Source organism: Ambystoma mexicanum, chromosome 12, assembly GCF_040938575.1.
Source record: "Ambystoma mexicanum isolate Mex_15411 chromosome 12, UKY_AmexF1_1, whole genome shotgun sequence".
In the NCBI taxonomy this organism is placed as follows: domain Eukaryota; kingdom Metazoa; phylum Chordata; class Amphibia; order Caudata; family Ambystomatidae; genus Ambystoma; species Ambystoma mexicanum.
The window spans coordinates 1,186,753,257-1,186,825,345 of record NC_090936.1 but is presented as its reverse complement, the minus strand read 5'-3'; positions in this window follow the sequence as shown (position 1 = coordinate 1,186,825,345).

Genomic DNA, 72,089 nt, shown 5'->3' with positions numbered 1-72,089 from the left:
TTCCATTCACACTGGTCCCGAATAGTGACAAAGGGCCCAGATGGGTTGAGTGGATCAAAGACTTTAACTATTTTGTCAAGGCAGCAGGGCAAGAACAGTCACCAACACTGTGTGACATGTTTACCAACCTAGTTGGTGGAGAAATCAAATCCATTGTCATCACCATCCCGTCGAGTGAGAAGGACAGCTATGCATCACTCAACACTGCTCTGAACAAGAAGTTCATCATTGAAACCCAACCATGAGTACGAGCGCTACATTTTCAATCAATGCTCACAAAGGGCAGATGAAACCATAGATGAATTCATCACATGCCTACGGTTGAAGAGTGCTCACTGTCAATTTCACCAATTTTCCATAGAGGAGGCAATAAGACTATGTTTAATTGAAGGTTGCATCTCGCCCACTTTTAGGAAACAACTCAAGAAACTGCTAACCATTGATGAGGTGAGCAAGCTCACCAGAAAATTTGAGAGAGTCAAAACACAGGCGGCATCCAATGAGAACACCCCAGGAGCCAAAGGGGAGCAGAGTGAATCAATTGCGGCCATTCATCCTCTTAGAAGCGGGGACCTCCCACAGGAAGACCAAGCAAACAGACATTCCAACGAGCCCAAAGGCAGTGTTATCGATGCAGGGTGAGTTTTCCTCATTCAGGAACATGCCCGGCCCTCACCCAGAAATGTTCCAACTGTGGAAGAGAGGGGCATTTCCAATCTGTATGCCGTGAAGGGAGGCCATTCTCCACACCCAGGATGAACGCTCCACCCCCAGGGAGACAATACAACAGGGCATTTCCATAACCACATTACGCCCCACAACACCAGCAGACACAAATTCAAGGACAACGACAGTTTGTGAGGGCAATGGCTGAGATACCATATCAAGACCCGGAACAAGGCTATGACCAATATGACGCAAGCACATGATTTGGGCACGAGTACGACGAACACCCATACCAATACTATGGTAAACAACAACAGCAACTAGTACATCCATATGACTACACAAACAACTGTGACTTCCCCCAAGCGGACGAATATGTGAACCTCATTCAGGACGGCCAAGAGGCAGAAGAAGCACCAAGAATTACTGTCAACCTAAGAAAAAGGCACTATTGGTTCTTAATAGACTCAGGCGCAACAGTGAATATAATGGGTGAATAAGAATTCCAACTGATGCCCGAAAAACCAACCCTCATGTAGACCTCATGGAGAATTTTTCAGTAGGGTGTGGCACAAACAATACACTTGGTAGGACAATTCCGGTGCATGCTAGCGCACCACGGCCAGGCAGTCAACATCACCATCCATGTGATCCGCAGCCCCACCAAAGGTCGCTGTCTATTGAGCTACCACACGGCGAGCCGTTTGGGACTGATCAACATCCATTACCAAAATTGAAAGAGTGACCGACGGACAACCCAGAAATAGTGTGCACGATGAATAATGCTACCACCAGAGACCTCCCGATCTCAAGAGAGCTCATCTAGACTAAATTCCCAGACCTGTGCAAAGGACTTGGGAAACTGAAAGACGTGTTAATCAAGCAACACTTTGATGAGACAATACAACCTGTCTCCCAGCACCCCAGGAGGGTGGGATTCCATCTCCATCAGGCAGTATCACGGGAACTGAATCAGCTGTTACTAAACAACATCATCGAACAGGCCACCGGACTCAACCCGTGGGTTTCTCTACTAGTGATCATCCCCATAGAAGGGGGGCGCATATGGCTGTGTGTTGATATGAGGCTTGCGAATACGACCATTCAACGGGAGTGACACCCAGGCCCACATACCGAGGACATGATTATACAGTTAAACAAGGCAACCACATTCTCGAAATTCGACCTGGTCCAAGGATACCACCAACTAGAACTACACCCAGAGTGTAGGGTCATCACCACGTTCTTGACACCTGAGGCCCTTTTCCAATACCGGCAACTGTTCTTCGGCATCTCCTCAGCAACGCAGGTATTTCTAGAGGCCATCAGGCAAGTCACCCGCCCGGTCAAGTCAGTGCTGAACTATAGTGACAACATCCTGGTCTTTGGTGCAACGCAGGAAGAACACAACGCTGTGCTGCTACAAACATGCTATGCACTACAAAGTCTGGGCCTCACACTGAACTTGGAGAAATGCAGATTCAACAAGAAGAAACTCAAATTTTTCGGGCCCTTCTTTTCTGAAGCAGAGATGACACCAGACCCAAAGAAAGTCAGTACCATCACAAACCTCCGGGCAGCGCACCAGGCAGCGAATGTGAGATCCTTCTTCCGCATTGCAGGCTACTGTGCCAGATACATCTCGCACTACACAACCCACACAGATCCCCTACGGTGACTCCTGCAGGAGGACACGACTTTCTAGTGGACCGATGAATGCCAGACAGCATTCGATAACGTCAAGTGAGCACTAGCCGAAGCCAAACGCCTCGCCTACTTCCACCCAACATAGTACACAGAGATCATCATAGATGCCAGTCCAGTCGGGCTCGGGCCATCCTTGCCCAAACAAGTGGGGTGGACAGGAACTCCAGATACATCATGGCATATGCAAGCAGGGCACTCTCGCCCATGGAAAAAGCATACTCGCAAGCCGAAAAAGAAAGCCTAGTGGCAGTCTGGGCAAGTTAACACATCCACAACTTCATTATAGGGAAGAAATTCACCCTGATCACTGACCACCAGGCCCTTCTCTTTCTATTCGGGAACCCCCAAATCCAGAATAACACTGAGTATTGTGAGGTGGGGCATACGCCTCCAAGAATATGATTACACTGACATCCACAGACCCAGTGGAGACCAAAACCCAGCAGACTACATCTCACGTCACCCCAGGGGAGGCCAAATGACAAGTAAGGGTGACGTAGAATATCTCAACTATGTCACAGCGAATGCACTACCGCCTGCACTCTCACTAGAAACAGTTGCCTCTGCATCCCCAGCCGACGCATCAGTGGCCCTGACCATAGCATTAACCACCACCAACAAGTGGAGGGACTACCACTGACAGCTCACAAATCACCTGGAGGCAAGCAAACGGGAGATCAAGAGGCTGACAAAAATACACAGGGAGGTAGAAGTCAAGGATCACTCGATACTACTGCAGGGATGCAAGCTGGTCATCCCCACACACACCGAGCAGAGGTCATAAAAAAGCACAGGAAGGACAACGAGGCGCTGACAACACAAAAACAACTGAGGTGCCACGTCTGGTTCCCCTTCATGGACACCCTCGTGGAAGAATGGATAAAGAACTGCCTGCCCTGCCAATGCACTGCAAGAGCGGACACACCCATAACGCTATAACCAACATAAATTCTGGACAGACTGTGGAGCAGTGTGGCGGTCGATTTCTATGGCCCAATGAACATGGGTGAATACCTATTAGTATTCATTTGTGAATACACACGATTCCCCTTGATCAAGAGGACAGCCACGACGGCATACCCACAGGTTGCTGCCATCTTCAACGAAGTACTAAGCGAATGGGGAATACCCCGCACAATCAAATCGGACAATGGTCCCCCCTTTCAGCAGCCATGACTTTGCTGTGTTTGCGAAACACATGGGGTTCAACCACCAAAAGTTCACACGCAGATGGCCCCAGGTCAATGGTGTGGCTCAACGGTTCATGGCGTCCATCAAAAAGACCATTCAAAGTGCCCATGTCGAAGCCGTTAAACCTCACCAGGCATTGTGCAGGATGCTCGAGGACTATCGAAAAGAACCCCAATGAAGCAACCGACAAAACACAGGCCAAAATCATGATGCACTACCAGGTACAGACCAGATTGGTGAGAAACCCAAATGGCCCAGAAGAACAAAATGAGGACATAGCAATTAGGGAAGCAGAGAAGAAAGGGCGTGCCAAATAAGATACAGACAACCAACAAAGGCAGTGGCTAAAGAATTTGCAGTCGGAGAAGAGGACCTAGTAAGACAGCAAATGAAGAGGAGAGCAGACACGCAATATTCACCGAGACCCCTCACGGTGGTGGCCCTCAAAGGGACCATGATGACAGCGCAGAACACAAGACAAGAAGTCTCACAATTCATCAAAAGGGACGAAGCGGACACACCAATAACAGACTGAGACCCAGAGATGGCAGAACCTTGTGACGACCCATGGATGCCCCCAGATAAGGGGGCGGAAAACGAAAAAGAACAAATAATAGAACCAACAGTCGGGGGAGCTGAGGGGGGATGTAGGTGCCCACAGCGGGTCATCAGGCGGACCCCAGGATTGGTAGTAGACTGCTGAGCCAGGCCTCCGAACAAATGTCCGGGGGTGGTGATGCCGCTGCACCTTTAAGCAGAGCCCAGGGACAGAAGGCTGGCAGAGGGAGGGAGAGGAAGGGGTGGAGCCGAGGAACATCAGTTAATGATGGTGTAAGGAAAGAGGAGAACACAAGGGAAGGAGCTCTCCATACACACGGGTGTTGCATCCATTATTTCAATCAGGTAAAACATGCTCCAACTTCCAGGAGGGTGCAGGGAGATTGGATTTACGGAATGAAAAGAGGGGGAGCCTGGGCGGAGCAGGAGCCAAAAGGAGGAGGAATAACAGAAAATAGAGGGGGTATTTAGACGATTAGTGCCAAGGTGACAGGACAGAAAAGGCAGCATCTGCTGAGGCTAGCATTGCGGTGCACCTGATTGCAGAAGTGATAGCCCTGAGGAGGCTCTGCTCCCATGCTTGTTGGCTGTTGGCCACCATCTTGTAATGATGTCATCAAGTGTGGCAGGCCTACCTGAGCAGAATGTTGCATAAAGGCAGCCATCTTGGAGGTGGAAGCGCTCTTCCTGGGACCAAAGAAGTGCCACAATCACCAGAGGGACCATGGATAGAGGGGGCCCGGGGTAGCACATGACTGTATGCCCTCTCCCCAGCGCCACCAAACCCGACTTCCAGGGATAACAACAGTGGAAGTGCAACAGCAGGACAGGGGAAACTTCTTACGGATGTTCCCAATTCTAGCATATATTGAAGAACAAGACAGAGTGAAATTAAGTGATCTGCCCAGGATCACATAACCAAGGTCAAATAAGTCAGATTTGAGTAGTGCTTTAAATGGGTTAAAAAAGAAAGGTGTGTCGGAGGCAGGGTAGTCCCTAAAGTGAGGCCATAAAGTAAGTCAGGGGAGTTCAATATAGCCCAGCGTTGCACGCCTATAGGAGCTGAATCCAGTTTTAGCATCTAGTAACAATGAGGCAGTGATTTGTCTAGTACTATAAGACAGGGCCAGCAATGATGTCCTGTCAAAAGGGGATCCCCATCCCAACTCCCCACGGGTGCCGGTAATGGCAGCACGACGACACACCGGAGACGCGAGTAAGTGGCGGCATTCCTGTCATGGTGGGGTGCTGAAAACGGCACAACACCAGCAGAGAACGCTCAGAGTGGTGCCGCACTTTGCACAACACCTGCAGACAGTGTCTGCTGGAGTCTGTCCCCCATAGGGACACACCACTAACCACCCAGGGAATTTAAATAATAAAGGCCCCACGAAGGCCTTAACCACTCTGCCACGAGGGATATCAATAATTATAGTAAAGGCCCTGCAGGCCTTGAATGTTCCAGCGTCCCAGGACCCCAGCGAGGGTCCATTTTTAAAAAGGGGCCGGGCTTAGCAGCCCTAAATGCCCTTCCCCTGTCACACCCACTCGAGGCAAGTGATTGGCCAGGGAAAGTAGCCAATCCTGGGAGCGGGTGAGGTATTTAAGTAAGCCTGTGTGAATTCTTTATTGTGGGTTAGTTGGTTGAGGACAGGATGGGGTGGAGGATGTCCGAGAGACTAGTGGAGTGAACAGCGATTGAAGTGTGTAGACTATTGTCAAGGAGAGGGCTTGTGGAGTGTTTGTGTGAGAGAGGGAGAGTGTGAGTATTAGAGTTAGAGTAGGAGTAGTGGCGGACTGAAGTAGTAATAATGGAAGAGGTGGTGGTAGTAACTACAGTAAGTAAAGTAGATGGTGGGTGTAGCAAGTGAAGGAGAGAGGTGGCAGTGGGTAGTAGAGGGGTGTGCAAGGCACCTTATCCCTCGTTGTCCCTAAGGTCTGACCAGGGGCTAGCGAGAGAGGGGAGTGGTGCACAATATCCCTGGCGAGCCAGTGAGAGGAAGACAGTGGTAGTAGAGAGGTAGTGGTAGTTGCATAATGGGAACAGTAGCGGAAGAACAGTGGGAAGAGCAACACTGCGTGGGAGAGTAGGAGTAGCTATTGGCATTGAGTGAGATAGAAATTAGAAAAATTGAAAGGGGGAGTAGGAGTAGCTATTGGCATTGAGTGAGATAGAAATTAGAAAGAAAAATAGAAAGGGGGGAAGTAGAGTGAGAGGGAGGAGGGAAAGGAAACAACAGAGGTAGAGGGATAGTTCGAAGTACAAGCGGTAGTAAGAATAGGAGTGGGAAAGGAAGTAAGATCTAAGGGTGGAGGTGGAAAGGTGGAGTGAGAGATTGGAAGGGTCAGTGATGTGGTTTGAGGAGAACCATTGGGGGGGGATTTGTATAGCGAAGGAACAGTTACGAGAGGATGTGAAAGGATTGAGTGTGACTCAGGGCAAAAAGGAGGCACCATTCCCTATTCCCTGATATTACTAAGCAGGGACAGGAGAGGGAAAGTTAGAAATCCCCTAGGGAGTCAGGTACCCATCGTCTAAGGGTAAGCACCTGAAGTACAGTGAAAGACGGACCGATGGGGGTTACCGATCCTTGTTGTACTAACAGCCCATTAGGAACGTCTGGGTTAGGCAGGTGGGAACAAGGCTGGGGTAGACAGACAGAGAGAGGGCCGGCCCTAGAGCCAAATATCCTTAGCCCTATAGGTTAAAAGCATAGGAAAACAGGAGGCTTGGGGAGGCACCAGTATGTTGTACCTCAGTGAAACATACCACCCTGAAGTTTACTTCGGCAAAATGACATATAACCCTCTCAACCCCCTCAGCTTTCTATTCTCAGTCCCCGCCCCTTCCTACTCTCAATCCCCACCCCTTCCTACTCTCAATCCACACCCGTTCCTACTGTCAACTCTCCCTTGCTACTCTCTATATAAAAGCTCATTCAATTATTCTCACGCAGACACACACTGCCAAATGGATACCAGGCCCTAACTCCGAACGCCTTATCTTTAATCACACCAAATATTCCTAAAAAATCTTCCCTCAGTCCTCCTCCACCCACTGCACCCTCCTACCTGGTCTCCTGGTCTTCTTCCAGATCCTGCGACCTCACCAATGCACCCCCCTCAATGTCAGCTGGCTGCTGGCTTTTTATAGCCCTCCCTTTCCTGCCTAGAAGGTTCCATTGGTTACTCAAGTCAGCTGATTCACTGGGCCAATCTCACTTTGAGCTCTCTCCCTGGGGCTCAGGACCTCCCCTGGAAATGTTCATAAGGTGCTTCAGCCCCGTCCCCTTTTGAGCCTCCATCTTTGTCATGTGATCAGTACTATCAGTGTGCTTGTTTTCCCCCTGGTTGTCACCCGTATTGAGTAGGATAATGTCCACAAAGGATTTGGGAAGGGTTCCCTGGTTTCCCATAGAGCTGCGGTGCTCTCTGCTGGTTTCAGCTCTGCCCCTGTTTTGTCTCTGTCCCTGGGCAGCCTTTATTGGTTGTTTGGTTCCCCCATTCGTCTCCTGAATAGGGAAGCCTATCCGAATCCCATCCAGGGTGTGCCTTGTTAGTTGGCTCCACGTGCATTGTGGTACTTGTAGTCCTGGCAATTTGCACTGGTCTGCATCCCAGCGGTCTGAAGAGTTTTGTGCATTCTGGCAACTGTCTTGGGAACAACCTGAAGGAGACCTGGCCAGGACAAAGGCTGTGGTGGGCATCCGGTCAGAGACAGGGGAACCAATGGACATCCATGGCTCTAGGCATACTGAGTACATGGGGACAGAGGTTACTCTTAACTCCCCCACACCACATCTGGGGTCTTTGCCTCCCCACCTTTGATAGGATCTCTCACGTGACTCTGTCACAGTGCGTCGCTGGCTTGCTCAAGATTGTATAGTATCCGTGGCTCTATGTGCGGCCCCCAACCCCATTATGGATTGTGATTCTTCTGTTTCTAACACATTTCACCCTGTGCAAGTCTGTCTTCTATTCTGACATACCCACTCATGTTTATCTTCATGTAAGAAACCTATGCCTATACCTTTGCCAGTCCTAGGTCTGATTCTATTTTTAACTTTTGTTTTGTTTTATATATCTTTATTTGATATTGTATTTTTAAAAGGAAACCAGACTATTTGAAGGTGGGAATCACTCTGATGGTGTACATCACAACCATTGCTATATTTTAGGGGTACAATACTAACACGCATCGAGAAAATCTCAAACCTTGCACATCACACACTGTGAAGCAATGTAAGAGTACAGATCTCTATCCCTGCCCTCAGCATCTCAATCTATGGGAGGAGTGACTTCAACTATGAAACCAGCAATGCCTACTGTTCGACATGAATTGTCGTACCCACCTGCATCAGAAAGCCTTTTATATAAACTCCCCAAAAGAGGCAAACACTCAGGTTGCCCCTCCATGTAATGGGTCACAGAAGACAACCCCTGGAAGAATTCTCGCACCGCTCCACCTCCATTTTGACAGTTCCTCCATTGCACCCCTCTGCATTAATTGCATCATCAGAGCTGAATATCCAAGCCGTCCCCCTGAGCTTCCTGCGTTTCCCCTCTTGCCCCTTGGCATCGTCCCGATTCCCAAACACAAGGTTTCATTTGGCTTTGATGCTCCGATTCTTGCGGGACGGGATACGGTCACCCTCAGGGATTTTCATAGACTCCAACTTTCTCCTTCTGTGATAAGTCTCCTAGCAAACCACGAGGAAACCTAAACGCATGTTCTCCTCACATTGGAGCAGTCAGGCTCCGCTCTAGCCACTCAAAACGATTGGATCAAGATTGTGGCCCATTCCCATCGTTCTTCATGTGGGACTGAAGCATATGTCAACACTGCCAAGACCAACTACTACCAAAATGCCAACAATGAAAGCAAAGCCCTATTCCAAGCCATCAAGCACTGCATCAAACCTATGCCGACCCACCCACAGCACACTCCATCAGAAAATCCACCGCCATCCAAAGAATCCACCGCCATCAACTCTTTATTCATCAACAAGGTCAACCTGATCTGCCAACACATTACATAACAACTTCCCCAGTCTGGAAAAAATGCCAGTAATTCTGGCACAAGCATTTTTTCGGGACCGGGGAAACACGCCCGTACTGTGAAATAATTGCCAGAGTCACTGGTACTTCCAGCAACCCCACCCCATGGAATCTTATGGGACTTCATGAAATGGCAACTTACCAGCATCTCTGCCGCCTGTAATATCCCGGTAAAACCGCGATATCGGGCGGCGGAAACAGTAAGGCAGTTTCGCTGGTATTCCGCTGTTAATACCGGCAGGATGTTAGCAAAACTGAAGGCCATAGACACCAGTGCCACAACTGACGGCACACTAAATATCCCATCTCACAAAATCGCAACTACCTGGACAACTTTCAAGACACTAACTACCCTATCATATGTCCCGGCTAGGGTATTTATTCATCTTTGGCCCGGTCAACCCACCACATGCTGCCCGGGTCCTTTGCTCTTATTGTGCCTGTCCAGTTTGGCTCCCTGGGGGTGCCACCCAGCATGCCCCCTTGGGCGGCCAGGCTGATACTGGCATGCAGCTCGACCCTGCAGTTCACTTGCGGGGTCGCCACCACATGCGCCCCCCAGGGGCCTATTCTCTTTGCCTTTCTCCTCTGTTTCTTCTTTTCCTTCTCCCCATATTTTGTTACTTCTCTTCCACTCTTCTTTCATTTTCAGAATCTTCCCCAGATCCTTTTCTCCCCTCCCAGCCCATTCTTTCCTTTTTCACTTTTCAGCATTGCATCCAGCCCCATGGCAGATTGGATGGGTTATTCCTCTGCAAAACACACGCTACATAAAATAAAGTACTTGGTGTCTGTCTTTTTTTCTAGGTTTATCCCTTGGGGCAAGCATGCAGTCCTTTCCAAATGGCCTCTATTACCTGATAAGAAACTGGTACATGGCTGGCTTCTGGGTCTCTTTTGGCATGAGATTGCCACCACTCGCATGTATTTAAAATGCTTGTCAAGGAGAGGGTTACATATATAGGTACGTTTTTATAGCAGAATGGGATTTACAGAAGACTGCTAACACAAAAAGCGTTCGAAACAGATCTCATTAAACACAAAGAAATCCTCCTCGGGCAAAACTCCGTCCACCCTCAAAAGCTCAAAGGTGGCCTTCTTAAGTTTCCAAACATTTGGGATATCTACACTGCATTCACTCCCTGTAGTTCTTTCTCACAAAGGTTATCCAGCATGCCCCTTCTCAGACTCTGATAGTCATTGCTGTGGCTATGCCACTAGCCATAAACACAGAGTGACTTTTCCTGTTCCTGCTAAACCGAAGCAACCAGATTTGCTGGCCCATGTTTCCATAAAGGAGCTCACAGGGGCCTGTTCAAAGGTCCTGATTGCTACCGGGACTTGGAGTCAAGGACACTGCGTGGTGAATTCCTGTCCCTCAGACCAATCCTGCGCCATCTCGTGGAATTCTAGCACCCTCTACCCATTCCTGTGGGAGTCCCCTCAAAGATCAGTCCTTGGTCCTATCTTCCGGACTCTCTACATCTCATCCTTGGGCCACACTTCCACTATCGCCTTTTTTCACTTTTCTCTCCTGTCTCAGAATGTGTAATCATCGGCCACACCACCACTCGTCGCAGGCTGGCTCTAAACTGCCTGGTGCTGAACTCCTCAAAGATTAAGGTCCTTCTTTGCCTTCCCTCCCATGCCAATTCCCTTCTCCCAACCCCTTCGCACCTGAGAACCCCACTCCTTCACCCAAGGCTCTTCTCGGGAGGATAGCTCAGGGGCAATGCCTTGGAAGCAAGACGTCGCGGAGCACCACAGGTTCGATCCCCGGGTCCGCGCTTAGAAACCTCTGGGTATTAAGCACGTTATAAATACCCTATCATATCATATGCCAGGATTAACCTTATTTGCAAAAAGAAATGCATCTGTACCTCACACACCACTGTACCAAAACCCTAATTTAAGGAAACTGAACTATTGTTGTAGCCTACTCCTTGTTCCTCCCCTCTACTCCTTCTCTTCACTGAACAAAGTTATCAACTTCGCTGCATGTACCCTCTGAAGCCTACCTTGACCATCGCTCACTGATGCAATACTGGATAGCTGTCATGGATGGCACTCTATTTAGAGTGGCACAGGACACACAGGAAGGATTTGGGTGGTTTTGCCAAAGTAAAGAGGACAGAATAGTTCACACACAGCGGAAAGAAAGGAGAGCGAAGAGTAGGCAAGTGTAGTAAGGGAAAAGGTACAGGATAGATTCCCTCTTAGGGTGTATGCAGATATAGGAAAAGAGTATTCCACGTACCTTAGGAAAACTCTAACCTTCTGCACAGTTTGCTATAACAGAGGCCCACACTGTTTGCTCATGGCTTGGAACAACAGCTATGGGTGTCTGTAACGTAGAAACTAGACAAGGGAAAGGGCAGAGGTTGCCTGACGGAAACCAACAGACAAGCTCTGTACAAGGGGTTTACAAACCGTACAAGAGAAGACACTAACAGATAAATCCAGGGAAAAGAAAGTTGAATAGCAAACTAGCAGAAGGAAATGAAGGGAAAGCCGTATAACAGGATTAGATAAGGAGAAAGAACTGAAGGTTGAAAACAAGTAAGAAAGCAAGGGAGCAGCAGTCAGGAAACAGAGGAACTGTAATAACTGAAAGTAAATAATGAAGGTAAACTGATGTGGATAACAGAGGATGATATGGTACAAGGTAGAAAGCTCAGAAAAGCAGGGAAGCAATGGACCAGCCCAAAAGGAGCAGGGCTGTAAGGAAGGAAGCCCCGAGGGATAGGGCTTAGGGCAGCGGAGTGAAGCAGGCTGCACGGCAAGGAGCCCAGAAGGGCCGGGCAGCAAGGAGTGAGCCCAGAGGAATAGGGCCACTGATTGTAGAAGGGTGCAGGAGGACTGTAGAAGGCTGCTAGACTGGAAGCCCAGCGGACGAAGACTGTAGGTTGAAGGCAGTGGAGCGTGATCTGCTGTAAGGCAGGAGCCTGGGAGGCAAGGGCGGAAGGTAGCAGCAGAGCGTGATTGGCTGCAAGGCAGGAGCCTGGGAGGCAATGGCGGAGGGTAGCAGCGGAGCGTGATCTGCTGCAAGGCAGGAGCCTGGAAGGCAAGGGCGGAAGGTAGCAGCAGAGCGTGATTGGCTGCAAGGCAGGAGCCTGGAAGGCAAAGGCGGAAGGTAGCAGCGGAGCGTGATCGGCTGCTTGGCTGGAGCCTGGAAGGCAAGGACGGAAGGTAGCAGCGGAGCGTGATCGGCTGCAAGGCTGGACCCTGGAAGGCAAGGACTGAAGGTAGCAGCGGAGCGTGATCGGCTGCAAGGCTGGATCCTGGAAGGCAAGGACGGAAGGTAGCAGCGGAGCGTGGTCGGCTGCAAGGCTGGATCCTGGAAGGCAAGGACGGAAGGTAGCAGCGGAGCGTGATCGGCTGCTATGCAGAGGAACCGCATACAAAGATACGTAGCTCGAAGCAAAAAGGTGCTGGAAGGACTCTTAATGCAAGAGACTGAGCCCCTGCAGGCAGCAGCTTTTATACTGCCCAGCCCAGCACAGAGGCACGCTAATTGGTAGCACCTGGCTAAGCACACCTGCAGACAATCGGCCTCCTCCCTCTCTGTTCCTGAGCTGGTGGAAGCAGAGCAAATCCCTAAGGCTTCTGGGGATTGTAGTTCCGAAGATGACGAACAGGAAGGGCCAGGAATAGATGGTTATAGCCAAGTGCATTGTGGTTATTGAAGTTTGTTGGAAGAAATAGAAAAGTACCAAAGTCTCGAAAATGGGAAATAAGGTCCATAATGATCGCCAATGTATGCGCCCATGGCGCAGGCATGACAATAGCCTTCCATGCAAAATCACTCCCTTCGAATTCCTACTTCTCGTCAACAAATCTATACATGGTCTCCCTCCCCAGCCCCCATTACCTAGCAGACTCCCCCTCTCTTTACATTCCTGCTCATAATTTGCAATCCTCTTCAACCTGTCGGTCGCTTGCCACCTACAGGCACCCCCTCACTGGAAAGCCAGACAATGGTAGAGCTATTCAAAGCAAAACTAAAGCTCCACTTAATAGCCTTTTGTTTTAATAAATACATTAATAAAATAAGCTCAATACCTCCTATTACGGTCCTCTCCCTCCTCAACGCCTCTGCAAGTGCTTCTTCCTTCTCCACCATGGGATCAATCCCTTCTCAAAGGGGTATTCCCCCGACCACCCGGCTTGCACGATTCTTGCCCTCTCATTCCTACTTGCTCTCTCTATCTTCTATTGAAGTTGGCGAATCATACTTGTCATGTGGTAGCGTGTGCACCTGATTTTAAGGGAATGTTAATACAATGAGGGCCATCCACTGTTGGTATTCACCTCAGACAGGACTCATGAGGGGTCCACTGTGTACAAGGAAAGAATCAGCCAGTAGCGTTCCTATATTATTCCCAAGTCCATTCTGACTCCGTGCTTTAAGGTCAACCTCTGTACAGGTTGTGTTCAGGTCTTCTTCCCTGGTCTTCCTCCTATTGTATACTTTCTCAGTTCTAAGTTGGGACTGTTATGTTTCAAAAGGAAGTAAATAGAGCAAAGCGGATATTTAACTTTGCATATATCTCTTGCCATACATATTATGATAAAGTGTCATATGTGTCGATCGGCTTCATATCGAAAAGTGTTTCCACCAGCGATAAAACACACTTTGCATCTATCCCACTCATAAATTATGAGGGAGCCATTGTTTTAGTTGATCCATAATGTATCATTCATACTAGCATTTGCAGTAATATATAGAATATGTACGTGAAATCATTATATGATATCAGAAATCTGAGCACAATTTTGAAGAGCAAAAATAAGGTTTCAGGCCTTGAGGAAGCCCACAAACAGGGTGAAACATATGCACGTGCCCCAATAGGTAATACATTGGCACTGTGTGAATGAAGCGGGATATATGTACCTTGTTTAGTTTAGTTTAGTTTATTATTTGCAGGGCGCGCCAATGTTAGGCGATCCTCTACACACCAGGCCACGACACATCAGAACACTGCTCACATTCCCACAACATCTGCTCCCAAGCTTCGAGGCTCAAGTGATACGGTGAAACCACAGAACCGAAAACCTCGTACCAGTGTACGGGCTCGATTGCAACCCTTTCTGCATTGGCAACTGCCTTGGAGAACGTATAGCAGAAAGGGCGGTCTTACGTCTTCACGCCGGTCACGTGATACGCCATGGCGTTCCCCATGTGATCTTGGTGGACGTCACATGATCCAGAGAAGTCACATGACCCAGGGGCGATCAGTATAAAGGTTTGAGAGACAGAACGCTCATTGCTTCTCAGCTGGCTTCGGACACTGTTTGGCGTTACAACTTGCTCCTTGTTACCTTGATCACGGAACTCTTTCTCGGACTCCCTTGGACACCCCTTGGTACTTTTGCTTGGAACTGTTTACCTGTTGCCGGATATTTGGACTGCACCTCGACTTGTCTTTGGATCATCCCTTGGTACCCTGCTGATCTTCTACGCCTTTTCCCTACTGGGGATTCAAGTCAAGCCCTGACTCCCACAGGTGGCTACTCCTCATCCACGCTAAACCTGCGGTTCTACCATTCCAGGGACCGCCGCATCTAATGAGCCTCGAACCTCCCTACTAGGTTACCTGGGTCTCCCTTACACCAGATAGGTAAGACACGTTAGATTATTTTGTTTACCTGCCTGTATTGTGATTGCCTGGTGCTTAACCTCCTTCCTTCTTGACAGCAGCATCGGTGTTCCAGAGGCTCCGTGGATCTGGGAAGACATCTCTCACCTGTGGCCTCAAGGGTCGCACAGCGGGTTTCTATTTTCGTTCCCCTGTGCGTCACTTGGGGACGGAGGTCTCATCGGTCTACACGACACTCAAGTCAGAACAGACTGAGAAGCCGTATAGTCGTGTTAGACGATGCAGGGATCCACGGACGAACCCATAACTGCTTTAGTTCAGGCAATTACAATACTAAGGGCAGATATGGCCGCCGCGAACACAGTGATCCACCAAAGGCTGGATACCATACAGAGCGTTCAGCATTCACTTCCTGCAGACCCGGAGTTTGGAGAGGGCAGCTCCTCCCCTACACCGCCAGTCCCGACTCCAATAGTCCTCCCAACTCCTTCCCCCCTGGCTGCTCCTGAACGTTACCAGGGTGATCCCAAGACATTCAGAACCTTTGTTAACCAGTGCAAGTTACATTTCTTATGCAGGCCTTTGGCTTTTCCCACGTCCACTGCTAAGGCCGCCTTCGCCCTTTCCCATTTAGCTGGAACAGCTGCCGCTTGGGCTAATCCCCTGTTAGAAAACAATAGCCCGGTTCTTTATGACTTTGATTTGTTGGTCCTAGAAATGTCCCGAGTATTCGATACTCGACACAAGGCACAGTCTAGGGATTTGGAGCTGTTGGAATTGACTCAGGGCAAAAGAACGCTGATAGATTACATCACCAGGTTTAATCAGCTAGTTGCGGAAACATCATGGCCAGAAAATAAGCGGGCGGTGGTCTTTTATAGGGGATTGAGTAACACCATGAAAGACGCTTTAGCAGTGATCCCTTCTATGCCTACTCAGTACCAGGAATTGGTTGATCTCGTCCTGCAGGTAGATGCACGCCGAGCGGAGCGTAGAGCTGAATCGGGGGCCTCCTCCTCTCCTCCTCTTGTTAATACTCCCGTTTCTGTTACTGTAGAACCTATGCAAGTGGGAGGGGTACGCAGTCCTATTACAACATCTGAGAGGGAACGAAGAAGGGTTGATAATGCGTGCTTTTACTGTGGCACCACTGGACATTTCGTGAAAGAGTGTCCTCGACGTCCCAAGAAGAGTCAGGTTTTTCGGATGGCTCGACCTTAGAACCGGAGACCAGGTCGAGTGTTCCATCACCTTCTCCGGGAACCCCTCTTACCTTTGCTCGTGTTCAACCTATCTCCGTAAAGGCTACTCTATGTCCCTCTACTGGCCTTCTACATGCAGTCAATATCATTATTGATTCTGGTGCCACTGGTAATTACATGGATATTGATTTGGCCCATTCCCTCAATCTACCTTTAGTGGTAAAAACACGACCGGAACCTGTCCAAGCCGTAGACGGCTCTGCATTGATTTCTGGTCCTGTTAGACATCAAACTGCACCCCTCTTGTTGAACATACAGGACATACACACCGAAACCTTAAGCTTTGATTTGATCACCGCACCTCAATTCGGTATCATACTAGGGATTCCCTGGTTACGTGAACATAATCCATTGATCAATTGGCAAGCAGGCACTGTACTCTTTGAGTCCGATATTTGTCAGAATTATTGTCTCCCGATCCATCAAGCCCCTGACACACCCTCTCGGGTCTTGGGAGCCCTAGCACAACTCACACTGACGGTTGACGATCCAGAAGTCATACAGTCCCATACTGTTGGGGGGTTGGTGTCTGGGATCCCGCCAGAATATCTGGCTTTCGAATCTGTTTTCGATCGAGGCTCGTCTGAGGTACTTCCTCCACATAGACCTTATGACTGCCCAATCGAATTGCTTCCTGATTCCACCGTTCCTTCGGGCAGGATCTACTCTCTGTCTCCTTCGGAGGAACTGGTGTTAAAAGAATATGTACAGAACGCCCTGCGTTTAGGACACATCCGCCCCTCCACTTCACCAGCGGCAAGTCCTATCTTCTTTGTACCCAAGAAGGAGGGGGATTTACGTCCTTGTGTGGATTATCGGCGTCTTAACGCGATCACCAAGAAGGATAGATATCCCATCCCGTTAATCACTCCACTCTTAGATCATTTGACACATGCTTCCATTTTTACCAAACTCGATCTACGCGGCGCATACAATTTGGTACGCGTTCGCGAGGGAGACGAGTGGAAAACTGCTTTCTGTACTCGTTACGGATTGTACGAATATCTTGTCATGCCCTTTGGCTTATGTAACGCCCCGGCCACGTTCCAACGATTCATGAATGACATCTTCAGGGATATTCTGGATGTGTACATGGTTGTGTATTTGGACGACATCCTGATCTTCTCTCGTGATCTGGATGACCATGTAAAACACGTCCGAGAAGTATTAACCCGTTTAAGCAAACATTCCTTATTTGCCAAACCCGAGAAATGTCAGTTCCATAAGACCTCTGTTGAGTTTTTGGGTTTCCACATCACCCCTGGGGCGTTATCCATGAACGAGTCTAAGGTCAAAGCAGTCTTAGATTGGCCAGTACCTCAAACACTCAAGTCCTTGCAGGCCTTTTTAGGATTCGCCAACTTCTATAGGCGTTTCATCTCTTCCTTTTCCACGATTGTAGCCCCACTCACGGCCCTGACTAGTCCTCGGGTACCATATCAGTGGCAGAGAGAACAGCAGGAGGCTTTTGAGACTCTGAAAACCGCCTTTACTACCGCACCGGTACTCCAACACCCCAATCCGGATCTTCCGTTCATAGTCGAGGCAGATGCCTCTTCCTTTGCCCTCGGGGCTGTGCTGTCACAAACGTGTCCTAATACCGGCAAATTACATCCAGTGGCATTCCACTCCCGTAAGTTTTCCAGTACTGAGTCTCATTATACCGTTACGGAAAAAGAACTCTTGGCGGTCATGGACGCGTTCCGTGTTTGGCGTCATCATCTTCTGGGGGCTAAGTATCCTGTCACAGTATACTCCGATCATCGGAACCTACAGGATTTGGCCTCCCTGAAATGCATTAATAGCAGACAGGTCCTTTGGCATCTTTTCTTTTCCTCCTTTGACTTCCGTATTATGCACCGTCCTGGAACGGCGCATGGGAAGGCGGATGCCTTGTCACGTTCCCCGGGGGGGGTCCAATTGCCTACATTCCCCGACACTGTTCTCGAAAAGAGTCATGTGATCTGTCTCGGTACTCCCTCATTGTCACTGATAGACTCGGTTCGATCCTGGACTAGCGATCATTCTGACCAGTTACGAGAATGGGATCCGGTATATTCTGATGGTTTACCTTTCGTACATGAACGCCTGTTCCTTCCTACACCTGATACACGTAATCTTGCCCTTGAGTGGTCTCATGACGCCCCCTTTAATGCCCATCCCGGACAAGAGCGCACTTTAGACCTTCTCAAGCGTTGGTGTTGGTGGCCTTCTATGAAGCGTGATGTGGAGTGTTATGTCAGATCTTGTGCGGTATGTGCTCAGGCTAAACATCAAAGGGGTCGACCGATTGGGTTGTTGCTTCCGCTTCCGGTACCTCCCAGGCCCTGGCATACATTGACAATGGATTTCGTTACCGATCTCCCCAAGTCGAAAGGCTTCAATACCATCTGGGTAGTGGTGGACACGTTCACAAAAATGGCCCGTTTTGTTCCTTGCAAAGGCATCCCTTCGGCCCCTGTCTTGGCGGACTTGTTTTTTGAACATGTGTTTATGCTATTCGGCCTCCCTTCGGTCATTGTTTCCGATCGAGGTTCACAGTTCACCTCTCGGTTTTGGAGATCCTTGACGAAACTATTGGGCATTGATACGAGGTATTCTTCGGCCTATCATCCGGAGACCGATGGTCAGACCGAAAGGACGAATCAATCGATGGAACAGTACCTTCGTTGCCTCATATTGCAACATCAGTCCTCTTGGTTGGCCGTTTTGCGGCTTGCGGAGTTCGCGTATAACAATGCGGCTCATTCAGCTACTGGTTATTCTCCTTTTTACGCCCTCTATGGTCAACATCCCAAGGTTTTGCCGGTCCCTGATGCCTCTGGTTCTTCGAATCCTGCGGCCACGACATGTCTTAGGGATCTTTCTGCTATTCATGCGAGCACAGTGGTTCATCTCACTGAAGCAAAGGCCTCTATGAAGGCCCGTGTGGATGGCAAACGTCGTGCTGCTCCCCCTCTGGTGGTGGGTTCTAGGGTCTGGTTATCTTCCCGACATCTTCGCCTAGTGGGTTGCCGGAAATTGCTGCCTCGCTTTGTCGGACCGTATGTGATCTCACAGGTTGTTAATCCGGTGGCTTTCCGTCTAGTACTCCCCAGCTCTTGGCGTATCCATCCTGTGTTTCATGTCTCCCTCCTCAAACCCTGTCCTGACTCAGTCCGCCTTCGTACCCCTGTTGCGCCGGTGTCCTTGACCTCTCCTGATGTTTTTGAGGTGTCGGCCATTTTGGGTTCTAGATGGTTTAGGGGTAGGCTCCAGTTTCTGGTGGATTGGACGGGTTACGGCCCGGAGGAGCGTTCGTGGGTTTCCGCATCTGATTTGAACGCCCCGCGGTTGGTAGCCCGCTTCCATAGGGATCATCCGTCCTGCCCACGGGGTCGTGGGCCGTTGGGGGGGGGCTATGTTAGGCGATCCTCTACACACCAGGCCACGACACATCAGAACACTGCTCACATTCCCACAACATCTGCTCCCAAGCTTCGAGGCTCAAGTGATACGGTGAAACCACAGAACCGAAAACCTCGTACCAGTGTACGGGCTCGATTGCAACCCTTTCTGCATTGGCAACTGCCTTGGAGAACGTATAGCAGAAAGGGCGGTCTTACGTCTTCACGCCGGTCACGTGATACGCCATGGCGTTCCCCATGTGATCTTGGTGGACGTCACATGATCCAGAGAAGTCACATGACCCAGGGGCGATCAGTATAAAGGTTTGAGAGACAGAACGCTCATTGCTTCTCAGCTGGCTTCGGACACTGTTTGGCGTTACAACTTGCTCCTTGTTACCTTGATCACGGAACTCTTTCTCGGACTCCCTTGGACACCCCTTGGTACTTTTGCTTGGAACTGTTTACCTGTTGCCGGATATTTGGACTGCACCTCGACTTGTCTTTGGATCATCCCTTGGTACCCTGCTGATCTTCTACGCCTTTTCCCTACTGGGGATTCAAGTCAAGCCCTGACTCCCACAGGTGGCTACTCCTCATCCACGCTAAACCTGCGGTTCTACCATTCCAGGGACCGCCGCATCTAATGAGCCTCGAACCTCCCTACTAGGTTACCTGGGTCTCCCTTACACCAGATAGGTAAGACACGTTAGATTATTTTGTTTACCTGCCTGTATTGTGATTGCCTGGTGCTTAACCTCCTTCCTTCTTGACAGCAGCATCGGTGTTCCAGAGGCTCCGTGGATCTGGGAAGACATCTCTCACCTGTGGCCTCAAGGGTCGCACAGCGGGTTTCTATTTTCGTTCCCCTGTGCGTCACTTGGGGACGGAGGTCTCATCGGTCTACACGACACTCAAGTCAGAACAGCCAAGCCCATAGGCATCAGGGTGCTAATCTTACAGGTTACAGAAACAAGAAGCATGGAATACAGCATAATGATACAATAAAGTTACAAATATACATTAGACAATAAAAAGGATGATACAGAGTTACATATATACAACAGGTTACTTGAACAGGCTTTACAGGATACATGGATTTACATAAAATGTACATAAATCTGTACATGTCTGGATGTGGTTATACAACCAGATTGGATTCTTGCTCCTGGAGCCATGCTTTGACCTTTTTCCGGAATAGGAGGAAGGAGGGTTCCTCTCTAAGAAGTAGGGGTAGGGCATTCCATTTTTTTGCAGCGAGGACAGGGAAACTGGCCCCGCCTGCTCGTTGTTGTTTGTAGCGTGGGATGTTAGGACAGTGTGTCTGGGTTGTTCTGGTAGGCCGTGATGTGGTGTGATGGGAGATGCTATTGGACAAGTAAATGGGGGCCTAGTTAGATAGTGTCAGGAATCGGATCCCACGACGTATCCCCTGACGCCCGAAAATGTCAAGGGGCTCCTTCAGGGAGAGACTTTCCCCCAGAGAGCGTGGTCTGCAGGTTAGAAACAACCTGTCAGACCAGGGGCTCAGTTGAAAAGGCCGGGCAGCAACAGAGCTAAAATGGGAGAAAATACATAGGTACACTGGTCATGTTATGAAATAATAGATAATAACACTCCTTTGATCACACACTTTCCAACTTTACCTGTGGTCCAAGAAGGGCTGGCCAGAAACCTACGTATGCTGCGCAAGGCATTGGTTGGCGTACAGGACACACCAGATACAGTGCAGGATCTCTTTTGAAGGAAGTGCTGATGGAGATGACGTGACCCGGGCGGAACAGGGGCACAACTAGAAACACCAAAGTCAATGCCAGTTCACAACAATCCCAAATGAGGTGCAGAAAGTTCGAGGTGCAATCCTTCTGAAATGGGAAAAGTCACAGAAATCCAGTGAATCCAAAATGAAGAACCGCAATGTAGTCTATGCAGAAGAGTCCGGTGCGTTGCTGAGGAAGAGAGGACTGAGTTGGACGCAGGGAAGAAGTACCCAGAGCACTCGGAAGTAAGGGGAAGCAGAAGTGGGTGAACGTGGGTGGTGGCAAACGTGTGAGGAAAAAGGCGTTGCAAAAGGAAGGAAATAAGCAAAAGAAAAAACACATGCCAATTGCCGTAAGAACTGTTCACAGCTGGAGGCACGAGGAGCCCAAGTTGTGGTAGGGGTAAGGAGCACCAGAACAATGTGTGAGTCCACGGATACAGACGACTCCGTGCTGATCTGTGTACAAGAGCAGGCACCTTAAGATAGAACGTTAGGCAGATAATCAGTCCGTTGAGCGTAGCAGGAGGTCGAGAGCCGGGAGAGCAGCAGAAAGAGAAGGAATCCGGACGTCAAAACAAAGGGCAAGAACAATTAGCAAATCCTATGAACAGAACAGGGTCAAGAAATCCAGGAAGTCAATGGACGGGATACAAAGCACTGAAGCAGAAAGACAGCAACCTTGCCGGGTGAACGCGACGGTTAAGGAGCATCACCCGGCAACACCGAGGAAGCTTTGAACTGCTGCATCCGTGTTTCGCGTGAAGCGTGATGACGTGGGCTGAACGTAGGATTACTGGGAGATGTAGTGCATACCTGTATCTTCCTCTGGGAAAGGTGCCAGGGCATCTGCCATCGTCTCTGCGTTATTGGGAGGTGTCTCCCTCCAAGGAAAGCGCAGCGTTTCCTGACATATAGGCACTTCAGAGTGAGGGTCAGAGTCTTGAGTGCTATTCTCTGCTTGATGTTAAGCCATTTTATTGAGTGTCTGATTTCAGAAATGTGTTATTTCCTTGGGATGTTCAAGGCTGCTCTAATGGCATTGTTTTGCATGACTTGCATTTTGTTGAGTTTCTGCTAGGAGGTGCCAAGATAGAGAGCATTACAATAGTCGGGCTTAGACAAGACTAGGGCTCTTGCTATTGTGATGCAGATATCTGAGGTCAGGTAAGGTCGGCAAGCCATGATAAGTTTACCTGTGTAGGCAGTGGAGGAGGCTATAGCGTTATTTTGTCTAGTTAAGGTTAGTGCTGAGTCGATGTAAATTCCTAGTGTTCTTACTACATTGGCGACTTTAATTATATTACCATCAATATTGAATGAAGTGAATAGTGCATCCAATTTTTTCAGTTGTAGCTGGCGAGCCCAGGAGGAGCAGCTATGTCTTATCCTCATTAAGACGGAACCTATGCTTCGACATCCAGGCTTGTATAATGAGGTAGATGTCGAGAGTCTCACTGTCCACAGTGTGATCACCAGTGATGGGGATGAGTATCTGGGTGTCATCCGCATAATTAGTATAAGTGACACCCAGATAGTCAAGATCCTCAAAAAGTGGTTTGGTGAACACATTGTAGAGAGTAGGAGACACGCGAGAACCTTGGGGTACCCGGCAGGTAACTGAGGTGGGTGAGGCGGAGGCTGAGGGTGCAAAGACCCTTACAAAAGAATATAACGATCCACAAGCCAACGAGACTCCTCAGATCAAGCAATGAAATACGCCTGGAACAAAAACCATACCTTAAGAAAAAACGTGGGGGCTCTTCCTTCTCCCACTTAGCCGCGAAAACCTGGAACAACATCCCAAAGAAAAAAGAAACACCAAAGGTCACCTACAAAGAAAATTACAAAAAACCTGGCTCTTCAACACCACAGATTCAAACTGAAAAACCAAAACGACCGGACAGGAAAGACAAAGAGAAGGATGACTAAACTTAGAATGACACTGACAACACCCAGAACCGACCAAAGAAACTCTTACTAGAACTAGAGCGACGATGCTAAGTCAAATAGGACACAAGCGACACCCAGGAGGACAGAAATTCAGTATCCCCAGCCATCTACAGCCAACAACCTCACCCGTCCCATAATTACAACCAGGTATCATACTTGTACAGAGTTGTCTGAATGCTAACACTGGCCATAATCGAACTAAGTTGTGGACACTATCTTGGGCATTGACCGTATGCAGTTGTGACTGTAGGCAGGTCCCGCCCCTGGATATAATTGCAAGCATTGACATCTGCCATGTTTCTGTGAAAGGACGCACATACGCCTGCCTGCTTGCCCCGCATACAGACAGGTCTCACATAGGTGGCCGAGACCGAACGTGGATAAGGTTATGAATGCAAGATGGTGCCATGTGTGAAAGGGGCTGTGAGGATCGGATGGCCCAGATTAGGACAGAGATGCAGACAGGCTCCAACACCCCACCTGGAGAGAATACGGATTTGACGCCTCAATCCCGGACAGCAATGTGAATTAACCAATCCACTAACAATTTCAAACCTCTGCATACACCTCTCAAACTCCAACAAACACAACCACAAGCCTACAACATAACAATCCGCACAAACCTCACTATGCTGCAACAACAAACAAACCACACAGACTCGCACAACAGCACACAACGACTACTGACCGTAAAACACCCCAAGCCCAACCAACAGACCCACCGGGTTGAGGCCGCCAACAGCACATCACCGCTCTCTTGCACTTTTCAAGCTCATTCCCACTAACTCACCCCCTCCTCCCCTTTTCTTTCAGAGCAGCCAAAGCACCAGGGGACCACTCCGGTGGTGATAGTGCATGGTACAACTATCCTTCAACATTAACATGGATCTGTTGTTAAGGAAAGACTCAATCCAACCGTTCGCTTGGTCTGAGAAGTGCACAGCAGATGAAAGGTGTTTACATAAGATTTTATGGTTTACCAGATCAAATGCCGCTGATAAGTCGAGTAGAAGAAGCAAGGCCAGTTTTCCCTTGTCCTTCAGTGTCTGGATTTGAGTCTTTAGGTCGATTAATGCAGTTTTTGTCCCATGTCTCGGTCTGAATCCTGATTGTCTCAGGCCTAGTAAATTGTTAGATTCAAGGTATTGCTGAATCTTCAGATAGGCTGCTCGGTCCAGTATTTTTAATAAGAATGGAACTGTTGTGATAAGTCTGTAGTTAGATGGGTTGTTGGGATCTAAGAAAGGTTTTTTTTAAGAGTAGAAGTACCCAGGCATCTTTTAAATTGTTGGGTACTATGTTGGATTCAAAGGACGCGTTAATAACCGATGTAATGAAAGGGGCTGGTTCCTTCACTGCCTCCTTAATAAGGGCGGGCAGGATATGCGTCTCCCTGACAGTTTGACGGTTTGAGTTTCAAAATGATGGTCTCGACCTCTTTGATGGATAGATGGTGTAAAGTTAAATTGGGTCTGTACGTTCCTGGTTGGGGGGGTGGGGGGGTCAAGGTATTTCCCATATTTCGATTTTTGTTTTGGAGCATAGTGAATTTGTCTTGGAGTGCATTCTGTATGTTGGTGCACCACAAGGTATCTTTGAAACCAATATCGGGGGGTGAGACAGGTGACTCTAGCTCTTCAAGATGTTGAAGAGTAGTTCCTTGGTGTTGGACTTGGCTTTAGAGATACTGTCATCATAATTATCTTTTTTTGCTTGAGTGATGGCTACCTTGTAATTAAAGGAAGCTGCAGTGAAGTTATCCTTATTTCCAGGAAAAGGAGAGTTCTTCCATAATGCCTCAGAAGTTCTTTTCAGTTTCCTGAGAGCCTTGATGTGAGGAGTGTACCGGTTGTTGAGGTGTGCTCGAGGTTGGATTTGCGTAGTTTAGGGGGCGCTAGTGTGTTGATAGCCTTAAGGATGGTGTGATTGTACAAGTCGACTAGAGCTGTAGGGTCTGAGATTGTCATGGGAGGGTTCATGATAGGTTGAAGTAATGGAATTAGATTCTCTAAGGTCAGATTGTGTTTATTTCTGGTCATTGTGGTCGGTGCTTGAGTTGGTGAGAAGGGTGTTGCGTTTTTTTTTATAGTCAATGAGATTAAGTGGTGGTCGGTACAGAAGCATGGAGTATTAGAGAGGATATTGATGTCACAGTTTAGGTCAGCTATCCAATCTAAAGTTGTACCTTTATTGTGAATAAGTTTGGATATGCAGTGTGTGAACCCTAGTTCAGAGATAGTATCCTTAAGATCACAGGCTTTAGAATCTTTGGGATCTTGGAAGCCCAGGTTAACGTCTCCCGGGGTGATAACTTGTGAATTATTTTTGGTGTTGGTAGATAGTAGGTGTGAAATATTATTTTCGAAGGTGGTGGTCGGACCTGGTGGACGGTATATTAGGTGGATTGTGATAGTGGAGGCAGGTGAGGTGAGTAGTTTGATAGAATTTCCGCTGAAGGCAGAGGTGCGTTGTTGACATTTCTTAGACCTACTGATGTTTTATAGATGAATGCAATGCCTCCACCTTTGGAGATGTTGGCATCTCTATCTGTTCGGATGATAGAGTAATTGTCCGGGGTAGCAAGGGCAAGAGAAGCACCCGAGGCACTATTAAGCCAGGTCTCAGTGATAGCGATAAAGTCAAGGTCTTGTACAGTTATAACATCAGCGATGTCTAATGCGTGTGCCGGTAGAGATCTGGCATTGATAAGGGCCGCTTTGATAGAAGATTATGTGATGTTCTGTGTACCATTAGGTAGTTCCTGTTTATGTTCAAGTAGAGGTGGTGAGGTGGCTAGGTCAGCTGTGATAGTTTCTGCGGAGGTGTCATGGACGTTAGTAGCTGTGTTTTGTCGTAGGAGTCTAGAGCTAAGTCTGAGGTTTCTATATAGTGTAGAACATGGAGAGGTGGAAATTGGAGTGGGTGTGGATGCTTGGTATGGCAGGTCCTTTTTATTACAGAAAGGATAGGTGACACGTATTGGTGCTGTGGTGTCGTGTGGGGGGTGCCATAGTCAGGTGATGGGCTTTAGGTTCAGTGTGTGAGCATAGTAGTATTATCCTTTGAGGGTGGAAGGGTTCGCGAAGCAGGCATGGTGGTAAAAATCTTGATGGTGGTATAAGAGCTGAAGGCGGGAGGCTAGATGCCATGAGCAGGCGAATGACAGGCACTCTAGCGTTGGTAGCGGTGTCCATGAGTATCATGTTAAGCCTGACTGTAGGATGTACTAGTAGAAGCAAATTCAGGCAGACCAGGCAGTTAATGAATATGGCTAATGCTTGGAACAGTAACTGCATGGCTACATTTAGTTTAGGTGGAGCCAGGTGAGAGAGCAATGGAACCAAAAGGCAGAAGGGGTTGCAATGTAGAGCAAGGTGGTATGTTGGGGTTTATGGTGTGGGGGAGCAATAGAGAGCCAAAGGCAAGATAATGCTACCAGGATGGTCGCGTGAGCTGGTGGTAGCAACCTGTACTAGGCTCTGGAATTTAAAGCAGAGAATGCTTTGTGTGTACAAGTGCTCAAAGTTGGCTTGACATATATAAATGCCTCAAATTGGCACTAGATACACATAATAATAATAATAATAATAATAATAATAATAATAACAATAATAATTTGGCACTTATATAGCGCTACGAACCCTCAGGTATCTGAGCGCTGCTTATTATTACCCACGGTGCGTGGTGCTCATTTATCGACCTCGGAAGGATTAAAGGCTGAGTTTGGCCCCGCCGGGATTCGAACCTGCGTCAAAGCGAGCGCTCTACTCGCTGTGCTATAGGACCGGCTAGAGAGTCCAGAGGTTATTTTGCAATAGGGGTCCCTATGCGGACAATGGTCAGTGTAACATGCGAGACACAGGTGCACCAAAGATATGTCTGATGATCAATGTAACGCGCATTACAAAGATCCGCCGTGTGGTTTAGTTATAATGAGTGCGAATATACATTGCAATACGAAAATTGGAATATAATGCAGGAAACATCAGTATAAACAATTTAGATGGAATAATAAGTGATCTGTAATTCGTGACTTTTAAACAATTCTTTTCGATTGGTCTCAGAGGTGTTGCTAGATCTGGAAAAGAGCTAATGTCGGGACTGGCGGGACTCGGGGCTAGCTAGCAATTTGGTTGTAGCACCTGAGCTTCTATCCGGAGCTACAACCCAATGACCCAGGGCTATAGCCCCCTCAGCCCCCCCCCCTAGCAACGCCTCTGAACTTGGACTAGATACGATATGCAAAGTAAAGCTGTTTTAACTTCAGTATTGGGAGCCCCAGGTGGTTGCCGCACATGTAGTGCGCACACTGGTGTTCTTTCAGTTATAGGTAGGGATGAATACTGCTTTAAGATTTAATTATGGGTTTGGATTCGGTAGGACAGGTGGGTGGCTGAATCATGCTAGACATTATGCAAGGTCTAGGAGTGTAACAAAGTAATATGACTATGCGGCATAGGGTCAGCAGCTGCAGCCAAGCTCATTCTGCGAGCAGCAAAGTGTAAGACAGTTGCCATGTGCACACATCTAGGTACAGTGAACCCCTATTCAGCAGAGAGCATAGCAGGATGCACGACGTGCACTATGACATAACAAAGCCAAAATGTTAATGTTAGGCGGGCGACAGAACTAGTGGCGGTTAGTGGTAGTCAATCTGGAAATTAATTAGGTTCGAGATACAATGTTTTCACAGCGGATAATCTTACCACGTGTGTACCTTGGGGCAGACGCGGTTGAGCGGGTTATGGTCGAATCAGATCCTGGTAAAGACGATGAGTGGTGGGCCGGAGACTAGTTGGGCAGACCTCCAGCCCTCCCGGCTCCGATAGGCTCTGGACAGGAGCCTTAGTTTGTGGGCCTTCGCGAGTGGGCGGCGATGCAGGATTGGCTAATGAAAGCTGGTATATAACATTGTTTATAACATTTTGCGAATGAGAAATGATACTCTCATCCCACACCGCCATCTCCTACGACCATCACCATCTCCAGCGATCCAAAGGAAGCAGACCTCAGGATTGCAGCTCAACGACACATACAGGGTGAGACCCACCTGCACCCCGCTGCAGTTGCACACTATCTGTGCTGGTACCACTCTCCCAACTGTAGCACTCTTGAATCATGCTAAATCCATCCAATTTGACCACTTACTGCGTTGAGAGCGGGCCTCAGCCCAACCTAGGATGGCCGGCGCGACACAGCCTGGAAACGAGGTTGTTTACCTTTGTTACTAGGTAACCGTCACTATATCTGCCAATCACCTCCACCGTAAGGCGGCAGCCGTCCTGCGGCAAAGGGCGAGGATAAGGCCCTGTTCTGCCTCCTGTTCGCCTCTCTGGGCCGGTAGTGCCAAAACACCTGCATCTGCATCCGCCACTAAAGCGAGGTAAGCAGTGTCTCTGCCATTATCCATGGCACGGTGAAATCCCACTGCACCTACCGCCGCTGCTCAAAACACCTACCCTGGAGCAACCCCGCAACCTACCTCCACATTTGCGGCTGGCTCACCAGGAACACTGCACTCAAAGCACCAGACTTAATCCATGAGACACCGCAACCCTTCTTCGGCCCCTCCTGACCCCCGTCTCGCACAGCGCGGCCAACTCTCATAACAATTACAACCCTATCGCTACAACTTGTTACGTGCACTCCATTATATCGCACTCATCTTGCTTGTTTTCGCCCACCCACTGCTGCCCCATGCACTATTCCAATCTCACAAGGCTCAATGCCAACCTAATCCTGTGCATACTTACCGCTCTGTTGTAGAGGTTGTGTCCTCTCACTGCATTGTACTGGCCCTACTGTGCCTATTTATGGCTTTATACTAGACCACCTGTGCCTATTTGCTGCCTAACCGTGCCCATTTGCTGCAATGTTCTAGCTCAATTGTGCCCATCTGATGCATTATACTAGCCTAGCCATGCCTATTTGCTGCCTAACCGTGCCTACTTGCTGCACCACTGTACATATTTGGGGATATGGGGCATGGGGAGAGGTGTGGGGGGGTATTGGATGGGGGAGGCTATGGTACGTTAGGCTGGTGGGTTCTCCAGTGGGATGTCCTTCGTGGAGGGAATCGGGAGCTGAGTCTTGAGTTTCACACTTCCACTGGGCATGGGGTCCAGGGAGTGGGGGGTGCTGCAAATCGGTTCATCCATTCTATGGGGCTAATGGTACTCAAGGAGAGGTGGGAGTTGTGGTTTATATTGCAAGGAGGATTCGCGGATGTGAAGGGGCGATGTGTTGCTGATGCAGGTTGTAATGGGGGAGGGTTGCCTGATGTTAGAAAGGGGAGGGAGAGGGCCATGATAAGGACGAGGAGGACCATAGTCCGGTGGTTCAAACTGGTATAGGGCAGTCTGTCACAGTTAGATGGTTAGGCTAGTGCAGTGCTGCAGGTAGGCGCGATTAGGGTACAATTAGTCTGCAGGTAGGCTAGTATAGTGTGGCAGGTAAGCACGGTTGGGCTGGGCTGTTAAGGTGCATCAGGCAGGCACAATCACAAAATAACTATGCTCCAATCAAAGATCGAGCAAAAAAAAAGCAACCTGATCAAGAACCCCTCACCACCCATCTCCCCACGCAATATTCCCAACTGCCCACTGTTCTCCTTCTCACCTGTCACGGCTCTAGAAGTTGAAAACATTATTAAAACGCTCAAACCCTCAAAATGCCAAGGAGACCTTTGCCCAGCCACGGTCATCCAGGAAGCCGCTCAAGAATTAGCCTGTTCATATCAGCGTTAGTCAACTCCTCTTTTGACACCAACACAGTACCGAACAACCTCAAGGAAGCCTGGGTCAGGCCCCTCCTAAAAAAAAAAAAATTCAACCCTAACATCCCCACAAACTACAGGCCCATCACCACCATTCCCTACTTACTTAAGATCCTAGATAGAGTGGCCTACCTCCAGATCCCGAAACACCTTGAGGATCACAACCTACTAGGCCTTAGACAATCCGGCTTCAGGCCCAGACACGGAATGGAAACAGCCCTCCTGGATCTCAAAATCCAAATGGATGGGGCTAAGGACAACGGTAAGCTTGCCATGCTCCTGCTGTTAGACCTGTCAGCAGCATTTGACCTGGTTGACCATCAAATCCTCACTGACCACCACTCTACAGCAGCTGCCTTCTCCAGCAACGCCTCTACCTGGATACAATCTTTCCTGTCCAACCGCACCACCAGGGTCTTTGCCCCGTCAGCATCTGCGGATCCGATCCTCATCCACTGTGGCGTACCACAAGGCTTGTGCGTCTCTCCAACACTCTACAACATCTTCACTAAGCTCCTCTTCGACCGCCTTGACAACATGGGTGTCACATATACCAACTACGCTGACGACACCCAGGTTCTCATTGCCCTCACGGGGGGCTATGAAGAAGACTGTGTAAGAATCAAGAAGATCTACCTGGAAATCCAGGCGTGAATGGCAGATCACTGCCTATGCCTCAACGACGAAAAAACGGAGCTCCTGATCGTCGGATCATAAAATCGCATGAATAAACTAAATCCCAGCTTCACATCCATCAACATCGATGGTAACACAATCAAAATAGCCAAAGAGATTAAAACTTTGGGAGTCTACCTAGACTCCATTCTGTCCCTCAAGAAGCAGGTGAATACAACTGCCTCCTCTTTGGCTTACACTGACAAACTTATCAACGCATGCAAACAATTCCTCTTGCCCCTTAGCTGCATCACACTAGCTAGAGCTGAAGTGTTATCTAAGATCGACTACTGCAACACCCTCTACCTAGGCACCTCCGAAGGGAACCTCAACAAATTTCAGGTCCTTCAAAACAGCACTCTCAGAGCCGCACTAAGCATACCTAGATCCACGCACATATCCAGCTTCAGACAGAATGCCCATTGGCTTCCCGTTAGGGACAGAATTGCCCTCCGCACCATGGTCATCACACACAAGTGCCTCTCAAACACTGCCCCCAAATGTCTAGCTGTTAAATTCAACCTCCACCAATCCGCCAGACCTACCAGAACCATCTACTCACACTGCCTTACTGTGCCCAGGTTCCATCTGAAAAGAGCCGGCGGAGCTAGTTTACCAGTGCTAGCCGCCAAACATTGGAACACCCCCCACCCCTCAGCCTAAGGACGGAATCCGCCTTCTGGAACTTCAGAGCAAAAGTCAAAAGCTGGCTCCTAGGGAAGCTCCCGTCCTGCACAGTCTCCAGCACTGCCAGGACCTAGCGCAAGATGCAATTCACTCATAATATCACATGTGAGCTGTCATGCAATCTGTAACCTCTGTATAAGTTCAAGCGCCCAGTTACCCCAGGGTCCGGTGTGTGGTACAAATAAAGAAACTAAACTGAACTAAACATGGTATAATGATACCTTATGAAAGCTGTTTAATATAAATTCAAGAATAAGCCCACATAGCCTAACACTTAGTGTTATAATTTTCCATAATTCTCCTTCACATTGCTCCCAAACAATCCATGCGGGAGCTGAACACGCGTCACAGTATTGGTGGTTGCTATGTCTACCAGTACTTAAGCAGACATAATTTGCATAAACACACTGAGCAGTACTATCAGAGGGTCTCTCCCTACCACAAGAAACCTGGCAATATCCGCCCCCATTATACATACTCCAACCTCAAAACGTAGACACACACTTGTGCAGGAACACATACAAGTCTATAGCACTTCAAGGCCATAGCAACAGCAGAGGAGTGCTATTCAAATTAAAACAGCCTTGAATAACTAAAAAAAGAACAAAAAAACACCTTTTCATGAGAAAAGGGAAGAAACAACCACATGGAGTTGTAAACACATCTTGAGAAAGTTAGTCGGCTGCATTGCTCCGTGTGTTCTGAGCCGGCTGCTGACGTCTGTGTACAATCTTCTCTAGCCTGCACTCCCAGTCAGCCTACCGAGTTTGGCAACATGCACATGGTTTCATCAGGTAAACTGGACGCCTGGAATTAAAGAAGACACAGTTTGAAAAATGCGAAGGGTAATTAAGCTGTCCATATCCCATTGCTTTAAAGACTTTTGCTGGTAGATGAGTCCCTGCGCATTCACATTAAAGACTGTTGAAGGTAGATGAGTCCTTGCGCATTCACATTAAAGACGGTTGCAGGTAGATGAGTCCTTGCGCATTCACATTAAAGACGGTTGCAGGTAGATGAGTCCTTGCGCATTCACATTAAAGACTGTGGCAGGTAGATGAGGCCTTGCGCATTCACATTAAAGACTGTTGCAGGTAGATGAGTCCTTGCGCATTCCCATTAAAGATTGTTGCAGGTAGATGAGTCCTTGCGCATTCACATTAAAGACTTTTGCTGTTAGATGAGGCCTTGCGCATTCACATTAAAGACTGTTGCAGGTAGATGAGTCCTTGCACACTCACATTAAAGGCTTTTGCTGGTAGATGAGTCCTTGCGCATTCACATTAAAGACTGCTGCAGGGAGATTAGTCCTTGCACATTCACATTAAAGACTGTGACAGGTAGATGAGGCCTTGCGCATTCACATTAAAGACGGTTGCAGGTACATGAGTCCTTGCGCATTCACATTAAAGACTGTTGCAGGTAGATGAGTCCTTGCGCATTCACATTAAAGACTGTTGCAGGGAGATGAGTCCTTGCACATTCACATTAAAGACTGTTGCAGGTAGATGAGGCCTTGCACATTCACATTAAAGACTGTTGCAGGTAGATGAGTCCTTGCGCATTCATATTAAAGAATGTTGCAGGTAGATGAGTCCTTGCGCATTACATTAAAGACTTTTGCTGGTAGATGAGGCCTTGCGCATTCACATTAAAGACTGTTGCAGGGAGATGAGTCCGTGCGCATTCACATTAAAGACTGTTGCAGGGAGATGGGTCCTTGCGCATTCACAATAAAGACTGTTGCAGGTAGATGAGTCCTTGTGCATTCACATTAAAGGCTTTTGCTGGTAGATGAGTCCTTGCGCATTACATTAAAGACTTTTGCTGGTAGATGAGTCCTTGCGCATTCACATTAAAGACTGTGGCAGGTAGATGAGGCCTTGCGCATTCACATTAAAGACGGTTGCAGGTAGATGAGTCCTTGCGCATTCACATTAAAGACTGTTGCAGGTAGATGAGTCCTTGCGCATTCACATTAAAGACTGTTGCAGGGAGATGAGTCCTTGCACATTCACATTAAAGACTGTTGCAGGTAGATGAGGCCTTGCACATTCACATTAAAGACTGTTGCAGGTAGATGAGTCCTTGCGCATTCATATTAAAGACTGTTGCAGGTAGATGAGTCCTTGCGCATTACATTAAAGACTTTTGCTGGTAGATGAGGCCTTGCGCATTCACATTAAAGACTGTTGCAGGGAGATGAGTCCGTGCGCATTCACATTAAAGACTGTTGCAGGGAGATGGGTCCTTGCGCATTCACAATAAAGACTGTTGCAGGTAGATGAGTCCTTGTGCATTCACATTAAAGGCTTTTGCTGGTAGATGAGTCCTTGCACATTCACATTAAAGACTGTTGCAGGTAGATGAGTCCTTACGCATTCACATTAAAGACTGTTGCAGGTAGATGAGTCCTTGCGAATTCACATTAAAGACTGTTGCTGGTAGGTGGGTCCTAATTCACATTTTGCACATTTTCTCGGCACTTCATGTCACGGCGCAGGCCTTACACCGCAGTGGCGTTTAATTCTGCTGCTTAACTATTCTTTTTTCCTGTTAAGTTTCCCAAGGCCGAATGCGCTAGTAAGTGTGAGAAATATTCTCGTGTTCCTCCGGCAAGCTCTAACATGTTGTGTTTGTCTGTAGACAAATGGGTGATAATTATTCAGCAAAGCACTTTTCACAAATCAGCACATTTTGTCGTCCGCCTTGAAATACCAGCAAGGCTGGATGAAAATGGCATTCTGGTGTATCCTGGGCACGGGGGAGGTCATTTGGCAAGACAGTGAAATGCATAAGGGAGTTTCACTCTGCTATGCTTTCACAAACACTCCTACCTAGGACCTCCCACCTATGTACCTAACCTATAACAGCTGCATGTAACTTGCTATGTGATGGTACGTTACACAAGATGTAACTCTGTGCAGCCATTTCGCCCACCGTGTAACATGCACAACTAAGCTCAAAATACCCTCAATTGTAACTAAGTCAATTTCTTGCACCAGCGCCACGATGCCCCTGGGATGCTTTTGTGCGCTTTATAAATGCAAATAAATAAAAACATTATCTAATACGCCGCCTTATGTTATAATACAGCCTAAGACAGCATTCAAGCATGGACGGCTCTGCTGAATTAAAGGGAAATGAACGCCCGCTCTAGCCTTGGAATTCCGATCATTCGCACAAGTTTGCGATGCGGAATTAGATGTTATTGGTGAAAGGCAGAAATCAAGAATGTCTCTTTTAAGCAGTTTGGGTGCGTGGAGATGTGCCAGCCTGCAAAGGGTTCCATGAACAGTGTACAGTGTGCTGGCTGCGCTGGTTTCTTCTCTGGGGCCTCTAAGGCTTGCCTCATTGGCTGGCATTGCCCACTCTCTTACATTGGAGCACCCGCCAGCCAATGCTTCATTTCCCCATTGTAATTGATATTGGTTATTTACAACCCGCTTAATACCCAGAGGTTTCTAAGCGCGGACCCGGGGATCGAACCTGTGTTGCTCTGTGTCGTCTTGCGTCTAAGGTGAGAACGTTGCCCCTGAGCTATCCTCCCGAGACTAAATGTAAATGTGACAAGCAGTTTGCTCGCCGGGGTGACTGCTACAGGCAGCCCAGGATAATGTTCGTGGGCTCCTGTTGGCTGTTCCATGACCTCACGGCTGACCTGCTCCATGCAGCATGGTGCCTTCTCAGACATGATACCAATAAAGATATATAAAACAAAACAAAAGTTAAAAATAGAATCAGACCTAGGACTGGCAAAGGTATAGGCATAGGTTTCTTACATGAAGATAAACATGAATGTGTATGTCAGAATAGAAGACAGACTTGCACAGGGTGAAAGTGTGTTAGAAACAGAAGAATCACAATCCATAATGGGGTTGGGGGACCGCACATAGAGCCACGGATACTATACAATCTTGAGCAAGCCAGCGATGCACTGTGACAGAGTCACGTGAGAGATCCTATCAAAGGTGGGGAGGCAAAGACCCCAGATGTGGTGTGGGGGAGTTAAGAGTAACCTCTGTCCCCATGTCCTCAGTATGCCTAGAGCCATGGATGCCCATTGGTGCCCCTGTCTCTGGATGCCCACACCACAGCCTTTGTCCTGGCCAGGTCTCCTTAAGGTTGTTCCCAAGACAGTTGCCAGAATGCACAAAACTCCTCAGACCGCTGGGATGCAGACCAGTGCAAATTGCCAGGACTACAAGTACCACAATGCACGTGGAGCCAACTAAAAAGGCACACCCTGGATGGGATTCGGATAGGCTTCCCTATTCAGGAGACGAATGGGGGAACCAAACAACCAATAAAGGCTGCCCAGGGACAGAGACACAACAGGGGCAGAGCTGAAACCAGCAGAGAGCCCCGCAGCTCTATGGGAAACCAGGGAACCCTTCCCAAATCCTTTGTGGACATTATCCTACTCAATACGGGTGACAACCAGGGGGAAAACAAGCACACTGATAGTACTGATCACATGACAAAGATGGAGGCTCAAAAGGGGACGGGGCTGAAGCACCTTATGAACATTTCCAGGGGAGGTCCCGGCCCCCAGGGAGAGAGCTCAAACTGAGATTGGCCCAGTGAATCAGCTGACTTGAGTAACCAATGGAACCTTCTAGCGAGGAAAAGGGGGGCTATAAAAAGCCAGCAGCCAGCTGATATTGAGGGGGGAGTATTGGTAAGGTCGCAGGATCTGGAAGAAGACCAGGAGACCAGGTAGGAGAGTGCAGTGGGTGGGGGAGGACTGAGGGAAGATTTTTTAGGAATATTTGGTGTGATTAAAGTTAAGGCGTTCGGAGTTAGGGCATGGTATCCATTTGGCCGTGTGTGTCTGCGTGAGAATAATTGAATGAGCTTTTATATAGAGAGTAGAGGTGAGAGTTGACAGTAGGAAGGGGTGGGGATTGAGAGTAGGAAGGGGCGGGACTGAGAATAGGAAGCTGAGGGGGTTGAGAGGGTTATATGTCATTTTGCCGAAGTAAACTTCAGGGTGGTATGTTTCACTGAGGTACAACATACTGGTGCTGCCCCAAGCCTCCTGTTTTCCTATGCTTTTAACCTAATCCCCATGTGCGTAGGACTTGTGGGGGACAGGGGGGACAAATCCCCCCACAATTTTAAGTGGGGGGATGCAATGTCATTTATCCCCCCCAGAATATGTTTGGATCTGTTTTTGAAGTGGGGGGAGGGGCTGCTTACTATGTAAGCTGCCCTCTCCCCCCTGGACTCCAAAGCATGGGGGCAATACCCTGGGGGCAGATGGGTGATCATCTGCCCCCAGGGAAGGGGGCAAACAAAAAAAAAAGACTATTGTTTTTAAAAAATAGTTTTCGAGTTACCTTGAACAATAAAAATTATTAAAATTTAAAAAAATAGTTTTCGGTTGGGTGGGTGCGGGTGGGACAACTAGCCACCAGGGATTTTTGCAAGGGGGGTGGCCCTCTCCCCCCCACCCTAAGTGGATGGACGGCACCTTATGTAGACCTCCCTGGGGGCAGATTTCTGCCCCTAGGAAGAGGTACATGAGATGCCCTCCATCCATTTGGGGTGGGGGGAGAGGCCACTGCCAATATTGGCGAGCCACCCCTCCCAAGCCTGGGGAAGTACGTTTTGACTGCCCCTAGGGAAGGGCAAAACAAATATATATATATATATATATATATATATATATATATATATATGTATGTATATATATATATATATATATATTATAACTTGTTTCGGGTGGGGGGGCCCACTAGACCACCAGGATTTTTTTTGTTTGAAAGGGGGGTGGCCCTCCTCCCCACCCTAAGTGGATGGGGGGGCACCTTATGTAGCCCTCCCTGGTGGCAGATTTCTGCCCCTAGGAAGGGTACATGAGATGCCCACATCCATTTGGGGGGGCACTCCAAATATTTGCAGAGCCACCCCCAAACCTGGGACAGTACGTTTTGACCCCCCCCCCGGGTGCAGATGGCCACACACATGTGCCCACCTGCCCCTACGAAAGGGGCAAAACAAAAATAAAACAAATTATAACTTGTTTTGGGTGGGTTTGGGGGTGGCACTGAACCACCATGGATGTTTTTAGAGGAAAGGGGGGTGGCCCACTCCCCCCACCCCAAATGGATTGAGGGCATCTCATGTAGCCCTATCTGGGGGCAGATTGCTTTGACAATCTGCCCCTAGGAAAGAGGGAAAACAAAAATTAAAAAAATGATAACTTGTTTTTGGTGGGTGTGGGGGTCACTAAACCACCATGGATGTTTTTAGTGGAAAGGGGGTGCCCACAGGTGTCTTCTTTTCGGAAATGCATGGGGTTCTTTGTTTTCCTTGGTGGCTTTGACACCCTACCCCCAAATCTGTAGGTACTCCACATGAGCAAAATCTGCTTTGCCAAAAGGGAAATTTGGTGGAAAAAAACTCAATTTTCAGACATTTCACTCTGGCCACCCACTGAAACACGCCGCCGACAACACATGTCCTACCATCCTGCATTCCCACAGGTGTCCCGACAAAAACGGTACCTCATGTGTGGGTGCACCTACCTGGGTGCAAAAGGAAAAGGCTAAACCACTGGTAACCCCCAAAGGGTTTGGGGAGACAACCTACAGATTTGGGCCTAGGGTGTCGAAGCTACAAAGGAAAACAGGGTACCCCATGCATTTCTGAAAAGAAGACACCCGTGGGAATGCACAGAGGTCTGACTTGCGCGAATCGCCTCAGAATTTATTACCCACAATCCCAGACAAAGTGAAAATTGTGTTTTTCCACTAAATTTCAGACTTTGTCAGGGATTGTGGGTCATATATTATGGGGCGATTCGCGCAAGTCAGACCTCTGTGGATTCCCACAGGTGTCTTCTTTTCAGAAATGCATGGGGTTCCCTGTTTTCCTTCGTGGCTTCGACACCCTAGGCCCAAATCTGTGCGTTGTCCACATGAGCAAAATTCCTGAAAATCTGCTGTGCGAAAAGACTTGGGGTTACCAGTGTTTTAGGCTTTTCCCTTTGCACCCATGTAGGTGCACTCACACATGTGAGGTACCGTTTTCGTCGGGAAACCTGTGGGAACACGGGAAGGTAGGCCATGTGTTGTTGTCTGCGTGTTTCGGTGGGTGACCAGAGTGAAATATGCGGTAATTGTGGGGGGTTTTTTTCTGTCATTTCCCGATTTCCCCCCAAACTATGGAATCTTTCCCTACATAGTTGTTGCCTGACCTGCGCAAATCACCCCTTCATAAACTTGGAATATTGTCTATTTTCAGAAATGTATGCCTTTCTGGCTGCCCATTCAGCTTTCCTACCCTTTTCTTCCATTCCGTCCACGCATGTCCTATTGGACAAAAAACGCCAAAATCGCCTACCTCTCACAAAACGGCTGATTAGCATATCAAAATATGTTATTTTGGTTTCCACTCAATCTGTTCTTGAAAGCCTGGAAAATGGCGAATCCAGCACAGCAAACCATTTGTTCCTAGCTCTTACAAGGAAAACACCACAGGGTTCTTTGTACAACATTTTATTGGCCTTTTCTGAAAAAAAAAACAAATGTTCTCCTTTTTGGTTATTTTCTCTCACCCCACTGGAGCAAACTAGGATTCCTGGGTGGCATTATGACTGCCTACATGTGGGGAAAAAGGGGCCAACTTTGGCCGAGATATCTCATGTAGCAAAGAAGTTACAAGGGATTGAATGGCGACATACCGAAATCACCAGAAAAGGCCTTGGCACGGGGGGGGATTCCCATGGCAGTTAAGGGGTTAAGACGGTAACGCCCCAGAGGAGGTATAATTTGTAAGGTAGCTCAGTTAGTTAATTCCCCAAATGCAGATTGTGCACAGGAAAATGTAACACCTGTGTTTCAGCACCTGGCTTAATCTTCCAGTGGGATAATAGTCAGAGTGAATGCATTCAGCTTCCGATGCAACTGTCATGCGCAGCCGGGCCGATTGGCGGATACTTCCGCATTGGAGGCTCCGGCGCAGACCGTAGTTCCAGCACGTTGCTTTCTTTATGTGCAGCCGCGGTCTAGTTCTCCGGCAACATGGCGGTCGCCGGGAAGTATTTCAGTCTCTCACTCCCGGCGATCTCTGCGTTGCAACCCCCATAGTGTTTTGTTTCCTGCTTTGGGTGAGAACGCTTGTATTTCCCCTATCACGGCTTGGTCCGTGCCTTTACCTTCGCCTCTCCTAGTTCCGAGCGAGGCTTCTTCCTCTCTCTCTCTCTATTCTCTCCTTTTGCTTGACCTTCTTTCAGCTTTTGCGGCTCTATCTCGCCGCCAGCTACAGTCTCTCTCACTACTCATTTTTGCGAGGCGTTTTCTTCCTTGTTTCTGCCATCATCAGCTGTCATCCACCTCCTCAAATCCGCAGTAGCCGGACACCTACTCTTCTACAACCACAGACTATGCTTCATCTATATCCTTGGAAGACTCCGGTTTGGCTTCATCCCTTGCAAGGGTTTTTTCTGCCATCCAGGCTTTTTCCCTTGTCGCCCACTACGGGAGAGGAGTCCCAGGACTGCTTGTTTCAAGCATTCTCTGTGGCTTCCTCTCGTGGTAGGCAAGTATCTTCAACCACGAAGAGAGATTTCTGCTCACGTCGGCATCTCAAGACGGAAGAATTGGAGGATTACCGATCAGGTGAGGAGAGTGGGGAGGAGAGGGAGACAAAACCGGACAGCAACACAGCATTTTCCAGGTCAATTGGTTCAGAAAAAGTGGTGGAAAACACTATTACTGTTGCTTTTTCTAATTGGCCAGATTTTCGTGCATTTTCTGGGTGGAGTTTGGGAGCCAAGTGGACACACCAGAACCCCCTGTATTTCCCGCTCCACCAGACAAATGCAACCTTATTGCCAGCATGGATTCTCATGCTGGAAATAAGGAAAGGGATTTCTCTGGGATCTGTTTGGAAATTAAACCTGGTAAAAGCGGGCGGAGTCCAGAGGAAGCCATTGTCAATTCCGCCAACAATCGCTAATTGCGCGAGGTATTTACACTCTTCCAGAGTGGAAAAGCAATGTGATTTCACCTGCCTTTTACGCAAAAATCTTCCATTTTGTGGCGAAAAACTAAAAACGTGCGCCAATGTAAGTGGTCCCCTCCATGCCGTTCACTTTGCGCCTTGAAGCTTGGGGGTTTTGGGTGATGCTACACATGTAATAAATAAATACATACATTTAACATGAACCCAGATAAATGCCAATTCATGGTCAGAATGAGTGAGCATGGCATGTCGCTGGTAAGAGGGTGTCTTGTGCTTCTTGAGTGCGTTGGCAAATGCCCTTAATTGCCATCTCGCGTTAAGCAGGTGCTTAAACCCATCAGTGTGGATTGCGCAATAATATGTCGACAGAGGTATTTCAAATGGCCAATTTCGCTCTTTGGGTGACATTGTCAAAGTCGGAGAATGTTGCCCAGCACGTGCCACTTTCTCTGCAGAGTGAATTGTGCCCACCCCGAGGAAGAAGTGTGAAAAACCCACAAGGGCACCGTGCCCTGCTCTTTCTGTGTGTCTTCCCCACAGTGTGACAGATGCCGACTCAGACATGGGTAAGTCTCAGGTGGCAAGCCTGTACCCTAGTTGATGTTGCAAAGGATTCCAGACTTCTGAGGTTGATAACATTAGTAGCATTGAGTGACATTCCACCTGACAGGTATGTGTGATAAAGTTGCAAAGCAGAGCTGTTAGTGGGCTAAAGCAGGAGGCAATGTCTGCCCACCCTCAATGGGTATGTACAACCAAAATTAATAGGCCCCTACCCCCATCATGGCTGTAGGGGCCAGGCTCCAAACCAGGGCAAGAATGCCCTCCAATCATCCATGCCCACAAGTAGCGTATCCCTCGTGCTCCAAGAACCTTGTTGAGCAACCTCTGTGCTTTCCAGGTGATACTAACGTTATTTAAAGCCAGAAGTCTAAAAGGTAATGGCTTAATTGCAGATAGAAATTAGCTCCTGACGTGATCAAAATGTCTTAACCAAGTGTGACATCATCCCCTTCATTTATAAGCAATATGTGTGTTCTCGTGTTTCTTCATCCACGGAATTACTGTTAGAAACAAAGGCAAGAGTTGTGTCTCTTGTGTAGGCATTAGGAAGGCAGTTGCCAGCCTCTGGCATAATATGCCCATGTCCTTCCAATATTGGCTAGCTGTTGCCCTCTCATGGCCAGGTAGAACCATCATGGCAGTGACTGGCAAATGCCTTTCCCCTTCAGACAGAAAAGCGGAAATAAGGGGCCAATTCAAGACACGGAACAAATAGAAGTTAAGACAGACTGCAGCTGCCATTGCTGTGTTAGGGAGAATATGTTGAGTGTTCAAGCAAGGAGGTATGTATTAATCAAGCAAGCAGTGAGATAAGGGAGAGGCAAAGAAAAGCCAGAGGGGCTCTTTGAATAGTGTAACAGGGCAGAGGACCCATGCTCTGCCGTCCTAGTAACATATGAGAGAATCAAATAGATCAGGCTTTGCAGCAAATGAAGGAACAGAGTCCAGCTCTGCATTCAGAATAACAAAGGCAAAGAAAGGCTCGGCTCTGAAGCCAGCATGAGATGGAATAAGAGGGACCAGACTCCTCGTGAGAGGCTGGCCTGGCCCTCGCAGGGGCACTAGAGGGGCAGCCCACATAGCGGGCTGCCCCTCTGGCCACCCCCCTGGGTCCAAATACACCCCACCTACTAGGCATCCCCCGGGTCTGACACATCCGGCCGCGGACCTGGGGAGTGCTTATAAGGGGGTGGGCTTGCGATTGCTCATCCTCCTTGTTTGCTGTACCCCCCCCCGCCAGAGGACAGTCAAAGCAGCAACATCACACACCTGGTCCCGCTACTCCCATAACAGGGCTTACTCAGAGGTACAAACAAGATTTCCTCTTTCTTTGAAACCCCCATCTTTCCATTCCAAGAGACACACACGCCTCTTTGCCCTACACAAAAAAAGTAGCAACTTGCAGTTGGTAGAAAAGGCTGCAACTCCTTTATTTGGCAGGAGTCCACTTAAGGGTGATCTGCCTCTTAACGAGCTGGCGTCCTAGCTGTGGCCCACTGGAAGAAATTGTTATTTCCTCTCTCTTACCATGAGCTCATAGTCAGATGAAAATTCCAGAAATGCAACATACAAAGACATTTTCTTTGCTGCTGCATCCTTTAATTTTCTTCTGTTTTCTTTTCTTCTTACTCTTGTTTTATACAGTGATATTTGTAATTTAATACGTACTGCTATTTCAATTCTAATTTTGTGAAAAGTCGAGTTTTTTGACTAAAACACAATAAATAAATGAAGCAAAGTCCCCAAGATGTCCCCTGTCCCCACCAGATTTTATGTGTCTCCTACGCCCCTGCTAATCCCCACCCATTTTAACCCCTTACCGCACAACCATATATATATTTATTTAAAACTTTTAATATTTCGTACCTCGGTGAGCTTACCACTTTGAATTTATTTCAGTAAAATGCCTGGATACCAGTGAGAGTAGGAAGGGGTGGGGGTTGCGGGTAGGAAGGGGAGGAGGGGTTGAGAGATGGACGGGGTGGGGGTTTAGAGAAGGAAGGGGATGGGGGTTAGAGAAGAAAGGGATGGGGTTGAGAGAAGGAAGGGCAGAGGGATTGAGAGAAGGAAGGGGTGGGTGTTGAGAGAAGGAAGGGGTGGGTGCTGAGAGAAGGAAGGGTGGATGTTGAGAGAAAGAAGGGGTGGATGTTGAGATAAGGAAGGGGTGGGGGTTGAGATAAGGAAGGGGAGGGGGGTTTAGAGAAGGAAGGGGTGGGGGTTGAGAGAAGGAAGGGGTGGGGGTTGAGAGAAGGAAGGGGTGGGGGTTGAGAGAAGGAAGGGGTGGGGGTTTAGAGAAGGAAGGGGTGGGGTTGAGATAAGGAAGGGGAGGGGTTTAGAGACGGAAGGGGTGGGGGTTGAGAGACGGAAGGGGTGGGGGTTGAGAGAAGGAAGGGGTGGGGGTTGAGAGAAGGAAGAGGTGGGGGTTGAGAGAAGGAAGGGGAGGGGGTTTAGAGAAGGAAGGGGAGAGGGGTTGAGAAAAGGAAGGGGTGGGGGTTGAGAGAAGGAAGGGTGGGGTTTGAGAGAAGGAAGGGGGGTTGAGAGAAGGAAGGGGTGGGGGTTAAGAGAAGGAAGGGGAGGGGGTGAGCGAGAGAGAGTGTCGAGATAAAGAAACCCAGACCAGGAGATGGAGTGGAGAGAGAGAGACAGATAGACAGGAGGGTGGACAAGCAAGTTCATGGGCGCAAGGAGAGGAGAGGGAGGAAAAGGTTGCAAGAAGGTCATCTGGAGGAAGGGGGTGTGAGGACAAAGTGGCTACCCTAATAGCTCACTTAAGAAGTCCCTGAGGGAGTCACGGAGACAAGACCACTGCCTTTTGGCCCTCCCTGGCGCAGAGAAAGACCAGACAGTAGGGGTACCCAGGCTCTAGTTAATTGATGCTGCTACATAACCTGTTGGGAATAGAGAGACTGTGCTAGGAAGGGGGATCCCCTCAAAGCTTGAGGGAAAGGGAGCACAGGGACTCCTACCTAGATTAAAAGCTGCATTGCCTGTATTGAAAAACCTATTTTTGTAATATAAACTGCAAACCTGTTGGCTTTGTCTTGTGAACACCTTGTCATGGCATTGAAAACGAAAATGACCATGTTCTAAGTTGCCTTTCTTGGAGACAACCAAGGGAAACGAGCCAGCAGCCAGAAAGAAAAAGCCTGCGCATGAGCAAGGAGTGTGTGTGTGTGGCTGGTGCGAGGGCTGTTGCTGGTGGAGAGAGAGTTTTCTGGAGTAAGTTCTGCAGCAGGAGTGTCAACTTTTTGTTAGTTATTTATGAACCTATCAGGCAATCGGAAGGAAGAGTGCTAACCTCCAAAGGTCCTGATATCGCTTTGTGGATCTGAGCCCGGAAGAGGGGGATCCAGGGGTGAAAAGGCATCACCCAACGTGCATACGGACAGGAATTTTTGTTTGTTATTTTGACCACATCAGGTCCTCGGAGGCAAGAGACTTTTTGTAGCAAAGAGACTTAACCATCGAAGGTCCTGATAGCTGAAGCTGAACTGTCATCTTGTGCTGAGAAAGCTCGAGCATGTTCTGTGCTCAGGAGTCCCGCCTTATCCTGTGCTCAAAACATGGGGAAGGAAGATCCCCGGTTACCATATTCTAAGTTACCATTTGCGAACACTTCCTTCTTTCTTGTGAACCCTATCCCACACTCTTTTTGTATTTAGTTGTACGGATTGGTAATAGTTTTATTTTAGTATAGGCCCTTTTCTTTGACAAAGACGGCACTAGGATTGCCTTATTATTGTTTGATGGTTGAGGTTTGCTCCCATCTTAAATTTAGGTTTAGATTAGGCATTTTTACACCCTACCTATACAGTTTAATAAACACCCTTGAACTGTGATCACTTGTGCCTGTCTATTCTTGATACCATGGGCCTCATTAGGACCCTGGCGGAGAGGGTATTACGCCAGCGTAGTGCATGGCGTACCTCTCCGCCATACTACGAGTTCCCGTAGCGCCATGGAGGTTTTCTCCGCCTGGTTTTACCAGCCGGAGAAAACCATGGCGCTACGGGACCTCGTTGTTAATTACGCCACCGTATTTTACGGTGGCGTAATTAACTCCTTCCCCACTCCCATTATACCCTATGGGGCAGAAATGGGAATGGGGAAGGGCAGAATGGGGATTGGGGATTTACCGCTCCGCCGAGGTCGGAATGGGGCGGTAAATCCGCCAACCCCCATGGCGCTATCGGCGGCTTTCCGCCATGCTTCGCGGTGCATTTAGCACCGCGAAGTCCGCCTGGGTCGTAATGAGGCCCCATGTGTTCCTTACAGGTGGCATTGCAGAGGGAACGGATGGGAACTTTGCCATGTCTTTGTGTCAAGGGAATCCTGGCATTTCTTGGGGCAGAACATGTAGACAGAGACCCACAACTCTTCACAGCTTATGCATGCGGAGGCCATGTTTAATGGAAGCTGGCATTAGTGTACACTTTTTTTCAAAACGTATTCTTCCAAAACCTCATCCAACTGCCTCAGTAATTAGTGTTTCCATACGTGACCATCATGACTGCATTACAGCAGCAGGCTTCTATACAGTGAACTATACCTCACCCAACCCTGCTGCCTGTAAATAATGCAATCCCTGCATAAAGCTGGACGTGAAAGCTCTATCAAAGGGGCATCATGGGAGCTTACTGTGTTCTGCAGTTTAGGTGTGAATGTGGCATCCTGGACAGAGCCTTACGCTGCTGGGCAGTCCTTTGACACACCTGACCCAGTGCCTGCAACAACACTGGTCTGCTTAGACCAGCACGCGGCAGGCAGACCTTTCCTAGAAGCAGGCTTCAGGGAAGCGCAGCTGCCTAGCACACAGCTCTGTGTCCAAGCCAGGCCCAGCCACCAAGCGCATTATTCATTAGCTGAAAAACAGGCATGGCAGGTTGGCATTCCAGGAAAGGTTTCTTCTGAACGGGCCAAACCCATTATCAACACAACATTTGACAAGACAACTCCGGGCATGTAAACCAATGGGAGGCATAGCTGACCATACCCACATAATCTAGTGCCCACATAATCCCTGGAATTTTGACAATATATTAACAATTCCAGATGTTGAAACATAGAACTCACAAAGCTTGCGAGAGTGACAGATGTGTGTGTGCATACATATATGTATATTTTTTATTGCACCATTTTAAAAACCAACAACTGTTGGAAGGTTTTTCAAGTATGTCTCAAACTATACACATTTTTAAATTCTTCCATCAATGTAGATTCTGGATTTCAAAAAAGCAGGGTGCAGAGTGAGGCCATGTAGACCTTGGTGGGCGGGAGGGCGAAGATGGCCCATCTGTCTGCGCTGCGTCTGAAGGAGAAAGGAGAAACCCTTAAGGGTTGGATCACACAGGCACAGACAATAGCCTGCATGGCACACTGCCACATCATCCGCCCTCTTACTCACAAATGCTGCGGAACAGTGAAATCCTGGTCTGGAGGATACATCACAGGATATTAGCAATGTAGCCAGCTCCGCGTCAGGGCCTTTTAACCTTTTCAACTAAAATGGGACACCATGCTTCGGCGGGGCCAGTGTGACTGAGAAAGAAAGCTTAGTTAGAGACGCAGAAAGTCTTAGTAGCCAGACATAAAGCAAAGAAAACAGGCCAGATAGGACTTGAAGGTGTTTTAATCAATCAGGGCAAGTTGATAACTTCAAGGATCTCATAATCGGCTGTCTTGCTGTAATGAAATATGTATGCGTTGCGCATAGAATGTACACTTTTTAGCTAGTGAACAAGTTTGGAGAAGAATATTTGAAGGTGGGCACATTTCCTGAATTTCAGCAGTTCTTTATGAAAGTTAAGGATCATTTAATTGAAAAGATTCATGTTTTTATGTAGGATCATTTGTACAATTGGAATATGAAATGCATATTCTTTTTAATTTCCAAATTATGAATGGAAAATTCATAGTTTGTAACGAAAGGTATATGCAAAGTACTTTATATTTTATGTCCATATATGAGTTTTAGTGAAAACAACACATTCTAATAATAAAAGAAGATAGCTTTAAGGCGTTTTCTAAGTGGTCATTTAGGGCTTTGGCTCCCCACTGGTCGACTTTCTTTGTCTTGCCCTGCAGAGGCCAGTGAACCTGGCCCGTGGTAATCTGCACTTACTACCTCCTTCCTCCATTGCTTCATTGAAGCTTTTGTCACAGAATGAACCCACAGGGTGGGGCTGATGGTATGCACTTATTCCCCAAGGAAGCTGTCTTCACAATCTAGTGCAGGGTTCGAAATTGCTGGGAGAGCTAATTAGCTCCTGGGTATAGCCTCCGGGAGCCTGGTTGGCTTGACACCAACAGCTACAAGGAGCTACATGTGTCTCTCTTGGCCAAGTGGTGCCATAAACATATACCTTTTGTGAGGTTAACTCGTTGTGTTTGGGAATGTGTATAGAGGAGCATCTGGACACATTTGATAGACATTTAAAACAAACTGGGTCATATGTAATGAGTAAAAAGTTAGATTTTGCATCTCACGTGGGAGGTCTATTTGACACGTGTACTAGACTAGCTCCTGGGGGCTGTGGTAGGTCAGAAGGAAGCGACAGACAATGATGTGCCATGCTCACAACGTGTTTAACTTAAATAAGAACATGCATAACTTTCCTTATGCTAAGGGGTTCCCTACCTAACGTTACTAAACCAGGGTGCTAGTCAGAAGTCGTCAAGTTCAAAGTAAATAGTCTGTTCGCCATCAAAAAAGCTAAGCTACTCTAGGCCCTACCACTACAGCAAAACAACCAAAGGCCAGGAGAATGACTCCCCTCTCCTGGGAGGCTTCCCCTGCCTTAGTATAGAATGCACAGGGAAATGACTCCCTTCTCCTGGGAGGCTTCCCCAGTCTTAGTATAGAATGCCCAGGGGAATGACTCCTTCTCCTGGGAGGCTTCCCCAGCCTTAGTATAGAATGGCCAGGGGAATGAATCCCTTCACATGGGATGCTTCCCAGCCTTAGTATAGAATGGCCAGGGGAATGACTCCCTTCACATGGGATGCTTCCCCAGCCTTAGTATAGAATGGCCAGGGGAATGACTCCCTTCTCCGGGAGGATTCCCCAGCCATTGTATAGAATGCCCAGGGGAATGACTCCCTTCCCCTGGAATGCTTCCCAGCCTTCGAATATAGAATGGCCAGGGGAATGACTCCCTTCTCCTGGGAGGCTTCCCCAGACTTTGTATAGAATGCCCAGGGAATGACTCCCTTCCCCTGGAATGCTTCCCAGCCTACGTATAGAATGCCCAGGGGAATGATTCCCTTCTCCTGGGAGGCTTCCCCAGCCTTATGATTCCCTTCTCCTGGGAGGCTTCCCCAGCCTTAGTATAGAATGCCCAGGGGAATGACTCCCTTCTCCTGGGAGGCTTCCCCAGCCTTAGTATAGAAAGTCCAGGGGAATGACTCCCTTCTCCTGGGAGGCTTCCCAAGCCTTAGTATAGAAAGTCCAGGGGAATGACTCCCTTCTCCTGGGAGGCTTCCCCAGCCTTAGTATAGAATGCCCAGGGGAATGACTCCCTTCTCCTGGGAGGCTTCCCCAGCCTTTGTATAGAATGCCCAGGGGAATGACTCCCTTCCCCTGGAATGCTTCCCAGCCTTCGTATAGAATGCCCAGGGGAATGATTCCCTTCTCCTGGGAGGCTTTCCCAGCCTTAGTATAGAATGCCCAGGGAAATGACTCCCTTCTCCTGGAAGGCTTCCCCAGCCTTAGTATAGAATGCCCAGGGGAATGACTCCTTTTTCCTGGGAGGCTTCCCAGCCTTAGTATAGAATGCCCAGGGGAATGACTCCTTCTCCTGGGAGGCTTCCCCAGCCTTAGTATAGAATGCCCAGGGAAATGACTCCCTTCTCCTGGGAGGCTTCCCAGCCTTAGTATAGAATGCCCAGGGGAATGACTCCTTTTTCCTGGGAGGCTTCCCAGCCTTAGTATAGAATGCCCAGGGGAATGACTCCTTCTCCTGGGAGGCTTCCCCAGCCTTAGTATAGAATGCCCAGCCCGGGGAATGACTCCCTTCTCCTGGGATGCTCCCCAGCCTTAGTATAGAATGCCCAGGGGAATGACTCCTTCTCCTGGGAGGCTTCCCAGCCTTAGTATAGAATGCCCAGGGGAATGACTCCCTTCTCCTGGGATGCTTCCCAGCCTTAGTATAGAATGGCCAGGGGAATGACTCCCTTCACATGGGATGCTTCCCCAGCCTTAGTATAGAATGGCCTGGGGAATGACTCCCTTCTCCTGGGAGGCTTCCCCAGCCTTTGTATAGAATGCCCAGGGGAATGACTCCCTTCCCCTGGGATGCTTCCCAGCCTTCGTATAAAATGCCCAGGGGAATGACTCCCTTCTCCTGGGAGGCTTCCCAGCCTTAGTATGGAAAGTCCAGGGGAATGACTCCCTTCTCCTGGGAGGCTTCCCCAGCCTTAGTATAGAAAGTCCAGGGGAATGACTCCCTTCTCCTGGGAGGCTTCCCCAGCCTTAGAATAGAAAGTCCAGGGGAATGACTCCCTTCTCCTGGGAGGCTTCCCCAGCCTTAGTATAGAATGCCCAGGGGAATGACTCCCTTCTCCTGGGAGGCTTCCCCAGCCTTAGTATAGAATGCCCAGGGGAATGACTCCCTTCTCCTGGGATGCTTCCCAGCCTTAGTATAGAATGGCCAGGGGAATGACTCCCTTCTCCTGGGAGGCTTCCCCAGCCTTAGTATATAATGCCCAGGGGAATGACTCCCTTCTCCTGGGAGGCTTCCCCAGCCTTAGTATATAATGCCCAGGGGAATGACTCCCTTCTCCTGGGAGGCTTCCCAGCACAGTTCCTTTTAATGAGGTATCTTCAAACAGTCTCTGGCTATTCCTTTTAATTACTCTTTCAGTTCCTTCATGGGATCTGCCCAGGCCCTTGTAGACGTGTTTTCTGCACTATTTAGACTCTTTCTCTTCACACTGAGAAATGTAGATAAACCTCTCTCGTGTTCTTCTCCAAGGAAAATATGATGAGCTCCTATTATTGCCACACTTTTGGTACTCTTTCCAACACAACTAGGACGAGGATGCAGGGGTTCGGAGTGATCTTCACTCGTCTTATATCTTTGCCACTCACTGGGATGAATATGCAGGGTCCCTGACTGTTCTTCACTTTTCTTTATATCTGCCCCTTACTCGGATGAATATGAAGGGTTTCGGAGGGATTTTTACTCTCTGGATATCTTTGCCACTCACTGGGACAAGTATGCAGGGTCCCTAAGTGACTCTACGCCTCGCTCCCCGGGTCTCCCACTTTCCCCTTTACCTGTAGTGTCAGGGGTCTGCGTCATCGGTTCAGCGTTTGCTTCTTCTTTCCCGTACTCGGTCTTGATGGTTTTCTGGTTTCTTTTTCACAATGTTTCTGACACGCTTCGTGGTATCTCAGCAGTATCGGTGAAAAAAGGGATTCTCCTGGATTCCCTTCTACGCCACCATCTTCTTTGTTTGGTTCTCTGACTCAGGTCCTCTTCTATGTAGAGAGCGCCTCTGGTCTGTTCCTGGCATTCAGTTTCTCTGGGACACCAACAGGAGGGCTCACCGTCTGTCCCACTTAGTCTTCTCGGTTGTTCGGGCAGCGCACTGCTGTCACTTCTCCGTAGCTGCTTACAAGTGTATAAAGCAGTGTCTCCCTTGGATTCCCAGCCTTGTCGATCCGACCAGTTCAAAACTCCCATGCTTCACTTCTTGCCTCTGAGTCCACGTCTTTTTATGATGCACAGCTGGGGCTTCCTTTGTGTCACATTCATTATACCTCTTGTCAGCTTCTTCGTCTCAGTACTTAATAGACAAGCACTCTTTATTCCTCCTACACTCTTGCTCGTCACAGTACCAGGTTTTTCTTCTCGTAGAACATTACAGTAGTATGTGTGTGAGGTGTCTGGATATTTGCTAGTCAGTAGTGCAATGTTGGACTGTGGGGGATAATATGAAGGGAGTTCCTCATGGGAAAGGGAGACATTATCCCCAAGATGGGAGTCCCTCTATGTGAGATCCCGCTGATGTCCACCCATAGGGGGATTATTGCATAGTGGGCTCACCTCCCTCTTCTCACAGGAAGGGGCTCCCCCATTGTACAACTCCTCCTCAACACATAGGCCATTACATAACCCCCCGTGCTACCTGACTCTCTAGACTCCATCCGCCTCCTCCTCCTCGGCACACCCTGTACAGCTGTACCCTCCCCCACACCCTCTGTGCCCCTCTTTATCCTACCTAAGCTGTATATCTGATTTTTTGTTACCTTATTAACCTTACAAATGTTTGAACAATGCGGCACCCTGCTACCTGATAGACAGACTCACATGAAATCCTCGACAAGAACCACAAGATCATCTAACACCAACTGCCGCTTAGTCCCTAGATTTAATCTATCTAGAGTGGGGGCGGGAGTAGCTTCCCGGTCAAGGCAGCCCAATTGTGGAACTCTCTACCCACCCCACTCAGGGCAGATCAATCTTACCTAAATGTCTGCCAGAGTATAGTAAGATGGCTCAAAGATTCTGACAACTAGGCCGGCCCGCACATCCATGACTAACCCGCTCTGCCTTTTTTTGTAAAATTATTTTCATAGCTATTAGTTTATTATTGACTGTCCTCTACATCCTCTGTATCTGTCCTCTTTTAGGACTATGTCATGTCATTGATTCCATTTGATGTCTCTCTGCGTGTACACTATCTTTGCTCTGTATATATCATATGTATCTATTACCCGATTATTGTATTGTGTTATCGTGATGTGTAACCAAGCTGCAAATTATTTTATGCCTTGCGCCCTGATACCTCAGGGTCTGGTGCGCAATACAAATAATAAAACAAACCTCTGAAAAGCGCTCCGTTATGCCTCTGTACTGTTTTATACCTCTGTAAAGCGCTCCGTTATCCATCTGTACTGTTCTATACCTCTGCAAAGGGCTCCTTTGTGTATCTGTATTGTTGTATACCTCTGTGAAGCGCTCCATTGCTTCTCAAAGCTAGGCCTGCGCCTAATAAGTATCATAATAAAAGAATTGTGGGGAAGTGACTGAATCCCTTGATTCACCACGTTGCCCAGACGTAGCGCCTGCTTACTGTGAGATGCCAAATACCATGCGCTACTTTTATCCCCTGCTAACGCAATTCTTATTTCGCTCCCTGTAATGTGTACTTGCTGGCCAAAGACCGACCTCTGTGAAAGGTCTTAACTTGTGGCAGACATGTTTCCCTCTGCCTTCAGCTCTGTGGCATGGGGCAGGGAACATGCACGAAGATGAATGGAGTTCAAGCTGGGCTCGTGTTATGCAGCGTCAGTGATAAAACAGAGCAACCGCCCATTGGAGTTTGCTTTAGGAGACATCTCCATTATAAACAGCGCACCGCACATCTGCCTCAGACGGATTTTCACAGCTGGATGCAAGAGGGACCCCCAAAACAACGTTCTGAAATGGGTTCTTACAAGCCCTTGTTCGTTATGGGAGGATAGCTCAGGGGCAACGTGATCGCCTTGGAAGCAAGACGGCACGGAGCACCACGGGTTCGATCCCCGGGTCCGTGCTTAGAAACCACTGGGTATTAAGCGTGTTATAAATAACCTATCATATCTTCAGCCAGCCCTGCATCCCGGTCTGCGCTACCATGCTCTGTGTGCACGGGGCTACTTTGCGCAGGGAAGCCAATTTGCACAAGATATTATCTCAAAGACTAACTTCAGCTCAGGCAAAAGACTGATCTGGAGCCCCCCTTGAATGCAGAATGCAACCTGAGATTCTGCATTGGCACCCCACTAACGAATAACCTATGCTCCTTCCCCTTTAGGGGTCCCCTTAAGATAATAAAATTAGCAAGGCTTTTGGAGGGAGATGGATCACCAAGCCCGGAGCCTGGAGAGAGGGTTCAAGTGATAGACTTGTGCCTACTCTACAGCAGGGGGACAATGGGAGGGCTCTAGCAAAATGGCCAAATGGAATAGTGCAATCTGTGGTTAAAAGGAGCACTCCATCAAGCCTGTGTCTTTCTGTCCTTTGCTGCCATGTGGTCCCTCCCGCCCTTTGCTCCCACAAGTGCAATTCCTCAAGCAGCCAGCATCATTCTCAGTCATTGCTCCCCTGTCTGCAGGCCTGTGGGTCCACGGGCAGTGGAGTAACTTTGCTGAAAATGTTGGGGGAGGGCATGACATCTGAAGAAAAGGTGCCCCAGCCAAATGAATGGGGACAAAATGGTGTGCCATGAAGTTGGGGGGGACCAACACCCCTGTACCCCCTTAAAATTACGCCCATGCACAGAGGCAGCATCCAGGCACACATCCGGTCAAGCAACGACATGTTCCCGATTGTGTTCACTCTTCGTGTGCACAGCACCCGCCTCGCCTACCCCCAAAGGTCGTCTCCCGGAATGTAGATCTTCCCCCCTCTGACACCGAAGGCTTTTCCCACAAATGCAAAAGGCTGCCACCAAGCCCCCTCTCACTCCATGAACACATGTCCCCTACCCATCCATTACTGCTGGACCTCAAAGTGGTACCCGTTGAGAGGTGCTAAGCATCAGGAAAAAGGGTTGGGTGTGATTTTACTGGCGGAAAAATAAGAGTGGTACATTTCATCGCCACCAAAAACACTGATTTATTTGGGGGGGCTCCACCCCCATGTTATCTTTGCAACACCACCCCCAACCCCATCCCGACCAATTTTAACCTCTTACCCCACTACCCTATATATATTTATTTAATATTTTCAGTGTTTTTTTGGTATTATGGTCTTGAGTGGAACTTACCACTCTGTTTCATTTTCGGTAAAATGACTGGGTGCCGAAAAAAGATGTCTTGTACACTTAAGAGTTCTAACACAGAAAACATTCAGCGCCCATCTCAGAGGATGGCAGGATCATAATTGGCAGGACTGCCAGGGAGAGGATCAGGACAGAATTCAGAAGCAAAGTAAAAAGGTGAGTATTCAGGGACTCGGGCAGTGGTTGAAGTGTACGAAAAGAATGTGGGATGTATTTACCCATGCATCCGAGCCCTACCTCAAAACTGTGCAGTACTGACATGGAAAACATCATGATGGCCAGAGCTTCCCAGAAAATGCACAGGGAAATGCATGAAGAATAGGCTGCCACCCATTTTTGCCGATGTTATGGGCACAGAAGGAAACTGCCTCAAACCACCATTGGACTACCCACACAGTAGTCTGAAACCATTGGGAATGGCAATGCTGATTGCCAAAAGCAAACCCATAACTGTTGGGAATTCATTTTCTTAAATCCCAAAAAGGGGTGCAGTACCAGTACTCACCACTATCCAAAAGCCGGCGTTTTAAAACAACACCAGATTTTACTTTTTGCAAAACTGAATAAATGAACCCAAAACAGGCCAAAGAAAGACTTACTGAGAGGTGGATCCAATGTAAAGTTATATTCTGAAGTGACTTGAAGGTTTATAACAAGACTGGCTGAGCTGGGGATTTCAGCAGTTTAAGTAAATTTGGACTGAAAGACATTAAAAATCTCAAGGTTTAAGAGAAATGAGTGACCTACTTTGAGTGTCACATAGGTTGCAATTGTTTAAATGTCATAGTTTTGAACTTAGAATCAGCATTCTAGCTGCATATGTAAAAAAATTGTCTTGACTTAAACTGGGAAACAAAAAGTGACATTTTATCTGAAACCTGGCTTAAGGAACTGAATTCTGCCTGGCAACTACCCCCATCAGGAGTGAAACTTGAGTCACAGCTGTGTTCCCAGGCCTAGCTGCCCTTTTGCTGCTCACACCAAAAGGGATATGACACTTCCCTGATTGAATTACCTGGGCTCTGCAGGAAATTGAACAAAGCCCTGTCCTGACTCAGGCAAATGTTTTATTGGCGGGAGTCGTAAATGGAGCTTCCTCTTGGCAGAAGCTGGGAGAGTCAGGGTCTCTGAGCTTGCCAGAAACTGGAAAGACTGGTTTCTGTACCATGTGACATGAAAAGACACACCTCTATAGCCAGAATATGGTTTTAGAAAAAGATGAATAACTCATAGAGCGGACATGTGAAAATTGTATAAATGACACCATAATTCTTGTGATTTTTCTGCCCACATTTTAAGAGGTTTTTAGAACCGGTGGCATGTTCAGGGGGGTTTTAGCGGAAAAGAGGATATTACTCAAAATGTGTGCATGTGAAAAATCTGACACTTCATCAATTAATGTCCATACTCCTTGCGCACATGTGTGTAAATTTGGGGTAATGTCCGGAATTGCAAACCAGTTAAAAAGTGCAAAATATTGCCATTTCTGAATGCAAGCTCCCAGGAAGAGCAGAGTTTGAACAGGAGATACCTCCTGTGATATGTGGGGGGTGCATATGATTTTAAAACAATATGTACCTCTGCAAATATGTATTTGTTTCAAATCTAGATTTGTGTGTAAGTTGACAGGAGGAGTGGACTTTCTGCAGGCTGTAAAATGACATCACTCTGACACAACTTAGCTCCCCCAATCAAGTGAGAAATGGAAGTTTGACCAATTAGAAGCTGAGAGAGGGGTAGGGTCTAGTGATGCTCCCACACACCCATTTTAAAAACACATAAAAGCAGACAGTCAGGACAGATAGGGACCTTCAAATCCATTTGCAGCTGGAAGCTCTGCCGGGAAAATCCATACTTTACCTCCCTCAACCTTCAGAGAGCAGACATAGAGACTTCAAATCTATCAAATTTCCAGAACCAGAGAGAGAGCAGAGCTGACCCAGGCCAATGTTAGCAGAACCAGAGAGAGCTGACCCAGATCACTGTGAAGTGCAGAGACCAGAGGCGAGTCTAAAACCTGACCAGATCCGTGGCGTGGCCCATTACACTCGAGAATATAGTGTGAGTACATAGCAAAACTGTGCAGAACCCAATCTCTTAGTTAAAATAATATAATCCAAGCTATTTTAATCTAAGTAGAACTGCCTCCTAACTGTCACCTGTCATTTGTAAAGCTGTCACTTGTCATTTTCTAGTTGCAAGCTGCACTTGTCTTTTTGAACTTTAAAATTTCAAATCTGAAAAACAACCTTTATTTAATCGCTCATATCTCCGTGACCGTTTGTGCTAGAGACTTGCAGTAACTTTCATTTGGAAGCTGAGATCCTAGGCTTTCCTAGGACCCCAATACGATAGTGATAGTCCTTGTAGTTCTTCTGTAATAGCGCTCGGCACATTCACGAATTTTGCCGCTATTTGAAAATTTCTCCACTTGCAAAAAGATAGCTGCTTTTGCTTTCCTCTGAAAAAAAATCGTTTGCCTCATAAAGACTATCCCTGCATCACTGCTAGAGTGAGCCTGAGCTAATATTAACTTGATTTCACTCACCCTGAACCTCTAAAGGGAATTAAAAGCATTTTAGCATATTTTTTCTTCATTTCCAGCACATTTAAAAGCATTTTGCCTGTGTTTTCAAAACTCCTATCTGTTTTCTTTAAGCGTGCTTGGGGGGGATTGAACTGAATCACATTTAATTGCATTTCTGAGAACTGTGTGCTTCCTTCCATTTCCTTGCATTGCATAAAGAGGGGGGGAGTGAATAGCCAGAGCAAAGTGATTACATTGTTTGGTTGAAATCATATTGAGTATTTTCTGTACTGCATTCATTGAATATTGCATCCACCTGAGCTTACATAAAGCATTCTGTACCACCTTCTTCTTTTGTTCCTATTCACCTGTGTGCTACCTTATCCATTTCATGTCAACTCCTTATTGATTATAGAGAAGCGTGTTGGTGCCAGATTCTCCGTTGTTAATCTTTATCATATCAGATTAAGTGTGCTATTCAATTATTAATTTATTATAAAGTGTGATATATATATCTATTGTTTAAATTATCAAATAAACCTTTTAATTTGCAAAACAGAACTACTTCTTGGCTCAGTGGGGTCAGGAGGATTCCAAGAGAGGGGTGTTATATAGGGGTAGTCATCCAGAACGCATGAACTGGACATAAAGATATATCAATAAGGGTTTTCATTCAGTATTATAGACTAGGCATTGACTTAGCTGTAGTGTTGAATTGAATCCTCTTACAAATTGGGGGCTCGGGCCGGACGTTTGGGTTAGAATACCACTTGTGCAGCTTAATACAGCGTGCCAGCTGACCAGATACACATATCCAGTCGGATCACCACGCTGCATTACGCTGTGAAGCATTCCTCAAAAGGGACACTCCAAGAAAAGTTCTGTTCTGCAAAAATAAAATACAAACTTCTGTAAGTCAGGACAGAGACCAATCTCTAGAATGACGACCTTGGTAGATATGAAAATAGCCAGAGAGCACTTCTTACATAAACTATTTGTGAGAGGTGAATGGGCTGAGCAGGGCCAGGATGCCTGGTTGCAGGCCATCACGCGACAGGTCACTGAAACAGGGTCAGACTTATGGAGAGATCAGGGTCCATTACATGTGGCCCTGAGTGAACTATATATGGCTCCTAAGGCCAAAGATGAACACGACAAGATTGTTAGGATAGCGGCATATTTATATTTATATATGGGAGCCATACAGAATAAATGTGCTGAAGGCCATGATCTGGCAAAAAGACAACAGATGGCGTTAGAGAAGGCCCAATCTGATCTGGACTCTTCTGAGCAAAGGCTGCACAGGAGCCAGGAGTCAGAAAATGAGACCAGGCAGTACATCACTAAAATAAAGGAGGATATGGATGTGCTGCAAAAGGAAAAGTCAGAACAGGATACCAGATTTCTGGCCTTGCAGAAGGAACACCAAGAAGGTTTGGACTCCCTACTGCAAAGCCAGAAAAAGCTGGAGCAACAACTGGACTTCAACAGGGTATGTGCTGAGCAGGTAGTCACCCTGCAAGCCACCTAGATAGAGTGAAGGCAGAGAGCAACAAACTAATTCTGAAAGACCTGGATACCCAGGCAGAGTTTGATCAGGAGCGCTAGAAAGCTGGTGCCTTCCAAAGGCAAAGGGACGACCTGGCAGCACAGATGCAGGCTCTCAGTCAGGAAAGAGACACCATAGGCCAGGAAGTCTGCCAGTTAAAAAGGAAAATGGAAGAAAATCACCTGGCCCTCCAGGGGCTGGGTGACCTCCAAAAAGAAAACCAGAACTTGTTAGAGCACACCAGGAGGGTGGAAGAGGCTCTGGCAAGAACGGAGCAGGCCAATAGGGACACAGCTCAGGAGGTAAACCTCCTGCAGCAAAGACTGGCCCAGTTCTCCAGGGCCAACCAGGAAGCACAGAGGGAAAATGAGGCCCTCTGTCAACACAATGATAGGCTCCAACAACAGGTAGCGATGCAGGAGAGACTGATAGAGTCTAGTAAGGCCTTAACTGAGGAACTGAAGGCACAAATGCAGGCTCTTGCATTGAAACAGGCAGCAGGGGTGGATAGAGATGAGGTTCGCTGGGAAATGGAAACTCTGGAGCATAACCTCAGGAGCCCTAGTACCAGAGGCCCTCATACCTCTCAGTCCCTGGACTCTGCCACCCCCATGTCCCCTGGCGCACATGAGCACAGGGCCACAGGGATGGCAGATTACTATCCAGCCAGAAGCATGGGGCTCATAGGCCAGTACCTCCCAGGAATGGATGGGCGGGCATCTGGGCATGGGCACCCAAGCATGGGGCAATTCAGTGGGGAACCCCGGGAGAATAGGCCCATTAAGGGCATCCTGAAAACCACCGCCCAGTTAGGTCAGTGGAGGGGGTACCCATCAAATCCTGGCAGCAAGGAGGAATCTGAAGACTCCTCTGAACTGCACAGGACACAGGAGACCAGGTCCCCACATTCTGCCAGCCATTCCCAGGCTCGCAGAATCCGGGAAAACCTGGAAGAGCAGAGAGGAACCTCTGGGAGCAGTGCCTCTGAATCCGAGGACGAATGGACAAGGGTTACCCGAACCAAAAAGGCCAATAAGGCAAAAAGGGCCTTGCTTAAGGACCCCTTAAAGCAGATTAAGGCGATCAGGAGCGTCATCACGCCTTACCATAAGAACGCTAAGTATTCTGTTTGGGAGCACTTAGAGTTGTTTGAGCAAATGATGGAGACTTTCCATTTGAAGGACAGCCAAAGCTGTATTCAATATGTAAAGTGGACCTTCTCCCCGGAATACTCCAGTTTCTTTGCGGGGCTGGAGGACCAAAATCATTTAAGATGGTCCACCTATAAGGCGGCCATCTTGAAACATTTTTCTGTTCACAGAAATCCTCAAGAGGCTCGCAAGGCAGCCTACAATTTGCAATGTGGGGAGGATCAGGCCCCACAAGAATTTGTGCAGGAGTTAAAGCGTGCTTTTGCGCAGACCACCAGAAGGGTGCGCACAGACAGTAGAGAATTCATTAATACATTTTTTCATGCCTTGCCCAAATACATAATGACCCAGCTCGTGAGGGATTTTCACGAGAAAAGATCTTTAGACTGGGTCATTGAACGGGCTACCCGGATCTATGAGGTGCAGAAACCGATAGATAGCAAAAGTAATGCCCAGAAAAACCCCAAAGCCAGCAGCACCCCTGCTGCTGCCAAGGTGGCAGAGGTAAAGGTCACCCCCGTTTTGGATTGGGAGATGGGGGGGCCTAAAAACCTACCTGCACCTAATAATGCTAGGCCCAGGAGGTCCTCGGGTCAGTCACAGACAGGGAGCCAAGGAGGCTCCCTGTCAGGGAAGCCCCACAAATGGGGTCCCTCGCTCTCCTGATTATGTAAGTCCCCGTTACAAGGGAAATCGACCCATCCTGGGTTATGTGTGGACTCCTCCAGCCCAAGGGGGGGGATCCAGCCAAGCACCTAACCCAGGGAACTTCCCTCCAAACTTCCCACAGGAGGGCAGAAATTTACCAAACCCTGGGCAGAACTTTTTCCCCAGATATCCACCCGACTTTCAGCCCCAAAACCATCCATCCTTCTTTCCCCAATTCCCTGAGCCCAGACCACTGAATCCGGGAGAGGGGAGGCCAAGGGTGGAGGGGTACCCAAATCTTCCCAACCCGGGGTATTACCAGAGGAGGGACAGCTACCCTTCCCGGGATCAGCCCAGGGGAGAAAACAGGGCCCCGTATCAGCCTGAGCGGGTTTCCCAGTTAGAGCGCCAGGTTCAAAACATGGCGCGGGATCTGGGTCACATACTGAGGGCTCAGCAGAACCCTCAGATCGGCATGCCGGCGCAGAACGCACCCAACTCTGGACCTGGTGCTCCAGAACAATGACGGGGGCAGCACCCCGATAACACACCGGTCCCCAGGGAGGAGGCACAAGGGGAAGGGGGGTGTAAAGCCTTGGAGGAAGCTTCCTTCCTCACTTGTAAACAGCCCCTGGAAACCCAGGAACCGGAAACAAAATCTCTTGCCCCGGAAAGTCTGCCTCCTAAGGAGCAGAGGGGGGGTAGGAGAAACAAAAGACCCAAACAGACTCAGTTTGAGGAGGAGGTACAGATCTTCCAATTTGAGGGAGAGGGATCCTCAGAGGATCCTGGGAAAAGGATCTTCTCCTTCAGAGAGGGGGGAACTCTTCCCAAAGAAAAATGGGTCCCTAGCGATGCAAATCCAGACTGGGGAGATGTGGAGACTGAGCTACCGCCGCCCACTATCTCATCCCAGAACCAACAGCAAGAAAATCCCCTGGTTCAAACCCATCCTGGTGACTGCCTCCAAAAAGGGGGGGGCGGCCCAGAACCGGAGCCAGGGGAACCCAAAATGGCTCTGATCTCCAGTTGCCAACTTTTTCTTTCAGATTCCCAAGGCTCTCCACAGAATTCTGCCCAAATCTCTTCGCTAGCGATGTCCAAAACCAGAAAGTTAGCCCACCAGTTGTCCAAAAATGTGCATTATCTGTGCCCCCTTGAGGAGAAGGAGGGAAGATACTATGCCCCGGTACAAGTACAGGGGCAGGGTACAATTTCAGCGCTGGTGGACACGGGATCTCAAGCTACCCTTCTGTCCAGAAGGGCCTTTGACGAACTGAATGCAGGAAGGGGAGAGAATTACCAAATTCCTCTCACCTCCCTTCCTGGACAACTGCAGAACTTTGACGGGAAGGAAATTCCCGTCGAGGGGACGGCAGACTTGGACATTAAAATTGGGCGACACAAGTTGAAACACCCGGTCATAGTTGTGACCCCAGAGGGCACCCCTTGTTTACTAGGGAATGACCTCCTGAGAAGGTTGTCACCCCTAATAGATTGCGTAAACAAGGTCCTCTGGACCCAGACTAGTCAACCAATAAAATTAAAACAGAGTGTCAACCATGTTAGTTTAAACGGCACCTGCCACATGGTTGAACAAAAATCTGACCAAGTAGAATTTCACTTCCAGAATAGCCAAATTCCAGACGTGACAGTAATAGCAGTAGGACAACAGACGGGTGATGGGGGGTCCTCTCTTTTTCTGAAAATCAACCTTCCTTCCAGTGTAAGGTGGTATTCCACGCTGGAAGGAAATACTCTGAAATTCTTTACTAATCCACAATCAGAAACTCCCACTCCTATAGTCCAGAAAGATGTGAAATCAGCTCAGAGCCTGGCTGATATTCAGCAAATTGGAGAGCAGTTGTTCATCCCTGTCCAATTAAATGATGGGAAGGACTCTGTTCTCGCTCGAGTGTGTATGAACAACGGTAAGAGCTTCATCAGCGAAGCCATGTTCCGCCAACTCCCAAAAGATCCAGCCATTCCCACATTCAAACTGATAGACAAATGGGAAATGGACCTGGAAGCACCTAATGCCAAACATCTCCTGCCAAGCAGGTGTATGCTCAAAATCTCCATTGGCAACAAGAGCATAGTCCATAATTGTTGGGTCATGCGAGACGTCCCTGCCGCCTTTTACTTAGGCAGTGACATTCTCAATCGCTTTGCCATTAGTTTGGACCTAATAAACTTCAAAGCTTGGTCCCGATTAGCGGAGAATCCCATGGGCTTTGATGATCCAGAAAAAGCATTTAGGTCAGCTCAATTGCTACCTTATGCAGTTGAAATTCAGGTCAAAGAGGAAGTCACCATCCCAGAAAGGACCCGACAATTCTCCCTGGAAGTGAAAGTTAAAAGAGGACAAGAGTTGAAAAACCCTGATGCTTACATACATCTAAATGCTTCTCTCCAACAGCAAGGGTTAGGGGTAAACCCAACTCCATTAGTCAACATAGAACATGACACCATTCCAAGAGAGGTGGATAACAGCGACTTAAAGAGTATTACTCTAGCCGCAGGCACCATTATTGGAATGGCGGTTGATGACTGACATTTCTCCATTGATCTTGGAAATGAACTGTTAGGACCAATCCCCAAGGACTGTTTTGACAGTGACAGTGATGACAATACAACACCAGACAGGATTTTTACCCGGCATGGGGGGAACTTCCTGGTGTACACTTCTTGCCCTTATGGTAAGGAAGATGTGACTTGTGACTTCAGGAGGGATGAGGTGATTTTCCAGGTCCATGAGGGCTGCCTTTCCCACCTGAAGCCTCCGGTCCAAATCAGCACTCTGACCAGGGACTTCTCCACCCAGCTGGAGGAGGCCGCGGAGAGATAGCCAAACCAGAAGTCTTTCCAGGCTTCAGGCAGATGGTGGAAGAGAGAGTCAACCTAGCTGATGCCTGTGTGACTCCGGAACAAAAGCAAAAGTTGAAACAAGTTTTCTTGGATTTCCAAGATCTCTTTGCGGTAGACTCATATGACTGTGGTCGCACTGACATCCACACAACAACAATCCCCACGGACCCTGGCATGACTCCTGTGTTTGTGAAGCAATATCGCTTGCCTCTCGCATCAATGGAGTCCCTTACTGAAATAATTAAGAACCTTGAGTCCCGGGGAATAATCCGTCCAGTCCACAGCACCTTCAATAACCCGGTGCTGGGAATATTGAAGCCGAACGGCCAGTGGAGACTCTGTGCTGACCTTAGGGAGCTCAACAAACGGGTCCATACTTCCCGATGGCCTCTGCCCTACATTGACCAAGGGCTGGCCCAGATCCAGGGGTCACAGGTATTCACTGCAATAGACCTGACCAATGGATACTGGACCGTGCCTGTCAGCAGGGAGGACCAATACAAACTGGCTTTTACCTTTGGGGGCCAGCAGTACACATGGACCCGGACTCCCTTCGGATACCTCAACTCCGGCAATGAATTCAACATTTTCCTACATAAGGCCATGCCGGACCTGGGTGCGAGGGGTAACCTGGCTTATGTAGATGATGTCCTCATCAAAAGTTCATCTGTGGAGGAACACATAGCGGAGATCCGTTATGTTCTGACACAGTTGAGGGCCGCCGGAGCAAAACTTTCCTTTCAGAAAGCACAGTGGTGTAGAACCCGTGTTAATTTCTTGGGGCATGAGATTACTCCTCAGGGCCTCTGTCCCCAGGAAAAGAAAGTGGAAGCACTTCAGAAACTGAAAGACCCCACAACTCTGCGGGAACTAAGGAGCCTCCTTGGACTGACTAATTACAGCAGAAAGTTCATTGAGGGCTACGCAGAGATCACCAGACCCCTGATTCATCTCCTGAAGGGGGGGGTCAAGTGGGAATGGGGTCCAGAACAATCCGAGGCAGTAAGACAACTCAAAAGAAGCCTCTCACAAGCGCCTTGCCTAGCTTACCCTGTCAGAAACAAGGAGTTCTTCCTGGAGACAGGGTTCTCTAATACGTGCTTGACGGCAGTATTATACCAAAAGCATGACAAGGTCAATAAAGTAATCTCCTATGCGAGCAAAACTTTATCCTCTGTGGAGGAAAAATTCAACGATTGTGAGAAGGCACTCCTGGCAACGGTGTGGGCATTGAAGAATTACCGCCCGTTTATCCAGGGGGAACACATCATAGTGGAGACTCCACACCAGCCTCTGCAATATCTCCAAAGTGACAGAATCCGTGCCGGAAATGTGAGTAATTCCCGAATTACTTCCTGGATTCTGTCAATGCAAGGCTTTCCTGTGGAGGTCAGATATGGCCAAAACAAGAAGAGTCCACTCGCGCAAGGTCTGGCTGACTTGCATGATTGTGCCAGAGAAAACTGTCTCGAGGACGAAAGTCTAAAAATCAAGGACAACACGGAGGCATACCTTAATTCCCCACACAAAGTCTTTGAAGAGGACAAGTGTGAGGGAATGCCCACTGTCTATGTGGATGGATGCTCTTACCATGTTGACAACAACGGGGAGAAAGAACTGGTGGCCGGCGTAGGGAATGCATGGGTGAATGAGTCCCCAGAACCCTCCGCTGGATACAAAATTGGTCCCCGAAGTAGTCAGGTGGCAGAATTGATGGCTGTGCATCAAGCCATCCTCACTGCTGTCCAGCATCAACTCTGCGAACTGGTCATAATCACAGATTCGGATTATGTACGGAACGGGTTCGTGGAGCACCTGGTTAATTGGAAAACCAGAGGCATGTTATGTGCTAACAACAAACCCTTGAAACATGGGAAGTTGATCCAAAACATTGATGATCTGGTCACCTCGAATGAGATGACCATCTATTGGAAAAAGATCAAGGGTCATTCCAAAGTAGAGGGACCAGACAAAACTGGAAATGACTTAGCTGATCAGCTGGCCAAAACCGGGGCCATCCAAGGGGATCTAATTGAGATTGAGTCCCTGTTGGGGGAAATCCAGGTCACTGCTATCACTAGGTCCCAGACAAATGCTCACAACGACCTTTCAATTGCACAATGGAGTAAGGAGACCCCTGATGCTGATTTGATTATAGCTCAGAAGGGGGATCCAATAATTGGTAAATTTTACCAGCACCTTGAGGACCCTGAGAACTTTCCCCTGACGGATACCGATTACATTGGGAAAGAGGACCTAAGAGTGTTGATGAAATGTCCAAAAATGTTCCGAATTCAAGACGGTTTGTTGGTAAGGAAATCCAAAGCTGGCCACGATCAGTGGGTGGTTCCTACCTCATTCCGAAGCCTGATGTTAAGTCACGCCCATGATGCGGCCACCGCCGGTCATAGGGGGTTTCACACAACACTGGAAATCTTAAGAGAGGTTGCATACTGGCCACACATGGGGCAGGACCTCGACCAATACTTGAAGGGGTGTCTCGTGTGTGCACAATTTCAGCCATCATCCCTCACGCACCGCGCACCTCTCCAAAAGCGGGGGATGACACTGCCATGGTCAGATTTACAAATCGACTTTGTAGGCCCCGTGATTCGCTCTGCTAGGGGGAATAAGTACATGTTGACTGTCACATGCTTGTTCACCAAGTGGGTGGAATGTCTCCCAGCCCCAAACTGCAAGGCAGAAACGGCAGCTGCCTTGATGATTAACCACATCTTTTCCCGTTTTGGTCTACCTCAAAGGATTGAGTCAGACAGAGGTAGCCACTTCACCAGTGAAGTAATGACAAAGATGTGGGAGATACTGGGGGTCAAGAGAAAGCTGCATATTGCTTACAGGCCAGCTTCTTCTGGGGCAGTAGAGAGATATAACCGGACAATTGTGAGCATATTAAAGAAGTTTGTGGCAGATTCTGGGCCAAGTTGGGATATCCGATTACCTCTGGTCCTAATGGCCATCAGATCTACCCCTTCATCTGCAACCAAAATGTCACCATTTGAGTTGATGACTGGGCGCAAGATGGTGCTTCCTCAGCATTTGCTCTACAGGACCCAAGAGCAGACACTGATAAATGCCTCCACTACTCATGAGTATGTGGAGAATTTAAGGAAACACCTCCAACATGCTTTTGCTTATGCTCAGCGGAATCTAGAAAGATCAGCTGATAGCATGAAGACCCATTATGACCTGAAAACTTCCAGGAAGGAATATCAGGTGGGAGACCGGGTCTATCTATACAACTTCCAAAGGAACCAGGCCAAGCAGCGCAAATTTTTGCCTACATGGAAGGGACCCTTTGAGATCATCGACAAGATCTCTCCTGTGGCCTACAAAATCCACATCCCCAAAGGTCCTTTGGCAGCGGGGGAAGACAAGTGGGTCCACATAAACCAGTTGAAATGTTGCCATCCCAGGCACACTCTGCAACAACTGGAGGAATCCTCTGGAATCCTAGCGGGCACTGTCTCAGACTAATTCAGTTCCAACCATAAAACATACCACATCTAGTCTCTAAAATATTGTGATTTGCATGAAACTGTCTCTTAGTTATACTGTTTTTTTTTTCAAAATAAGAATGTAATGTTTTGTTATGATGAAATGCATATGCTGCCCCACTATCTCAACAGTGGTGGAAAAACGTCTATGAGTAGGTATTGCCGCTTTTGCTTTATCATCCTAGGAGAGATGAAACCATGGAGAATGACCAAGGAGGACGATCCGGAGACCGCGAGCAGAGACGCAACGGGCCCGGGGTACCGCCCAATCTTCCCATCAGGACCGGCGAGGAGAACCGATCGATCAGTACCGGATGGAGGAAAAGATGCTGAACTGTGCCATCTATTGGAAGAAGATGAGGAAACATCCCAGGTCTTGCGAGTCCCATCAGTGAAACCGAATGGCCATCGCAAGAGGGGGGCTTGTGGGATGTATTTACCCATGCATCCGAGCCCTACCTCAAAACTGTGCAGTACTGACATGGAAAACATCATGATGGCCAGAGCTTCCCAGAAAATGCACAGGGAAATGCATGAAGAATAGGCTGCCACCCATTTTTGCCGATGTTATGGGCACAGAAGGAAACTGCCTCAAACCACCATTGGACTACCCACACAGTAGTCTGAAACCATTGGGAATGGCAATGCTGATTGCCAAAAGCAAACCCATAACTGTTGGGAATTCATTTTCTTAAATCCCAAAAAGGGGTGCAGTACCAGTACTCACCACTATCCAAAAGCCGGCGTTTTAAAACAACACCAGATTTTACTTTTTGCAAAACTGAATAAATGAACCCAAAACAGGCCAAAGAAAGACTTACTGAGAGGTGGATCCAATGTAAAGTTATATTCTGAAGTGACTTGAAGGTTTATAACAAGACTGGCTGAGCTGGGGATTTCAGCAGTTTTAGTAAATTTGGACTGAAAGACATTAAAAATCTCAAGGTTTAAGAGAAATGAGTGACCTACTTTGAGTGTCACATAGGTTGCAATTGTTTAAATGTCATAGTTTTGAACTTAGAATCAGCATTCTAGCTGCATATGTAAAAAAATTGTCTTGACTTAAACTGGGAAACAAAAAGTGACATTTTATCTGAAACCTGGCTTAAGGAACTGAATTCTGCCTGGCAACTACCCCCATCAGGAGTGAAACTTGAGTCACAGCTGTGTTCCCAGGCCTAGCTGCCCTTTTGCTGCTCACACCAAAAGGGATATGACACTTCCCTGATTGAATTACCTGGGCTCTGCAGGAAATTGAACAAAGCCCTGTCCTGACTCAGGCAAATGTTTTATTGGCGGGAGTCGTAAATGGAGCTTCCTCTTGGCAGAAGCTGGGAGGGTCAGGGTCTCTGAGCTTGCCAGAAACTGGAAAGACTGGTTTCTGTACCATGTGACATGAAAAGACACACCTCTATAGCCAGAATATGGTTTTAGAAAAAGATGAATAACTCATAGAGCGGACATGTGAAAATTGTATAAATGACACCATAATTCTTGTGATTTTTCTGCCCACATTTTAAGAGGTTTTTAGAACCGGTGGCATGTTCAGGGGGGTTTTAGCGGAAAAGAGGATATTACTCAAAATGTGTGCATGTGAAAAATCTGACACTTCATCAATTAATGTCCATACTCCTTGCGCACATGTGTGTAAATTTGGTGTAATGTCCGGAATTGCAAACCAGTTTAAAAAGTGCAAAATATTGCCATTTCTGAATGCAAGCTCCCAGGAAGAGCAGAATTTGAACAGGAGATACCTCCTGTGATATGTGAGGGGTGCATATGATTTTAAAACAATATGTACCTCTGCAAATCTGTATTTGTTTCAAATCTAGATTTGTGTGTAAGTTGACAGGAGGAGTGGACTTTCTGCAGGCTGTAAAATGACATCACTCTGACACAACTTAGCTCCCCCAATCAAGTGAGAAATGGAAGTTTGACCAATTAGAAGCTGAGAGAGGGGTAGGGTCTAGTGATGCTCCCACACACCCATTTTAAAAACACATAAAAGCAGACAGTCAGGACAGATAGGGACCTTCAAATCCATTTGCAGCTGGAAGCTCTGCCGGGAAAATCCATACTTTACCTCCCTCAACCTTCAGAGAGCAGACATAGAGACTTCAAATCTATCAAATTTCCAGAACCAGAGAGAGAGCAGAGCTGACCCAGGCCAATGTTAGCAGAACCAGAGAGAGCTGACCCAGATCACTGTGAAGTGCAGAGACCAGAGGCGAGTCTAAAACCTGACCAGATCCGTGGCGTGGCCCATTTCACTCAAGAATATAGTGTGAGTACATAGCAAAACTGTGCAGAACCCAATCTCTTAGTTAAAATAATATAATCCAAGCTATTTTAATCTAAGTAGAACTGCCTCCTAACTGTCACCTGTCATTTGTAAAGCTGTCACTTGTCATTTTCTAGTTGCAAGCTGCACTTGTCTTTTTGAACTTTAAAATTTCAAATCTGGACTGGCCACCAGGGGGCGCACGGACAGGCATGCTCTGCGCGTGAGCTCCGCTACCACGGCCCCCAAAGTGGACTGAGCCCCCACTTAAGGCCCCCCCCGTGGTAAAAATGAACGTGCTGCTGTCGGAAGGTCCCCCCCCATGTGGTGAGAATCCGGAGCAAAAACGGCGGAGGACTCGCCCAGAAATCGCTCCGTGAAGCCGAGCCACCATACGAGCGCTGGGACGACTGGCAGGCCCTCAGGCAACAACGAGCGGCGAACAGCAGAGAAGCGGGAGCAGGCCTCGCAGCTGAGGGCCCCGAAGAAGAGGACACTGCCCGCAGTCAACGGGCGGTCCTCCACCACGAACGAGCAGCGCTGTGAGCGGGGAGCAGGAGACAGGACCTGAAGGTGGGTGCCCTCAGGCAACAACGAGCGGCGAACAGCAGAGAAGCTGGAGCAGGCCCCGCAGCTGAGGGCCCCGAAGAAGAGGACACCGCCCGCAGTCAACGGGCGGCCCTCCATCACGAACGAGCAGCGCTGTGAGCGGGGAGCCGGAAACAGGACCTGAAGGTGGGTGCCCTCAGGCAACAACGAGCGGCGAACAGCAGAGAAGCTGGAGCAGGCCCCGCAGCTGAGGGCCCCGCAGAAGAGGACACTGCCCGCAGTCAACGGGCGGCCCTCCACCACGAACGAGCAGCGCTGTGAGCGGGGAGCCGGAGACAGGACCTGAATGTGGGTGCCCTCAGGCAACAACGAGCGGTGAACAGCAAAGAAGCTGGAGCAGGCCCCGCAGCTGAGGGCCCCGAAGAAGAGGACACTGCCCGCAGTCAACGGGCGGCCCTCCACCACGAACGAGCAGCGCTGTGAGCGGCGAGCCGGAGACAGGACCTGAAGGTGGGTGCCCTCAGGCAACAACGAGCGGCGAACAGCAGAGAAGTTGGAGCAGGCCCCGCAGCTGAGGGCCCCGAAGAAGAGGACACTGCCCGCAGTCAACGGGCGGCCCTCCACCACGAATGAGCAGCGCTGTGAGCGGGGAGCCGGAGACAGGACCTGAAGGTGGGTGATACGCGGTGCGAGGGGGCGCCGCGGTGAACCTGGCCCCTTAACACCGCGGAGAGCTGGAATAGCCGAAACCCCAACGAAACGGGACACGTAGGGCGAAACCGGCCACAATAAACCTGAGAGACAGTCTCACAGGGAAAACCCCCGACAGACGGCTCGCCCTACCGCAGCTTGGAGGAAAGGACGGGGCGGACCCTGTATGTTACGGAAAGAAGAGACCCGGGGTGATAAACTGTGCTCCACAGCGGCTACTGTCCTGGAGGTGCGTAGTGGACGAAAACGCAACCAGGAACACCCAATATAAGATTAATGAGCAAAGCGTCCCCGAGCCCTTCCACATTATACCCGGTCCTGCACACGTCCATCGGACTGTATTGAATCACAGGAGACCAAGCACCGACGGTGAGGCGCCACCAGGGGGACAAAGCCTATGATCAAGGGGAGAGGCTTCAACTGAGGAGATAATCACTCTGGACTGACAATCCCTGAAAGGAAAGAACATTCCATTAGCTCATCGCTGGGACCCAGGCTACTCGCAGCAATACACAACTTCAAGCAATCGCCAGCAGATATTCTAATCCTAAGCCGAAAAAATCTCCGACAAGCTTCGCCCGAGGCACACTTATCCTCCATCGCCTGCAAAACGGAGTGAAGAACGCATAAAGGTACTGGGGGATAGTCCACTGTGCCGTCACAACGACCCCACCTGCATTCATCCTGCAGGCACACCCCCCCACATCGCATAATAAACTCCCCTGCTGTCTAAAAGAGCACCTCAGGTGACCCACGTGCACCAGTGAATCTACCACACTCTGAACATAACCACGGCCGCACCAGGATCTCACAACCCCCAACGAGCCAACCAAGACCACTGCTATTGAAGTACAGAGGGTTGGGCCCCCGATTCAGGGGCGTGTGCCTCCTCTTCAATCTGATAACCCAAATACCCCAAGCAACACCACAGTACCTCGGGAGAACCAATGGACATAAAGGACAAACTGGCCACATTCTCCTACACCCCGACCTCTACCGAGAATCTGGACTCCACGATGGCGAATCAGAGCTCCTCAGTGAGTGAGTCCGCGGCTACCAAGGGAGACATCGCTGCTCTCCTGGGAGAAATTAAAAATATGGGGGCCAGCATTGGCTCCAAAATTGATAAAATCACCCAACGACTGGACACCATGGAGGAAAGGTTGGACGGAGTTGAGAATAACCAAGCATCAATAGATACCCTGGAGGCGCAATTGGACCAGCGGATGACTGCATTGGAGCAACGTGAAGAGAGCTTCAAACTTAAGCTTGACGACTTGGAAAACCGGGAGAGACGGAACAACCTGAGAATCTTCGGTATTCCGGAACGACAGGGGGAAACAGAGAGTGACCTGAGGAATGCCCTCCATGATATCATCAAGCTTTTACTTGCCGACGAAGAGGTTGATGAACCCAAGACAGAAAGAATACACAGAGCTGGCGGCCCTCCAGGCGGACCTAGATCAGTCCTAGCTCGATTTCACCGCTTCCAGGACAAGATGAGGATCCTAGAGAAAGCAAGAAGCAGTGACTCAATCACATTCCAAGGATCCCAAGTTACGATATATCAAGATCTATCCACTATGACCTTGGCACTCCGTCGCATGTGTGGCCCCCTCACCAAACATCTGAAGGAAAAGAATATAAGATACAGATGGGGATACCCCTTCTCCCTATCCTTTGACTATAACGGGAACAAAATCAAGTTGAGTTCGGAAGGGGAGATCAAGGCGTATATTTCAGATCTTCTTGGTCCAAACATGGAAGAGGATGGTCGAGAGGACCAGCGTCGAGAGGAAAGAAGATGGCGCATACAGGGGCCCAGAAGGAAACGAGTCAAGGGTTCAAGAAAATACCGGAGAGGTAACACCCCTCCAGGGGGTGAGAACTGATGAACCACAATACTGGTAAGATGGCACACATTTTAATACACATGTTCATGACCCGAACTGCCTAAGGATCTATGAGCCCTGAAGAGATTTGGGTCATGTAAACGGAAGAGGGGGGTGATCGGGGGCTCAGTCAAGACTGTGATGTTAATGTGATCTTGGGGACGTGAAGTAACGGTCCCCAGGGGTGGTTCGATGCCGGATCCACATTTCTACGTGGGCCTGCACGAACGCCGTCAAGTTGGGAGGGTTTGGGGGAGGGGGGGTTGGGCGGACAACAAACGAACAGAATATGACGCGTCAGCGGCAACACAAAAGATGGCTCAAGAATCCAAGAGTCCTCATCTAAGATACATCCACTCAATGCGGGTCACAAATTCACGATCGACATACTATGAAAATGGCACCGGTTGAAGAGCGGAAGGACAGGGAGTCCCTTAGGATAGGAACACTTAATGTGAAAGGCCTCAATTCACCAACCAAGAGATCACTGGTGGCAAGGGAATTCTGTAGATCTCAAATTGACATCCTCCTTCTACAAGAGACGAAGTTCGCTAAGGGAGAAGAGAGGGGGATATTAGGGAAAAAAGGGGGAAAGGAATTCTGGGGCTCTGGCCCACTCAGGAAGGGAGGAGTTGGAATTTTGGTCAAAAATGGAATTAACTTTGAAGTGGAAAAGACTTGGTCTGATGTGAGTGGGCGTGCCCTTCTGATTTCCGGGACGATCGCAAAGGTCAGAGTAACAGTGGCAGTAATATACTCTCCCAACACGGGACAATCCAAGTTTCTAGAGAAGACAATACCCAAAATAATGTT